General features: G+C 45.0%; 10 protein-coding genes across 11 annotated transcripts; 5 read left to right on the top strand and 5 right to left on the bottom strand.

Annotated features, from left to right (window-relative positions):
- Positions 1-122: 122 nt before the first annotated feature.
- On the top strand, positions 123-1,304 carry LOC127305382 (uncharacterized). The gene has a single exon (XM_051335792.2). The coding sequence runs from the start codon at positions 278-280 to the stop codon at positions 1,079-1,081; it is 804 nt and encodes a 267-aa protein (XP_051191752.1). The 5' UTR covers positions 123-277; the 3' UTR covers positions 1,082-1,304.
- Positions 1,305-5,125: 3,821 nt separating this feature from the next.
- LOC127305380 (28 kDa ribonucleoprotein, chloroplastic) lies at positions 5,126-7,090 on the top strand. The gene is made up of 4 exons (XM_051335791.2): positions 5,126-5,701; positions 5,909-6,010; positions 6,179-6,451; positions 6,771-7,090. Exons 1-4 carry the CDS (start codon positions 5,210-5,212, stop codon positions 6,822-6,824), a joined length of 921 nt encoding a protein of 306 aa, XP_051191751.1. The 5' UTR covers positions 5,126-5,209; the 3' UTR covers positions 6,825-7,090.
- A 2,625-nt stretch (positions 7,091-9,715) lies between these two features.
- On the bottom strand, positions 9,716-11,486 carry LOC127305379 (acyl transferase 1). The gene is made up of 2 exons (XM_051335790.2): positions 11,004-11,486; positions 9,716-10,871 (listed from the first exon to the last, which is right to left on the bottom strand). Exons 1-2 carry the CDS (start codon positions 11,445-11,447, stop codon positions 9,960-9,962), a joined length of 1,356 nt encoding a protein of 451 aa, XP_051191750.1. The 5' UTR covers positions 11,448-11,486; the 3' UTR covers positions 9,716-9,959.
- An 11,938-nt stretch (positions 11,487-23,424) lies between these two features.
- Positions 23,425-24,156, top strand: LOC127305376 (uncharacterized). The gene has a single exon (XM_051335789.2). The coding sequence runs from the start codon at positions 23,545-23,547 to the stop codon at positions 24,004-24,006; it is 462 nt and encodes a 153-aa protein (XP_051191749.1). The 5' UTR covers positions 23,425-23,544; the 3' UTR covers positions 24,007-24,156.
- Positions 24,157-25,467: 1,311 nt separating this feature from the next.
- On the top strand, positions 25,468-28,724 carry LOC127305375 (uncharacterized). Of its 2 annotated transcripts, none has more exons than XM_051335787.2 (9): positions 25,468-25,746; positions 25,845-25,904; positions 26,255-26,302; positions 26,379-26,511; positions 26,604-26,680; positions 27,075-27,170; positions 27,259-27,329; positions 28,231-28,285; positions 28,370-28,724. In XM_051335787.2, the coding sequence occupies exons 1-9, from the start codon at positions 25,513-25,515 to the stop codon at positions 28,505-28,507; spliced, it is 912 nt and encodes a 303-aa protein (XP_051191747.1). In that variant the 5' UTR covers positions 25,468-25,512; the 3' UTR covers positions 28,508-28,724. The 2 variants fall into 2 exon arrangements, with proteins under 2 accessions (XP_051191747.1, XP_051191748.1); XM_051335788.2 differs by having other exon boundaries at positions 25,469-25,746; positions 28,391-28,724.
- Positions 28,725-29,234: 510 nt separating this feature from the next.
- On the top strand, positions 29,235-32,774 carry LOC127305373 (alcohol dehydrogenase class-3). Its single transcript, XM_051335786.2, has 9 exons — positions 29,235-29,390; positions 29,497-29,633; positions 29,966-30,012; positions 30,111-30,436; positions 30,779-30,861; positions 30,938-31,013; positions 31,698-31,855; positions 32,242-32,403; positions 32,473-32,774. Exons 1-9 carry the CDS (start codon positions 29,351-29,353, stop codon positions 32,587-32,589), a joined length of 1,146 nt encoding a protein of 381 aa, XP_051191746.1. The 5' UTR covers positions 29,235-29,350; the 3' UTR covers positions 32,590-32,774.
- Positions 32,775-33,619: 845 nt separating this feature from the next.
- Positions 33,620-36,184, bottom strand: LOC127305372 (uncharacterized). Its single transcript, XM_051335785.2, has 2 exons — positions 34,727-36,184; positions 33,620-33,976 (listed from the first exon to the last, which is right to left on the bottom strand). Exons 1-2 carry the CDS (start codon positions 36,105-36,107, stop codon positions 33,945-33,947), a joined length of 1,413 nt encoding a protein of 470 aa, XP_051191745.1. The 5' UTR covers positions 36,108-36,184; the 3' UTR covers positions 33,620-33,944.
- A 6,253-nt stretch (positions 36,185-42,437) lies between these two features.
- Positions 42,438-46,267, bottom strand: LOC127309829 (uncharacterized). The gene is made up of 3 exons (XM_071822543.1): positions 45,915-46,267; positions 43,333-43,451; positions 42,438-42,658 (listed from the first exon to the last, which is right to left on the bottom strand). The coding sequence occupies exons 1-3, from the start codon at positions 46,265-46,267 to the stop codon at positions 42,438-42,440; spliced, it is 693 nt and encodes a 230-aa protein (XP_071678644.1).
- Positions 46,268-47,822: 1,555 nt separating this feature from the next.
- On the bottom strand, positions 47,823-51,119 carry LOC127309828 (uncharacterized). The gene is made up of 3 exons (XM_051340551.2): positions 50,644-51,119; positions 49,388-49,601; positions 47,823-49,014 (listed from the first exon to the last, which is right to left on the bottom strand). The coding sequence occupies exons 1-3, from the start codon at positions 50,982-50,984 to the stop codon at positions 48,160-48,162; spliced, it is 1,410 nt and encodes a 469-aa protein (XP_051196511.1). The 5' UTR covers positions 50,985-51,119; the 3' UTR covers positions 47,823-48,159.
- A 9,191-nt stretch (positions 51,120-60,310) lies between these two features.
- On the bottom strand, positions 60,311-63,828 carry LOC127309827 (uncharacterized). The gene is made up of 4 exons (XM_051340550.2): positions 63,476-63,828; positions 61,645-61,911; positions 61,477-61,555; positions 60,311-61,369 (listed from the first exon to the last, which is right to left on the bottom strand). The coding sequence occupies exons 1-4, from the start codon at positions 63,826-63,828 to the stop codon at positions 60,572-60,574; spliced, it is 1,497 nt and encodes a 498-aa protein (XP_051196510.1). The 3' UTR covers positions 60,311-60,571.
- Between the last annotated feature and the right edge of the window lie 5,013 nt (positions 63,829-68,841).

Raw genomic sequence — 68,841 nt, 5'->3', positions numbered from 1 at the left:
AAGGATTGGAAAATATTATCGCCGTCGTTCTTCCAGCACACCTTCCAAATTGAATCGTACCGGAAAACGCGCGAAATTAAAACGCGGCAGCGCTGTAGCCTGCGAGGCATCCTAAACTTGGACGCGTCTTCTCCACCTCTCCCTTAAATTTAGCCTCCTCTCCGATCGACTCCGACCGACCTCGCTCAACTCGACCCAGCTAGATTGCCGTTGCTTCCTCCTTAATCTGTCTCACCGACTCGCCTTCGGCGTCTTGATCTTTCCTTGCCGGCCCGAGATGTCGGCGATCGTCGCGCACGAAGATGATGACGACGACTGGCCGGCGCCTCCGCCGCCGGCCCCGCTCCACCTGCTGGAGGTCACCGTCATCTCCGCGCAGGACCTGCACCGCAAGAAGCTCGGCCGCCGCGTGCGCGCGTACGCCGTGGCGTGGACCGACGGCGCGGCGCGCAAGCTGCGCACGGACGTGGACCTCGCCGGCGGCGCCGACCCGACGTGGAACGACCGGTTCCTCTTCCGCGTCGACGCCGAGTTCCTGCGCTCCGAGACGGCCGCCGTCGCCGTGGAGGTGCGCGCGGTCGGCGGGCTCGGCCGCGACGCCGTCCTCGGGCGCACCCGGATCGTCGTTAGCACCTTCGTGCGCCCGTCCCGGTCCGCCGTGGCCCCCTCGGGCAGGCAGGTGGCGGCGCTGCAGCTGCGGCGCCCGCGTTCGCTGCGGCCGCAGGGCATGGTGAACGTGGCGGTGGCGCTGCTGGGCGCCGCCCAGGCGCAAGCCTACTGCGCGCCGGGCTCCACGGACGCGTTCGCCGTGAAGGACCTCGTGGCGATGAGGCCGGCGCCGGCGCTCTGCGCGATCCCGGAGGATCTGGACTACGGGCTCCGCCGGCAGAGGCCGGTGGTGGAGTACTCCGGACCGCTGGACCCGAGGCGCGCTGCCGTGGAGCAGAGCAAGCTGGCCATGAAGCTCGAGAAGTGGAGGGCGGACCTGTCGCCGGACCGTGTGGACAAGGACGGCAACGGAGTGAAGCGGAGGTGGCGGCGCCGGACCTCATGCTTCGGCGGCGCGGAGTGGGAAAGGTAACTCGTGATCAATCGGGCCGGATCAGACGGCCGCATATGGCTGCATGGTTGCGCGTCATAACCACAGAGATTGCTTGCCAAATTAGTTTGTTTCTTCCATAGTGGACTCGTTTTGAAACCGTTTAATTTGTTTTACTACTCCGTATTATTTATTTATTCGTGTCAATAAGCTTCTGTAGCACGAAGGAGCCAGGAGAGGAAATTCTTTAACAGTCATTTTAGAACCTGAGCTAGTAAGCTATGCTTCCGAATATACTCCCTCCGTTGCACACGAAAGTTGTCTAAGATTCGTCAGTGTTTAGATGCATTCAAATTTTTTTCAAATCTCAGATAAATTTCGGGAGAGGGAGAAGTACAACGGATGCGTTTGCTCCGTGGGACAAGATTCTGAACATGCGCTATACATATTTTTCCAATTTTTACGTTACTTCACATTATAAAAAAATGACACGACATTCTTTTTTTTTCTTCTTATTATTCGTGTGTTTTTCAAATGTGTAGTCGAGACACTGACTCTTTTGTTTAACCTTCATGTATATCCTTCTCCACTCATTTCTCTCTACCTCTCATTCGTCTTTTATGATTCCCCAACATCTTCCTTTTCTCCTATTATGTGATAGCTCACATATTCGATAGAGGATAGGATGGTCTCAATCTCAACTCTAATTAGTCCATATACCACAAAGCTTAGATTCTGTTATTGCCTCAAGTTTTAATTTTTTGTGATGGTGGCACCTACTCTAATTCATCATTGTCGGCAGAAGGGTTACCTAGAAGTGCTGGAAGATGGAAACGGTCTCTAAAATAATGTATTGGGGTGATTTGGTGTGTGTCTCCCCCCCCCCCCCCCCCCACCCCCATTAATGTTCACCCGTGTGTTATTTTTGTTGAAAGCTATTTTACATTCATTACTAGTTGTTTTTTTAATCATATGTTGATGCCTGCGGGGTTCGTTTGCACGTAAATTTGGCCAAGATTTCTTGCTATTGATATGCTCCTTTAGTGACAATTTCATTGTTGTCTGTGTGATGATCTTCGTACCTTGTGTCATAATTCGCAAGAGTGGGATGTAGTCATATGTGAGCAGGCAAACACGGCGATTTCCTTTGCTCCAGTACGAGGAGGGTCATACTATATGTGTAACTCTTATAATATTGTCTCTCACGTAGAAGAGGCTATATAGTATTTATTAAACACCATAAAGTTTACTGAACAATTGCACATGACAGATCAGTACAAATGTACCACATAAGAACAAACCAATTAGATCGGTGGTGGGTGATTTAGTATGGCTGCTAGTATCCCTTATGTATGCCTTACAAATGTTCTATTAAAAATTTCGCAAGATATATCTCCATGTATACACCGCCTGATACAGGGGCGCACTGCGGAAAGCATATAAAATACTTGATTTTTGGTGTGCAAAAGTAGCAGAACCCATAAAATATTATATTCATCAATGATTACTAGAACATGATAATATTTCAACAACAAGTACAATTCTTAACATATTGTCAAGTTACTACTGAACACAGTGTAACTCGTAAGGCACATTTTAAAATGATCACGCCAAACTGCCAACTGTTAAAATTATACTCTACAAGTTCTAGTGTATTTGCTTACCTTACATACACTACACACCTCTATTAAGAGATTTTTTAGGCTGTATGCTTTGGAATTTCCACTAAATTTTTTGTAAGAACATTTACATAACAATAGACATATGCACTATATAATTCATTTTTACAAATAAGAATCAAGGAGGCATGTGTTTCCCAATTTTTGTTATCAGATTTAAGATGGTTAAGATCTTGTTAAGGTCAATACCGCAAAAAAGTAAAAATTTGTCGTGTCTTGGATATGTTAACAAAGCTAAGTCCGTAATATAAAATTTTCATTTGTTAAAATCCTACGACAAAATATATATAAGTATAAAATTTTAGTGTAAGTGTATTTACTTTAACTTGCCGAGGGTTCAAAATCTAGTTGGACATATGTATGCCTGTACCAACCCCTGATTTTGATATTACAGTTCACGATCTCTAGTCCAGTGGTGCGACAACGACAAGCATTATATACTACTAGTAAGTAGGTACGATCTCAAAATAACATTATAACTATCCATATTGTTTTATGCTTATTTCCATCGTATTGTACTAATGTATTTGAGTGTCACAAACAATTCTTCATCAATTGGTAAATGACAGTGAGTTGCATATACAAATATTTCAACATTTTCCATGTCTTATCGATGGAACAATGTAACATAAAAACATAATTGTTTTTATTAGATCAATGCATCCAGAAGCGCATATATATGCCAGCGGTAGAAATGCAAAGTACCATAACAATGATCTCATCTAAGACCATAATTAGAAAAAATAGGCTTAAATGAACTAACTTGATTCCAACTCGTAAGAACAACACTTTAAGAGCGTCTTCATGGTTCATAGGATAAACTCAAGCTTTGATTTCATAACAGAAGGGGAGATCATGAAGAGAACACATCTTTGTTAGACAGTCCACCCTCCTACTTGCACAAGTAACATAGATGCAACTATGAGCTTATATCTACAATAAATAAAAATAGACATGAACAAGGGAATCGTTTTGTACATCGAAACGAAAGGATTTTGCGTTTTCCCAAAAAATTAGTAAGGGAATCAGCATCCTGAACTGATCCTCACATAGTGCATCATCACATTTCTTTGATCCAGGAGATCCTCATACAGTATTGCATCCAAGAACTACTCAAAAACCCTTCCTTCTTGAAGATATCATGGAATTGTTGACAAGATTGCTAACACAAGATTTCCATACCCTTACCTATGTGTCTGTGCACATTAGGCTGCAAATGTTTGATCTAAAAGAAACATGAGAGGGTGTCATTCCCAAAATAAGTAAATTCAATCAATAAAATAGCATCCCAGCTCTCTAGCAGTTTCAATGAGCTCCATGCTCCCGTCAAACGGTCAAACTGTGTACCTGTGTAAGTGGTACACATGGACCGTGCATACCAAATGATAACCATCAGTTTAACTTAACTAAATTTTAATATTTGTTCCGTGTACACTTGTATTTTTTCATCCTTAGTCTGCCCCTGAGCTTAGTTGTTCCATAATTTTCTGGTTACTATGTTTAGCCAGATGTCTTGGTCGTGAATTGTTGTATTTATTTCCAGAATGGATAAACTTAATTCGGACCCGTGTGCACCCCTTACAAGTGTCTCGAACTTCTTATTAACATCTGTAATAGCTGACTCACAATTCTTATTCTTCGCAACTTCTCATTTACAAGTTTCTTCCAAAAAAAATAATGTAGAAATTTGGAAGTTTACGAGTCAATTTTTATTAGAACTACAGTTTTGGAAGTAAGTAGACATGTAGGCAGTGGAGCATATTGGGTTAACAAGAGTTTTTTCTAAAACGGAGGCAAAAGCTTTACCTCATCCTTGATTAAGAAAAAGGTGTTCAATTTTTATAAAAAAAATCGACGAAAACTACAACAATAAGTCTAGCCCTATCCAAACACCAACCACAACACTCACCAACAACCACACCTAACAGAAGATCTAATCAACAGACACATCCACTCAAGCCACATGAGACCACGCGAAGAGTAGTCGGTAGGGATCCTCGAGGTGGATCAAGCTGTGCTATTGTATGCTTTTAGACGGTAGGCTCGAGACTAGCCCGACTTTAACTTAATAAAGCCTCAAAGTACTATTGTATGTGGCACCGGCATTCTTGTAATTGAACTCTCTTTTCTATCTTAATATATTGACACATGCTTGTCCTTGAAAAAAAGTTCTTTTATGTTGGACGCTTTACGTGGGGGTCGCATTATGAATGTGTTTCGTATTACAAGAGAGAAAGCAAACTCGATTCAACCATGTCGAATTTTCGCCTGTAAATTTATTTCCAGTTTCAAAAAGAGAAAGAAGAGGAGCAAGAACCACAGCCAAGGACCCACGTGTCAATGGCCCGTACTAAACCACCCCTTATCCCCTCTTGGGCCTCTTCTTCCACCATCCCTTCCTACTGGCCCTCTGCCGCACCACATCGCACCTCTGCCCGCATCTCCCTCGCTCGCGCTCGCGCTCGCAGAAGCAGCGCGGCTGGGCGGCGCCATGGCCCGCGCATGCCTCTCCACGGCGCGCACGGCGGCGCTTCGTCCCACGCTCCACACCGACGGCGCCTCCGGGACGCACCTCTTCTGCGCGTCCTTGCTCCCCCGCCCGGCGCGCGCGCCGTCCGGCCACCACCGGCACCGCCTCATCGCCGAACACGTCGTTGCTCCCGTCGTGCCGGTTGCTCGACGGAGCAGGCGCGCGGTGGCTGCGATGGCGTCGCAGGAGGAGGCCACGACCACGGCCGTCGAGGAGGAAACCGCGCAAGAGGAAGAGCCGGCAGGAGGTGAGGTCGAGGAGGAGCAGGGCGCGCCCGCGGAGGCGGAGGCGGAGGCGAGCTCGGACGATGCTGGTGGCGGTGATGCTGGCGCGGCGGAGACGGAGGCGGCGAGCAGCGCCACCAAGCTCTACTTCGGGAACCTGCCGTACAACTGCGACAGCGCGCTGCTCGCCGGCATTGTGCAGGATCACGCCATCCCGGAGATGGTCGAGGTACGCCTCCATGCTGTTTGCTGAAATGGATTGCCACGTTCGGTAACCTCCTTGAATTGTGATTCGGAATGCTTGAACAGAAAAGGAAATCAGTGAACAATTGAACATCAAGGACATATGCATGCTTGATCAAACCAATAACTTTGTTGGAGATCATCAAACTTACATTCCATAGGTCGATTCGATCTCAAACGTTTGCATTATCAGGTGCTGTACGACCGGACGACAGGGAGGAGCAGAGGCTTCGCCTTCGTGACGATGAGCACCCTCGAGGACTGCGAGCGGGTCATCAAGAACCTCGACGGCACCGTGAGTACTCCCAGTCTCATCATCAACCTATCTTCCAAGAAGAATTCCTCATATGCCACCTATTGTAGGCAACGTGAATATTCTTTTTTTTTTGCGGGGGAGGCAACGTGAATATTCAATGCCATGAACAAATTAGTTCATGACCGATACATGTTTCAATTGTTTCAGATGTACAGTGGGCGCACGATGCGGGTGAACATGGCCGACAAGCCGAAGCCGAAGCTGCCGCTGTACCCGGAGACGGAGCACAAGCTCTTCGTCGGCAACCTGTCCTGGACTGTCACGCCGGACATGCTCATCGAGGCGTTCCAGAAGTGCGGCAATGTGGTCGGTGCGCGGGTGCTCTACGATGGCGAGACCGGCCGGTCCCGAGGGTACGGCTTCGTGTGCTACTCCACCAAGGAGGAGATGGACCAGGCCATCGAGACGCTCAATGGAACGGTATGTCAGGGCCGACTTTTTCACCGTCTCTCTTCTGTTTGCTAGCACATGAAAAGTTGTAGATGTGTAAGATCAAATGCAAACTTCTAAAAATTTCCAGTATGAAAGATATAATATTTAGGAGTATCAAACAACTGTGCATTCTTAAACCTTTCTAGCCCAAGATGTAGCAATGGGAACTTTCAGATAAAACTGAAGAATTCCTTGCCAGGATGAACTTTATTGTTTGGACTAGTAGGACTGCTACTTGGAATTCAATGTTCATATCTGAAACACAAAATGAAAATAAATTTGAACTGAGCAATGACACGTATTGCAGGAAATCGAAGGCAGGGAGATCCGGGTCAACTTGGCCCTTGGAAAGAGATACTAGAGCTCGATCGTTTCTTCACATTGGAGAAACCTTCCATAAGGTTTATTCAATACTTCGTTTACAACATGACTTACACAGAAGTTGTTGCCAATAACAGAGCAATAGAGGACAGGGCCATTGCTCGCCAGAACACACTCCAAAAGCCCCAACAGGGAAGACATCACTCTGAATTGTAGCACCATTCATTTTTTCTGTATCCAGTAAGTGTATACATAATGATGTGGAAACAGATATTTATATGGTTCCATGCTCGAGGAACTGCATCATTTTGGTCGTACTGCAACTAGGCTTGTTATGTGTCAACACAATGTGTTGGCTGAAAATATACCTGTTTTTGCTAAGGAACAACAAAAATTTGTTGCTCATAAATATCGTTATAATCAACAAATACAAGCTGTGTAATAAAATCTAGTGTGTGGTTGCCTAGGATCTTCATTGTAGTATTAGCTATAACATGGGGAAGCTTGTTATCTCAGTAACGAGCTACTTTCGTGAGCACAATCACATAGTCCGGTTAAAACGACGAATCTCCTAAATTGGTTATGCATATTGAAACTTATTACAATATGCTGCATTAGATACCACACATAAAAAGAGTCTTGATTGAGTTTGATGGTCAGAGAGGGGTGTTTTGTAGGTGATTCAGAAGATCTATCGATGGGTCTGCGGACTGCAGTGTAGGGATTATTTATTCCTTGTAGATCATGTCTTACTCTATATCCAAACATTTGATATTAAGATCTAACATAAATTAAAAGACCATCATAGTGAGGTGTAAAGCATATTATATTTGACAGAGCCTTGCAATGTAGGTGTTGCTTGTTACCAGGGTCACCAATTCGATGTAATTTCTAATCCAGTTTAGACAAAGTGATAGGCAACTGTGACTCCTAGAACTTGGTCGTGCGTGAAGAATGTTGTAGTCACGAAAATTGATTAGGAACATCCAACTTTCCGCTCCATATCTTCTCATGAGGCCTAGAAGGTGTTTGAGCTCTGCATTTCGTCAAATATGTCTTCGGCTGGAGCAATCAACATATTTTGAATTCATTTCACATGTGTTTCCCCTGGCATTGAGTGATCAACCAAATTTATTCATTCAAAAGTTGTTCTTGTGCTTGACATGTAGAAACTTGATTATCTAAAACTATACCTAACTTAGTGGAAAATTTTAACTGATTCAATTATAGACAATTATATTACACATGATCTCACAATTTTGCAGAATTTGAACTATTATTTGTTAAATTAATCCAATATTTCTATTGCTTACTCCTTGCAAATTATCGTTGCGATAATAATATTCCGACTCACCATTTTACATAAAAAAGCTATAATACATGAATTTCGCAATCATAAAAAATCTTAGGACACCATTAAACTTACAAGTACCATTAAATTTGTTGGTTACTAGCTTAGATGTTGGATGAGTCAAGTCAAGTGGCGACCAAACGATCATACATGCCAATGAAAGACTTTTTCATGTTTTAAGGTCACGTTTTAATTTGATGGTGATGATACACAATAGGAGAGAGACGGATGATAAGGCCGTTTTTGGAGGGTAGAACTTAAAAGCATAGGAATAGGAATACACCAAAATGAGACACTACATAGTGTAGATTTGGAAATGATTCCGAACATAGGAACTATGCAAGTAGTTCTTTATATTGTGAACATGACATTTACACAAGACTTTTATAAGGTTGATGAGATGGGGCAAGAAAAGAGAGGTTTTGAGCTAATGTTCATATTTCTTCGGTATATGATATAGGAACGCATAACTATAGGAATCTAGAAAGCCCTATAATCCAAAAGATTTTATAGAAGTTTTATTGATTCATATCCGATGATAATCCTAAGATCCAAAAAGACACTAAGAAAGTACGAGATTTCTCCACTAACAAGGTTAGTATCAGAAAGGAAAAGATATTTTGCCATTTTTTTTAAATAAAAAGTAACAAACCGAACAAGGGCCGGGGTTGTGAGTGTGACATGTCTCCTCCTTGTTGGCGCCACGAGAGGCAGCCACATGCTCCCAACTTGACTACGGGCTAGGGCCGGCCTTAGGAGGAATATCCACGACAACATTCAACAACAAAGGAACTGAATTAGTATAACTGTTTAGGGAAATTAACTAACTTTGGTGTTTACTATGTCAAATCTATGTATGCGAACATGATGAATGAGCATATGTTTTTCTTGCGTAAATACATTTGAAAAATTAAGGTACTACTAAAGATTAAGATTTCTGTGTGGTTTCTTTATAAAAAAAAGTAATTCTCACTAAAGAAAACCTCGCTAAAAGGAATTGAAATGACCGTAGCACATTTTGTGATAATAACGAATCTATCAACCATTTATTTTCGGATTGTCCCTTCGCTTGACTTATTTGGAGAACTATTCAATTAACATTCAATGCCCTCCCCCTCCCCCCCACCCCCCACCACACGCACATGCCAATGTCACAAATATGTTTGGAAATTGGCTAAATGGTGTTGACAAAAAATCTAAAGAACATATCCAAGCGGCCATTTGTGATTTAATGTGGATATATGGAATTGTCATAATGACATTATGTTTAACAAAAATACTAATGCTCATTTTCTACGGGTTATAGTTATGCATTGGATCCATGAATGGTCCTACCTTCTGGCAGAGGCGCAGTGGGAGCATGTGGATTTTGGATGCAGGCAACTGGAAATAGTTGCTCGGGCTATCTACAACCAGGGTAAGCGTCACTTTCTTATTTTACTCCAATGATTGATCTCTGTGTATACCTTCTGTGTTCCATGAAATGTATAACTTTCGAATCATGAAACTATGCAATAAAATGGTTGTGTGCATCAGTTGATGCACATGCTAAGGCTAGACTCCCCGTTTTGAAAAAGAAATTGGAACCGTTCATTTATTTGTCCAGTACTAGAATAAAGTCTTTTACACGGCCAAAACCTAGAACAACTTTAAAATAGACCACACCGACATACTTCCTACGGTCCTTTTTAATTGACTTGGATTTAGTATAACTTTGTATTAAATTCAAATCAATTAAAAAAAGTCCGAAGGGAGTATAACTGAACCAGTTTGAATGTAGAACAAGCTACAATTATTAACTTGCACTCATAATTAAGAACCCTCCTACATGGAGCTCGGTATAAGCTTTTTCGCATCACTCCTTATCCACATGGATATCTCCTTCTCAAGCCTCTCCATCGCAGGTTTGGGCAAGAACATGGACACAGCGGTGATCACCTCACCATCCCCGTTCTTCAAGGCCATGTGGTAGCTCATTGGGTCCGTAATGTAGGGCACGCCGCCGCCCACCGCCGTGGCCCAACCCATGTCGATCTTCTCATCTCCAAGCCGAGTCGTATCAACGACGTGGAATGCCCTGTCGACGTCGAGATGCCGGTGCGCGCGCAGCGCGGTGATCATGTCCACCGTCGACCTCACGTGCTCCTCCGTCGTGCTGAGCTTGGCCCTCTGCACGAGCTCCAGCGCGTGCCCGAGCGGCCTCCCGCACAGATCGTCGACGCCGGCCTCCACCATCGGGCGGAGGACGCAGTTGCCGTAGTACCCTCTGGGGATCGGCGGGTACTTGCCCCGGGCGTTCATGCGGAACACGAGGCGCACGGGCAGCCCATGCTCGTAGCCTAGGGCTATGGTGCGGCACCGCCACAGGAACGCCGACAGCAGCTCGAACACGGTGCAGGACCGCGCGAGGCGGTCCGGGAGATGGCTTCGGAGAGCGGCGATCTCTTTCGGGCCAAACCGGAAGTACTGGGTCACCATGTCTGCCGGCGGCGTCGGTAGGGTGTCGGCGGTCACGATGCCGGAAGCGCGGCCTGGGAAGATGTCCTGCCTGACGCGACCTGGTGTACGCGCCTTGAACATGCTCTCCCTCCTCCAGACGGGGAGGACGGCCGGACGCGCCTCGCCGCGTGCGAGGTCGGCGATAGCTTTGACGAACTGGAGCAGGCCGAAGCCGTCGGCGACGTTGTGGCATGTGTGCACAGATAGAACAAAGCCCCCACATCTCAGCCTCGTGAGCTGCATGGGCAGATGCATACGTGAGCATAAGCAACAATTTCGCAAATTTAGACAAAGTGTAGCTAAAATCTGTCTGAGGGAGTAGTAAAAACGGCGGGAATGTCTAAGTAGATGATGATCAAGGATGAGCACCTGCATGTAGATCAGTGGGTTGCCAAGGACAGGGGTGTAATCGTCGACGTCGCACACGAGCTCCTCGATGCACGGATAGGGCGGCAGCGCGGGCTGCCCGAAATCCTCGAGCCGCACGTCGGCGTCGGCCTCCACGAACACTGCCCCTTCGGCGGTACACTCCACCGCGAGCCGGCCTCCGGGCATCTCCCGCAGGCGGCCGGCGAGCGGGTAGTAGTGGACCAGAGCCTCCGCGAGCGCCGCCCTGATGGCCTCGGCAGGGTCCGTCGCCGCCGGCTCGCGACGGACTACCGGACGGAAGAACAGAATGGCACCGATGTAGTGCCGTAGGTATGTGCAGTCGTCCATGTCGGAGAGGGCCTTGGTCTCACGGGGCGTCGGCCGCGCCGGTGCGACGACTTGCGCTTTGCTCCGACGAGCCGTGAACCTCACCGTGGTGGCCATCTTGCAGAAAAGGTTGACGTGTTGTGAGCTCCTTTCTGCTTTTATTGGCATCACAGCACAGGCAAAGGAAGGTGCAAGGAAATTGGGTACACGTACGAAACTAGTACCTAGCTACTCTACATGCAAAAGATTATCTTTAGACGAAAGACATCCGTTCCGTTTCATTGAAATGAAACAATGTCACGTGCAAATGATTTGACCAACAGCAAGTCTAGGCAGCCATATGCCATCCCATACGTCACTTTACTAGTTCAAGTCTAACTTGGTGATCACTTTGTCTAGCCGCCTCCTCCTTGATTGGTTCATGCATCTTGACAGTTGAAAAGATTCCATGTCCACAACAGTCGTTTATGACTACTAGATTTAAATGTGCGCCTTGGCGCACGATCCCGTGAAATTCATGCCAATTTGCAGTTTGTATAACTCCACTAAAAATCAGGCGAAAAATGATAATACATTTTTTATACAAAACAAAGTCGATAGACAAAAATTACGATTCTTGTGCAGACATTAATTAAGACAAATGGAAAACTAAAGTTACAAAAGTTGCATCAGTGAATCCTGTCATCTATATCGGGATGTACCCGAATACAAACAGAAGGGTGCCGACATATCACAACTACTGTTTATTTTACAGAAGAATAAACAACACATGTGCTACTACAGAACTAACGGCACACGGGCTTTCAAAGATTTGTATATGAAGGAAAAAAATGAATTGATCCTTGGACCAGTTCTACACTCGCATGTAGATAAGCTCCTTGATTCTCCGACCACACGCATGTTCGCTGAATATGCAGCCTGATGCTTGTCAATTTACCAACAACCTGCATTTCCGGCATGGAACACATGAATTATTGTAGTGAATTTTACGCATATCAAACTCAAGAAAGATACACTGCCCATTTCTTTTAGAAGTTTCGAGTGCATTGATATCCAAAACAAATAAAAAACTGCACAGAAATGAGATTTTTGGATTTTTTTATCAGACATTAACACTACATCTTCTGCCCAAACTGAGCGCTATTGTTTGAGGATGTTCGCATGACAAATATTTTTATGAGCAAAACCAGAAATATGCATGTTTTGCAAGAACTATAGCATGTGTTACTGTCTTTAATCGTGTCTAGATTTTCATGGAAATTAAGGGATAAAATCCATCTTTATAAAAAAAGTTCAAGAAATGCATACATCCTTCTCTCAGGAAAAGAAATATACATAAATCGGGTGTTAACCAGGAAAAGCCTAGAATACAAACCAAAAAAAAATCAGATTTTACATAGCATGTGAATGAAATCGGGTACCTCCAGGATCAACACAAAGCAAAAAAAAAGTGCATTTGAGATGTCTATTATCTGCCAGTTCAACCATATAATAAACATTCCAAAAAAATTATACAACCCAGTTACATGATTGATTTATGATCCTGAGACTGGGGAGTGGCTTATTTAACTCGTGCCCTTCACCACACCAAGTACACTAAATCCAGTATCCATATATAGACGTAATTTAAGAGCATAAGCATGATTATCTGTCAATGACATTGTTCACCCATATTTGAACAATTATACATTGTGCTACTACAACTTTAATCAACAGATGCTATAACACCCTCAGACGCCTCTTTGAATGAAAGCACGGAGGTACACAAATCCAAAATATCAACTGACCTGACCTAGAAGAAAACATTACCTATGTTGCATTCGGTGAGTCTTCAACCCTCACTTTATTTTCCCTAAGCTCAGTTTCAGTTCGTGTTCCAACCTACAAATCATGATGTATCAATTTATAGCTGCTGTATTTTTGCTAGTAAATCATAGTACGTACATCCATAGTTATCTCAGTGTGGAACGTCTTTTGTACCTGAATAATAGCAACACCACCAGATAGCCTGGCTACCCTCTCAGTTAGCTTTTATTTTTCATATTCATGTTCAACAGCCTGGAAAAATAAAAGTGGGATAAAAATGTTGAGTCAAACAATTTTCATCCACACTTAAAGCGACATGTGTGACAAGCTAATGGAAACTCTATACGAGAAACACAGAGTAAGAAAATTATGCTTAAGTAGCATTAAGCACATAGGAAGGACTTCTAAACTTCTTACCCCAAGGAGTTGATGAATTGGTCCCAACGGCCCAAACCTGGACAGACAGTTTTACATCATTTTCTTCTCAGCTCAGAGAAAAGCTCATGTGATTGTGATCATCATCCAACCAAATAGGAAAATAGCTCAGACGGTCAGACCAACCCAATCTGGTACAACAAGCGAGATACTAAGTTAGTAGAACTGGAAGGAAGCAAGGGGTGCCGAGTTTTTACTAAATCATTCAAAATGTTGTTACGAAGAGGGGCAGAGCCGATACCTCTTCATTCTCCAGAACCCCAAAAGGGAGTACAAATAAATCTGCACATGAGGTCTTAAGAAACAAAGCAACAAGCACCAATAAACAACTTGGGGTGCCGAGTTTTTACTAAATCATTCAACATGTTGTTACGAAGAGGGGTAGAGCCGATACCTCTTCGTTCTCCAGAACCCCAAAAGGGAGTACAAATAAATCTGCACATGAGGTCTTAAGAAACAAAGCAACAAGCACCAATAAACAACTTCTGTTCGAACCCAATAAAAGGTAAAAGGCACACAAACCTACTAAAAGCAGAGCATTATCTATTTGTCTCCTAAACTGGTGGATGCTAGATAAAAATCATAAGTTTAAAACATGTAGGTCCATGTTGGTATTCATTGGTGGGATGAGCCAGGCTGCTGCATTGTTGCTGCCACGAGGGAAGCTTCCGTGATGCTCCATTCTATAGCTTAATGCCACAACAAACAACCTTATACACAGTGCGTACACTCAAAATGCAAATCAGCCATAGTTTTTGGCTTACCATAACAAATATGAATAAACATGACACTACTACAGCTACTCTCAAGTCCTCAGAACCACCTCTAACTCACATGACAACACATAACTTCACGTTGACAAATACCAAGATTGACTTTTATATCATACGACCCATGATCTATAAACCATGAATCTTATCCTGAAGGGTAGCCACCATGAATGCACTTTGTGGTGTCCAACGGTGTTCTCTTTTCTTGGACCTAAATCAACAATTCATGTTTTATAAAATATCCTAGCAGCAAGGGGAAGTAAAAAATATGGGAAACGGATACAAAAAGAAACAAATGAATACATATACCAGGGAAGCTGCTGCTAAAGTTCATTTTCAATATTTTGTGTGAAAATTTCAACAGATTTCTCTCTACCCCTCACTCTGCTGATGTTCTCTATAGGATCTCGACCATCAGGCAAGATTAGAACATGCCATATTTGGGTTTTCATGTGAAACATTCTTTCAGATCCCCTAAGTTATAATTTCCATGAATCATTCAAGCAATCTTCTAATGATAAAATTGTGTTCATAGATCTTATTAGACAAACTGACTCTAGTAACAATAAGATTATAAATAAAATGCCAGAGCAAGTCTTGAAACCTCATAAATGAATAATAAAAATATCCTTTGGGGAGATATATAATACCTCATTACCGTGAGCTCCTAAGCTTCCTCATCTCATAGAAAAATCATGTATAATTTATCTTCGGTAAATCTTAGGCACACAAATATCTACAACCAAAGCAAGGAAACTCGTACATATTTGGATAGTATATCTGCAAGAATATGCAAAGAATTCAAGAATTTATATCGAGTAAGAGAAAACCACATGAGCACCAGATTTAGAGATGTGCACAAAGATTGTGTCTGTTTGTATTTCACCAATCGAGGAATGAAACACATAAATATGGAAGCTAACCATCGAGTTATGTTCTTACTAATTCATCCTTCAAAGGAAACTAAAGGGAATCAGAGAAATTTCCATTCCCCAACCAAAAGAGAAACCAAATGAAAATATGCAGTGTTCAGCATTAAATTAATCTAAATGTGGTAATGAAATTAAGCTAGGACCAGACAAAAAAACATGATCTCAAGGTTAACATATGAGCTTAAGAGGCGCTCCGTTTGCAGAGAAGATGGATTACCGTAAATTGTTCTTACATCATAATTTTATAAGCAAAGAAGTACACATATGTATTTGGGAATATCTAGTAAGCTAAATCAACACAACGGTGAGGCCCAGCATGCTATCTCTGAAACAAGCACGTCAGAGAAACATGTGCTGATTTTCACACAAATTGGCTCCAAGAGGAAAATTAAATAGTTTTTCTTCACCAAAAAAAAAAGAATGGCAACCGTTACAAAGGTAAAAGGTATGAACTACAACCAGAGTAGAAAAAACATGGCTAAACACGTAGATATGAACTAAAAGAGTTCATGGAAAAAACACTGGAAAAGGAGTGTTCAGGCAATGAACTTTGAGCATTTTCTCAACAAAAACATAGAACTTGGTAATTACCTTCAATGTAAGTTTGTCCATATAACATAGGGTATAGGCCACTCGCCATTGTTTCGGTTGCGATAGTACCACATCAAGAAAGCACCAATACACAACAATAGAGAAAACTGTTTGGCACTGTCTACCGTAGTGAGAAAGCACCAATAGACTTGACTGAATTGAATGTCGAACCTATGCGGTTATAAATTGATTAGCAATGCTTACATCATAATTTTATAAGCAAAGAAGTACACATATGTATTTGGGAATATATAGGAAGCTAAATCAACACAACGGTGAGGCCCAGCATGCTATCTCTGAAACAAGCACGTCAGAGAAACATGTGCTGATTTTCACACAAACTGGATCCAAGAGGAAAATTAAATAGTTTTTCTTCACCAAAAAAAAGAATGGCAACCGTTACAAAGGTAGAAGGTATGAACTACAAACAGAGTAGAAAAAACATGGCTAAACATGTAGATATCAACTAAAAGAGTTCATGGAAAAAACACTGGAAAAGGAGTGTTCAGGCAATGAACTTTCAGCATGTTCTCAACAAAAGCATAGAACTTGGTAATTACCTTCAATGTAAGTTTGTCCATATAACACAGGGTATAGGCCACTCGCCATTGTTTCGGCTGCGATAGTACCACATCAAGAAAGCATGAATACACTACAATAGAGGAAATTGTTTGGCAGTGTCAGTACCGTAGCAAGAAAGCATCAATAGACTTGACTGAATTGAATGTCCAACCTATACGGTTATAAATTGATGAGCAATGCAGACTAAACACGAGAAGGATAAACCGTGACATATGTATATATATAGAGCTGCAAATAGTTTAAAAAAATTAGTTGATGCGTGTTGAAGAGACACGAGACAAATTTCTTATGTTTCAAGTACTGGCCATCTAAGACAATATCTTAAGCAAATAAATAATATGTGCATACATGAAGAAAATATATATTAGGTCACATTGTCAAAAGTAGAAAATCACATGCAACTCGAAATGAAAGAACTAAAGGTTTTTACCACTTCAATATCATATAAGGAAGATCTTCTACCATTCTGAATAATAGAGTTGGTTATCATGTCATCAAGGTTCTGTGCAACATTCTTTTTCCACATAAGTCTAGCAGCCATCAGCAATCACATGAAAAGGCAAATCTGAACTGATATAACCCATAGAAATATTTCCAATAAATATTCCATGAGCCAAATTTTCCTACATATTAAGCATCGCAACAATCTGGTATTGTCTTTATTTTCTTTGTGAAGTAACACAAGATATATAAAGAAAGAAATCAATGCAGTTTCTCAACAAAGGGATCTATACCATATATAAAGATCGAATGAGTGTCAAGCTCGGACAAAACCATGCTTCTTTCACCGGAAATTCCGCACACACAAACAGCAGGTCTTGATATTAAATTTGCTAGAATCTTAAACAACCTGCTGGCCCTGCAACTGATCAATAGAACAAGCCCGCTCTTGATCAGCATGACACTGATTTGAAAAGCTAACGCATCTCAAATTGCTAAGAAAAATGTGCGTCTTCTAATCAGAGAAATATTGTACGATGGGTACCTCAAATAATTTAACACATATTACTTTCCTAGTAATTTACGCATACGTCTCATTAGTGATTGCTTGCAAATAAAAGTAGAAAACATAGCATACAAAGCGCGCCTTGATGCGCAGGCCCCATCTTTTGCACTGATAACCGTTTGGTAAAACATTATGTAGTAATCCGAGAGAACAATAAAGAAAACCTTTTGCATTGGTAATCAGTTAATAATGCGCTATGGTACACATCATCAATATGGCAATATGACATGATACTCAAAAAATAAGTAGGGATATAGTGAATGCAAGAAGGCCAGCCGACATCCAGCCTTTAAAATAAAATAAAATAAAATTGGGCATGCCTCTAATTAACACTTTAATTAGAGACCCTATAATAAGTAGGCAACAGAACCAAGTGTCCTCACGATATTTTCAAACTAACAAACGCATTGAAACCTGTAGGGTGCTCCGACTCATTGGGCATGTCTGCAACCTATTTGGATTTTCCTCAAACACCTTTTATGCAATAGATACATAAACATCTACAGAAACAAAGATGAGAAATTAAGGGGAGTTGAAGAGAGAAGGGACGAGGCAAATCAAGACCATAAAAATTATAGAAGAAATAGCAGGTACCCTTGCCAGAGTCGTGTTGGTCGAGGACAGCCTTCACGGGATACTGGAGAGGGGATTCGAGGAGGAGATCTTTCAGGCCACCTCTTCCTACCGCTGCCACTCCACCTCCTCCACCAGATCTTCCTACCTAGGCCGCCTCCGCTCTCTCGCGCGTCAGCCGACAGACAACCACGGCGTGCTGCTGCTGCTTGCGCAGTGAGGCGGCCTCCTCCTCTCGCGCTCGTTCGAGCTCTGGGCGAGGAACAAGGGCGATTTGGGGAGGAGAATCGCACAAACCTGTCCCGCCATGGCTCCTTTCCACCGACGCTTGCTGGCCCTGGCTTGGTCAGCAGCCCGCCACGTGCCTGCCACCACACATGCTCACCTGCCGCTGATGCAAGAGAGGAAGAAGGAGAACGCGAGGGGATTGGGCTGGATTGGGGAGGGATCTAGCGAGGGGATTGGGAGGAGGAACTGACGGGAAGGAAGAGGAAGAGGGCTGGATAGGGTTGCAAGGCCTGGCTTGGCGACTGCCTTTTCCCCTTCGCTGGCGTTTTTTTCTCTCGCTCAGGCTGAGCCAACCACGCGGCGACACGTGGCCCAATCGCTGAGACGAAGCAAGGCACTCGCCCAGCCCTTTCACCCATGGTGGCATATCGTGGATAGGCTAGAATTGCTCCATGAGGGTGCAGCAATTATACCTTTAGATATATTGCATAGCACGGGAAGAAACCAAACTTTCCATTCTTATTTTAAAATTTCATTCCACAAAATTTTTCATATTTTATTACATATAAAGAATATTCTAGAAACTAGCTAGCTATTCATTCATGGCATTTTTTTTTCTCAAACGATGATGGGTTTTCAGTTACACTTGCAAAATATATCTATATATACCGCACGTCTGTCTAGCAAATTCGGTTTTATGGAAATATCATAATTCTGCAACTGTAAACCAGTCAAATTGTAAACCATTACCAATTTTCTGCACTAAAAACACTGAAAAATGGTTTGTGTTTATTTGTATGCGAAAATCGCATTAAGAGGCCGTATGTATTAGGTCATTTGCAATATCCCTTGAGATGGATGAATTGTTCAATGTGTCCTTAATTAGCATATGTACAAAGCTAGAACATTAGATTTACATGCGGAAGTTGGATGTTACACAAAGTGTATTAAAGGGAGTATAGTTTGTCTTGGTCTTCCAACCACGACATGGCCAAATGGTGCGGCCCTAGTGCTCTACCTCAGCCAGCACATTTCGCAGCGTCTTTCATTACCTCGTTTCAAAATAGATTTTTTTTATTTTTCTTAGTTTTCCCTTGTTCTGGGAGGACCCAGGATTCACGACCAAAGAAAAGATAGTTTGTGTGTCTTCTAGAACTATTAGTTCAGTCCAATGCCTAATAAAAATAGTAATAACATTAGAACTATGACACTAAACTAAAAATTAATAGATATGTTTATGACATATCACGCGGAACATGATCGGCGCCTAAGTTCTCTAGGACGGTGAGACATCTTGGCCCTCCATTATGACTTCGTCTGCTACTCCACCAAGGTGGAGATGGACCATGATATCGAAACGCTTAATTGAATGGTAAACAATGCCAAGTTTCTTATCATCTCTATTTGGTTTTCTACATGCACGGGTAAATTTATACAAACATCTAAGTTTCTACTATGGTGGAATACTAATATTTCCATAACAACAATGTATATTTAAATATTTGTACTACAAAATGTAACAATGTGCAATTTCCCATACACGATTTCTGTTACAAGATGATGTTCATTATCTCAAACTAGTAGAATTCTTCTTTAAAATTCAATGCTCACATCTCATACAAAAAAGGATAACATAATATAATTTACTAATTACACCTATTACAGTAAATCAAAGGCAAAACTTACAAGAAGTTTACTACAATGCTAATTACACAACAATAGTGGATACCATCGTTGATGCGAACTAGAGAGCGGCACAGAAGACAATTGTTTTCTCTTTAGAGCATGCAAAAACTAAAATATATCACTACTTATCTGAATATCTAATTGTTGTATATCTAATATTTTGTGACTAGTTCTTAGTCGATTGAGAAAACTTAGTTCTCAGTCAGAAGATGTCATCAAATCTCAGTTGCAACCCATGTTACAACTCATGACTAGCATAAATCACGAAGCAAATCTAACGATTCGTAGTATTTTTCTTAGTTTCATACTCACTTGCAACTGAAAAAACTCAGTTGCAACCCCACTTGCAACTAAAAAGACTCAGTTGCAACCCAACTTACAACTTGTATGCACAAATTACGATGCAGTGTAGGGCTTGACTAAGCACTAACTTATTAGTTCTCAGCGAGGTGAAATCAAATATCTTCATTGTTTGGTACTCTTTAAATAGTGTTTTTTAATCTCTTTACATCTTGATTAATTATTCTCCCATACGGCGTGTTGTTATATTTTATTCAACTCGGGCGAAACTATTAATTATGATGATCAAATGTGCAATTTTAACTATTATTTAGCAACATAACACAATAATGTTGTTGTCTATTGGTTGCAAATACTTGTTGCAATGTCAAATCCGTGACATACCATATTGCACCAAAAAGCGAAAAATGGGTCAACTTTCCACAATGTTGAGTTTATGACATCCCATATTGCATGAAAAAGAAAAACAGAAAACAACTTTTCAAACTGCTGACAAACTCTAGATTACCAACAAACTTACAAATACCACTACATACCATTTATTACTCTAGATTAGTTATTATGTGGATGCCATACAATCACAACCGAATGATCATAGAGATCTCATGATCATACCTAAAGTTGATTTTTTTCCATGTTTAACGGAATTTTTCTCTTTGAGATTTGTGGTACGGTGACCATAGACACCATTGGAGGGAAAGAACACAATGTACTCTTTGAATGGAAAATTTAAAAAATGAAGAAACATAAGAAAAAAATATGACTGAGATGTCATGTATCGTTGAATAAGTGATGTGTTTAAATTGTACATACATATAGAAGAAGCACGAGAATTAAGGAGATAAAGAAAAACCGACGAGACTCAAGAACAACAAGGAGTACATGAATGCAGTATGAAGAAATTTGATTAGTACTTCAGTACGATAATCCAAAAGGATTAATATAAGTTTTTAGGCTTCAAATCTTATGAGGATTCTAGGATCGAAATAGACAAAAGAAAATGGCAGAGTTTCCCCCTAAAAGTGCTAGTAACAGAAAGGAAAACAGAGAAGTATTTAGGCCTCCCTGTTCCTGAAGGAAGAATGAAGAAAGGAAAGTTACAGTCTCACAAAGAGAGGTTCCTCAAGCGGGCCTCTAATTGGATCGAGAAATATATGTCGGGAGGAGCAAAAGAGATCCTCATAAAAGCTGTCCTGCAATCTCTTCCCACTTATGCCATGGGCATTTTCAAATTCCCAGTAGGGCTGCTTGATGAATTATCACATATTATTAGAGATTTCTGGTGGGGCGACGAGCATGACCGGAGGCGCATACACTGGATGTCCTGGGAGAAAATGACCAGACCAAAATCACATGGTGGCATGGGTTTTCGTGATCTGAGGGTCTTCAACCAAGCACTTCTTGCGCGCCAAGCGTGGCGTCTGTTGCATTTTCCGGAGAGCTTGTGTGCTCGAGTCTTGAAAGCGAAGTATTATCCGGCTGGTAATCTGTTAGACACGGCATTCTTCCAGAATACGTCTCAGTCGTGGCAGGGGGTAATGCATGGCCTGGAGCTGCTTAGAAAAGGAGCTATATGGAGAGTTGGATGCGGCTCTCAGATAAAAATATACAGGGATAACTGGATTCCAAGATCGGATGGGATGAAGGTAACTAGACCGAGATCAAACTGTCGACGTCGGTGGGTTTCAGAGTTAATTAACCTGGATACAATGACCTGGAACGAAACCATGGTCCGATCCTCCTGTACTCATTGGGATGCGACGGCAATTCTGACCATCAAGCTACCGGCTAGGAGGTGTGACGACTTTGTCGCGTGGTTCCCTGAGAGTAATGGTATTTTCTCGGTTAGATCGGCTTATAGATTGGGCATGCAGCCGGCCCTTGAAATTCTAAGCCAGGGACAGTCAAGCTCTGAACCTGATGGTGATCGTAGCATCTGGGACTTGGTCTGGAAAGCTAAAGTGCCGCATAAGATGAGAGTTTTTGCTTGGAAAGTAGCCACGTCAACACTGGCCGTTTGTGAGAATGTCCATCGCCGCATTGTGTCGGTGGATGCCATGTGCCCCATTTGTGGTGTTGAAGGTGAGGATGACCACCATGCTCTTGTCTGATGCACTATTGCCCGCGCCCTTCGGGATGAATTGCGGAAGAGTTGGGATCTACCTTCAGAGGAGAACTTCTACCATACTGGCCGCGAGTGGCTGTTTCATCTTTTGGCCAACACCTCTATCTTGGCGCGGGCTCAAGTTATTTTCTTACTATGGAGAGTGTGGCACCATAGGAATGATATTATTCATGGAGACGGGAAGGCATCTGTCGCGGCGTCGGCGCCTTACCTGATTAATTATCTGAGCTCGTTTCATGCAGTTTCGACTATTACTTCCGATCCTAAGGGGAAGGCACTGTTGCAGCTTGTTCATGCAGGTCCGGAGCGGCGGGATGAGACCGCCTGGATCGCGCCGAGGGAAGGTGAGCTCAAGGCTAACGTGGACGCTGGTTGGGATCCGTTAACAAAGAAGACTGGTATTGCGGCTATAATCCAAGACCATGGCGGTCAGGTCGTGGTGGCGGCGTGGAAGTCGGTCGAGGGGTGTCTCAGCCCGGAAGAAGCCGAGATTCATGCTGGTTTACTTGGCCTCCGACTACTCATCTCTACGAGCAAAGGGCCAGCTACCTTGGAGTCCGATTGCCATCGTCTAGTCATTACTTGTCAGGAGGAGTCTCTCGACAGATCTGCGCACTGGGCCCTATATAGCGAGTTCAAAGAGCTTCTGAGGGTTTATAATCAGATCTCGGTTTGTAAGGTTGATCGTAGGAACAATAGACCTGCTCATGCTTTAGGCCAATTAGGAAAAGCGGGTTCTAGTGGCATCTCTTGGGGATCACCACCGAGCTGCGTCTCGGACTTGGTCGATCGCGATTGTATGGACATTATGTAATCCCAGAACAGCAGGTTTCTTACGCACTCTTTTCCTTACCAGGGTACCGAAGGGGACTGGAAGGTTTTTAATGAAGCGGCCTGCTGTTCTTATATATAAAGTGTTCCTACTTCAAAAAAAAAAAAAACAGAGACATTTTGCTCACAAAAAATCAAACAGATCAATCGGGCACCACTGATGTGAGCGTGACGTCTCCTCCTCGTTGGCGCCACGAGAGGCAACCAAATTACCAAACCACCACCACATCCTCCTCGTTAGCTTCACTACGGGAGCAGCAGCCACACACACACACCACTACCACCACACTCCGAACCGCACGCACGCCCGAGCCGATCGCGCCGAGGCCACCAAGCCCCACACACGGCCATGGCCATCTGCGCCGCGTCCAGCCTCGCCCTCCACGCCGCGCCATCCGCCGCACGGCGCCGCACCGTCGTCGTCGCCTCAGCCTCCACGGCGCGGTTCGACCGGCGCTCGGCCGTGCTCCTCCTACTGTCTGCAGCGGGGGCCGGGGCGGTGGCACCGTCCGCGAACGCCGCGGGCAGCATCGGGTTCTTCGGCGTCCGGAAGAGGCTGGAGCGGGCGGAGGAGGCGGCGGTCGAGGCTGCGCGGGAGGTGGGGGAGGCGGCGGTGGAGGCCGCGGAGGCCGGCGGCGAGGCGGTGGCGGAGGTCGGGAAGGAGGTCGCCGGGGAGGGCATGCAGCTGGTGGCAGAGGCTGGGCTCGCCGGCGACGCGCTCGTGCAGGCCGGGGCGGTCGCCGGCGCCGAGGCGCTCGGGGTGCTCGTCGGCTTGTCCGTCGTCAATGGCATCCTCAAGCCCGAGGCCTAGGTAGAGATGGGTCGGCCCCGTGGCATTTTTTGGCCCATGCGATGTTTGGGGTTTAGTGCTTGACTGGCTACTATCTCGTTATTTCTTCATGGCTTTTATGGTGTAATATGAGTAAGTTTTATATAGTGATGGATGCTCATGGTTCCACTATGTTTTGAATGCAACAAAATCATACAAATTGCCTGAAGAAAAAATTCCACGGTATGCCCATATATAAAGACAACCTACTCCCTCCATCCTCCATCCCATGAAATATGTCCGAGATTTATCTAAATTTAGATGTAACTAGTCACAAAATAGTATCTAGATACATCTAAATTTTGACAAATATCCGACATGTTTCATGTGACGGAGGGAGTACATGAAAATGTTGTTTAACGGAAGAACCGAAGTGGATTTGGAGCATGTTCGAAAACGAACCGGAAACTCTCCTTCTCTGTTGTAAGGATTTCTTTCTATATGCACATGAAATTTAAAGAAATCTAACAAATAACTTTCTGAAAAATGAATACGAAGAGCAGCTATGTTGTTATGTTGTGATGCAATCTTACAAAGCGAACGCCTCCTCCACTGCATCTCCCATCTTTGTTCCAATGATATGCCATCAACGTTCTTCCTTGCCCATCACCTCCTTCATCTTTGCCCTGCTCATCATACCCTTTCCTTCTTTCTTCGTACTAACAACCGCTATCATTGACACCAACACCGTCAAGTTCGTTCATCATAGGATACCAATAAGACCCCCTCCATGATCGAAGGGATGCCCATTACCCATCCGGTCATGTGTAAACCTGCGGCGGTGGAGGTCATCGTCATCGTAACATCCATCAAATTCGCCGATCAACAACTCCATCCCTCCACCCGTATACCTTCTCCATCCATCGATTTTTTTTTGAGTTCTTCCTTCACTGCTTTTTCCTCACTCTAGTCGCACCTTGCCCTAGAACATGAAGTTCTGACCTTGTGCACTATAGAAATTTCAAGATTGCTACAAAAACTAGTGTGTTCCTACCAAATACTCCAAAGTCCTCTGTTTTTCTCAGGTCAAATGTACATGGCCAATCGTATCGAAACCTAGTGTAATTATCTCTTAATATGGTCCTTTAGTTTTTGTGCCAAAAACTGTATAACTTATATCTAGAAATAGAGAAAGTACCAAGCATGTTCAACAAGTAAAAAACATTTGCTTTAGAAATGTGTATCCAAGAAAACACAGTCCGTGTGAGCTAGGATTCTAGGCCCATTATATCACGGCTTCACATCTCTACCGTACACATCAATGTTTCGCGTTTTTTTTTTTGTCATTTCCTCGAACCTACACGTATTGTGTATCATTTTTCTCGTATTTCTGACGTGGCTAACTCAGAAGAAACAATGAGATTTGTGCCCAATTCCATTGGAAGAGAAGTGATAGCGTGGGCCCAGGCACGTCTCCGACACGAAAACACAAAACAAAGCGAAAAGAAAAGAAAAGAAAAACGAGAAAAAATAGCTCAGCCGTTCCGAATGGCCACCGCCGTGCTCCGCCGCCCACTGCTCGCCTCGCTTCTCCCGGCCGCCGCTGCCGTCGCCGGTTCCGCTTCGTGTTCCAGCTCCTACCTCCCCACGCGCCTCCAGCTTCGGCGGCGTCGGTCTCCGCCTCCGGTGCGCGCCGTCTCCTCCGACTCCTCCAAGCCCATCGCCTCCTCTTCGACCGACCCCGACGAGGAGCCCGTCCTGCCGCTCCTCCAGGAACTCGCGGTAAGCCGATTTATCTAGCGCCTCCTGCCTGCATTGATTTGAAGATTTGGTGCGGTCTGTGGATTCGAGAGGTTCTAATTGAGATGCTCTGTTGGTAGGATTGCTTGGTTCTCCCTCCCAAATTCTTGTCCCTGCTGCCCCGCGACCTTCGGCTCGACGTAAGCAGTCACTACCTCCTTCGCAACTCGACCCAAACTCATATTTATCTGGGTTATAATCAGTTAATGACTGTAAACTCACTGGGGATAATCACAGTAAGCGTCAGAATGTAACTGGCAAAAGCTGCCTAACTTGTGCTTAACTGAACTGATTCACCCCGACTGCTTAGTGGCTAAAAAAAATGTGAAATTTGATTTTGGATATACAATGTTATCATGATCTTCAGAATTGTGCCTATGTGATGCCGAACAACGCGTACTAAAATTGCAGCACTACGGCAAGTTTGAATTGCAATAAGAATTTCTATTTTAATTCCATCCAACAAGTTTTGTTTGATTTTTTCTTGAAGCTCAATGATGCGGCATTCGATCTCTCCAACGGGCCTGTTCTCAACGAGGTATGTACCTCAGAACTCACTGATTGGATATAATAATCATCGCGTTCACTGTTGTTGTTTGTCTGCTGAGATATAGTGTGGCCAAGAAGTCGGTGATCTGTTGCTGGATCTGGCAAAAGCATGGGAGATGGCCGACACATTGGCATCTAATAACCTTGCCAAGCAGCTGCCGTCGATGGCGCCCTACTTGACTGCCAGCGCCAAATCAGGCATGGATTTTCATCTTAGATTGTCAGGATTTTGTGTTCTGTGTTTCTTGATTGAAGATCGTGTTCCTTTCTGGTTTCCTTACATAGCGTAGCATTCGGAAAGCGGCTTGCGGCAGCTGGAAAGAAGTTTCAAACTATGGGGCAGTACGGAAATGGAGAGTTCAAGAAGGTTAGCCACTCACTCATCGTCTATTCATGCTGTTCTTCAGAAATTTATTTAGGTACATTTGCCTAGTGCTGGATTATGATTTGGTTATGTCACAAACATGAGTTCATGCCATTACCATACAATTGGTGGCTGGGGCCAATGCGGGGGTTAGTTGCATGTCCAGCATTTGTGTAATATTCGTTGCAGCAGGCTAAAATCATCTGAATGTTGGTGTGTTAGTGACAGGAGTCTGACCTGTTGGGACAGAAGAAAACTCTCAGATTCATTGTATCACCATGCATCAGCATGGCTTCACGCTTAGTCTCATTGCTACATACCTTGCATCCTGTTTTTATAATTGGTTTTTCAAAAGGTGGACTTAAGCGAGACATTTATCTCTCATTGTTTTGTGTAGATTTCCGAAACAATGATCAAGATCGGTAAGCTTTTGTCGAAACGCCCAGTGATTCAGGCTGAAGTACAGGCCATGAAAGAAAAAAGGAAGCTGAAGGTAAATTTGCCTCTGTGCACTTTGATCACCTATTCACCTTCAGGTGAACTGTGTATATGGTCTAATTCTCATGCCTTTACCTTGTCAGTTTGGAGAGCTTCAATTTGAATTGACAGCACAAAATGCCTATATCGGTGCTGCAATTGGACTGGTTTTCGGGTAAACTTCCAGACTCATACTGCATGTCATCGAAGCAGTCCTTTTCTTGGTCAGCTGCTGTGCATGACTTACAATATTATAAGGAACATGCCACATGCTACTTCCAGTAGCACTTCTGACCAATATCAATAAATAAGTAGATGCGGTATTATAGTTATCGATTTCACAGAAGTATTTTACTGGATGCTCCTTATATTCTAGTTGCAGGCGTCTTATACAACACATTTTTATGCTGATTTAACTCCGTGTGAATGATTCCTTATCTTATCCAGTATAATGCTAATGCAATATGTTGGTCAATACCATTCTATCAACATGCATTATAAGTTAATCAAGGATCCATGCACATCATGCTTCATATACTAAATTAATCGACACTCAGGCGTGTGCATTACACAATCCGGTCGTGCGCGCCATCACATCATGATAAAAAAAAACCCGGGTTCGCCAGTCCTCCCACTTGCCATGGTAGCAGTTGTGCATGGTAGTGACATGCATAGTGATCGATAAAGGGGATGATGATGACTTCCCTCTTTCTATAGATTTTCACACGTTATAAATCGAAAGATCAGGTCAAAGCCTTCCAAACCATCCACTGTTCTGGATTTGTGATGGGAGTCACTATATGAAGTTGAATTATTGAAGAAAATAGTTATGTACAGATTGCTGATACAGTAACTGCAAGTAGCACCGGGAAACCAGAGCGTCCTGTACGAAGTATCATTGCTCATCTGCAGCAGTTTTTACTAAATTGACAGATAGCCCATTGTCTTTATACAAGTTTGCAAGTCTGGTAGCATGCACCTGTGGTCACTGTTGACTTGTGTCATCATGCTTCATGTACTAACTATCCCACCGAAGACTTGCTTGTTTTAAATCCCACATTTACTTCCTGGTATAGGTTTTTCTCCTGGCAACTAGCCCAAGGCGTGCAGAGCAATCCAGACGACACCCAGGTAATGACATGAGAAGTTGAAGGCTATATATATTGTTCCATGGGGATTCTGTGTTCACCATCCTGCCACCTTTTATCAGTACAGTTCTTTTTCTTTCCAATGCAGGCGCTCAAGGTCGCGCTAGTTGTTCTTGGCTACACATCTACTGCCCTCTCGGTGGCCGCGGCTGTAGGGCTCGTCGTGCTAGCCCAGCAGATTGACCCCGAGGACAAATCGAAGTAGCTACCCTTCCAGTTTCTGAAACTGTCGAGGTGTCTTACCATAGAAGACTGTAATGCTACCGTGAGCTTAAATAAAATCTATGTTGCCCCTTCGTAAATAAAAGGCGAACCATATGCGCGCGGGTGCATAGAGTTTTGTGTACTTTTGTGAACAAGATCAAGTTTTGTACTTTTGTAAACAAGATCAACTTTCGGGTGAAACATCTTGGCACTGACTACTTGCAGCTTATGGCATGCTATCTATTCCCCTACATTTCTGTGAACTGTTGTTATGGGAAGTATTATGATGTACCCAAAGGATTCACAAGGATTGTCGAAACACAAATTCCTGGGGGACGAACACTAATAATTTTTTCTTCTTTGGGGACTTTATTGCTCCGTAATCCCAATTTCAATGTCCTTTCAAATACAGTACTAGAAAAATTTGGAGTTCAGTTCAGTTTTATCTGAAGTTCCAACGATTCAGATTATTGTTCTTAGCCAATCTCATTCCATTTTGGATGCCTGGTAGAGTGTTCTTTCCTAGGGACAGACAGCAGTGCAGAGTGGAACGCCTTGTAATCCTGGTTCCATTTTTGTTCCATACGAAGCTTCAGGATTCTTTTTCCGAGGGAATCTCGGAGGATCGCATTGTCCGTTAGTAGTATCTCAGACCGATCTGCCAGCCTGGCCTCGCAATAATTTCGCCAGCCCAAACCCACTGCAAGCCCAGCCCAGGCCGGCCCGGCCCGGCCCATTTCACCAGGCAAAAACCCCACACCTCTCCTTCGTCTCCACCTTCCCCTATCTCAATCCCCAGTTCCCCACAGCCCACCACCGCATCCACCCCAAGCCGACGGAAGCAATGGCGTCCTCCACCGCCGGCCAGGTCATCACCTGCAAAGGTAACCCCCCCGATCCCGGCGCGCCGCCGTAGCCCGCCCTGGCCGGTGTTTTTTTTTTGGAGCTATTCGGTCTGATCTGGAGCCGCGGGGGGCGGGTGGGTTGCAGCGGCGGTGGCGTACGAGGCGAACCAGCCGCTGGTGATCGAGGACGTGCAGGTGGCGCCGCCGCAGGCCGGCGAGGTCCGCATCAAGGTCCTCTCCACCGCGCTCTGCCACACCGACTACTACACCTGGAGCGGCAAGGTATCCCCCTCCCCCTTCCTCCCGTGCAGTGTCGCCGTGCGCTTCTCTGAATCTAGGTTCCGTGGTGGTGGTGTTCCAAGGGCTTGTCACTTGCACTGGTACTACTGCCCGTCACTGTCCCTCCCGTCCCCAACCAATTATCCGATGCTGCTAGTTCAGTGGCTCCTTAGTATTCCGCCGCACCGACGATCTTCTAACATCGTGGCAAATTATATTGCAACTTGGCCGATGTGTCTTCCCACATCATTGTGAACTGGATGGGTGACAGCGGGTTGACCGAGTAATGGAGGATCACTTGACTTCTAGGTCTCATTTTCAGATTTTCTATGCAGGATCCCGAGGGCCTCTTCCCTTGCATTCTCGGCCACGAAGCTGCCGGGTAAGCTTATAAATCTGCGCCGTTCCATCTACGCTCATGTATAGCTAAGCCAAGGCAACTGCGCGCGCTGATGAGTTTGCTTCCGTGTATGCTGACAGAATCGTCGAGAGCGTCGGCGAAGGGGTGACTGACGTGCAGCCTGGGGATCACGTCATCCCTTGCTACCAAGCAGAGTGCAAGGAGTGCAAGTTCTGCAAGAGCGGGAAGACCAACCTCTGCGGCAAGGTTCGTGCGGCCACGGGGGTGGGGGTCATGATGAGCGACCGCAAGAGCCGCTTCTCGGTGAATGGGAAGCCCATCTACCATTTCATGGGGACGTCGACGTTCAGCCAGTACACCGTTGTGCATGACGTCAGTGTCGCGAAGATCAACCCGCAGGCGCCCCTGGATAAAGTCTGCCTGCTTGGCTGTGGTGTTTCTACTGGTAGGTTTTCGCCACAGTTTCCTTGAGCAGATCCCGTGTTTTATTTATCAGCACTCTAGTTTTGCCACCAAATAGGATTGTTGTATTATTTCACATGTTACTAGGATCACTTTCTTAATTTAGGATTCCTTTATCTAAATAGTAGTAAAGCGTAAGAATGTGGGTTTTTCTTCATTTGTGTCATGGTGCTGCAAAGTTCGTACTCTTTTCTTGGCAAACTGGATACATGATTCCATACTGTTGTTTACACCTGTAGCACTTTGACGATCTTGTGACTATCCATTACATAATTTCCAAAAATAGTTATGTTTTCTATATATCTTACAAATTACAATTGTGTAGGCCTTGGAGCAGTATGGAATACCGCAAAGGTTGAAGCAGGTTCCATTGTTGCTATTTTTGGCCTTGGCACAGTTGGACTTGCAGTAAGTGAAATATATTTCGACGTACTTGTGTAACTGAGTCTGGAAAGTTAGCTTGACATTTGAACTTCCATTTTAGGTTGCTGAGGGGGCAAAAACAGCTGGTGCTTCTCGGATTATTGGCATTGACATTGATACCAACAAGTTTGATGTTGGTATGGTTCAAGTTTCTGTAGATTTCTTTGTTGTACATTTTGTTCCCCGAAATCTTTGAAACTAGTCCTACTTCTGTCCAGAAATAAGTGACTCAGATTTCTCTAGATTCGCATGTATCTAGACGTGTTTTAGTGCGTAGATACATGCGAATCTAGACAAATCCGAGTCACTTAATTCCGGACAGAGGAAGTATGTTATTTTCCTCTTAAGTTGCACGATCTTTTTTGTTCAATTGCTGAAGGAGAACAACTCACATTTGTGTTCTCTGCCAGAAGATGGAAGCCTTTTTTTGAACTTTTGTTTGCTGTGAGTAGAAGCTGAAACTGTTCTCCTGATTCTAGTGTGCATAAAAGAAATCTTTAATATAATGGTTGGTTGGGTTAAATCCCACATACAATATCTAGAATCTAATTAATATAAACCAGAAGTTTCCCAGGCTTTTCTGCCTTTTTTCAATGCACAGGGCAATGCGCCATGTACGACATTGTTTTTTAAGCAAATTCAGATCTAGATATCTGATGTCATGGAATCTATTTTCTTCTCATGTTGATATGCTAGTATGTATTAACTTTATGTTGTACTTGTTACCTTGCTTGTTGATCTCATTGCCCTTAGTACTGGATGCAATCATTTAGCGATAAAGTTCGTTTCATTTTTTTTTCTTCTCCCCTTGCTGTTTGCAGCTAAGAAATTCGGCGTTACAGAATTTGTGAACCCAAAAGACCATGACAAACCAATCCAGCAGGTCATAGTTGACCTTACAGATGGTGGCGTGGACTACAGCTTTGAATGCATCGGAAATGTTTCTATCATGAGAGCTGCACTTGAATGCTGCCACAAGGTAAGCTACAGTTGCAGCTTATGTTTATGAACATTGTGGACTGTTGCAAACTGATAACACACATCTTAATACGCAACTCGTCCTACAAGTATGTTATACCTAAGAAATTCAGTCTTGAAATGATGCTATCAGTGTATTGCTGTGTCTATTTCTGAATAAATAATATACTTGGCCTGAAAAGAATAAATTCCATGGTATTCTTCTATGCTGTTACTTTTAAATGGAAACATGATGTTGGTGTATCTATCTGTTTTCACATTCGCATTCCTGCATCTCTTCTGTTTCTTGTTTTAGTCATTAAGAAGTAAAATATATTGCCTTGTTACAGTTTACCAGTCATCTCGAAGTATAATATCTTGCCTTTGCTGTTTATGTTTTACATGTAGGGCTGGGGTACCTCTGTCATTGTTGGTGTAGCTGCATCTGGCCAGGAGATTTCAACACGACCATTCCAGCTTGTCACGGGCCGTGTTTGGAAGGGAACAGCTTTCGGTGGCTTCAAGAGCCGGAGCCAGGTTCCATGGCTTGTTGAGAAGTACATGAACAAGGTATCGTACCAACCGCATCTAGGAGTATTCTTTCATGACAAACAAAACCTGACCTCGTACCATCCGCAGGAGATCAAGGTGGACGAGTACATCACCCACAACATGAACCTGACTGACATCAACAAGGCGTTCGACCTGCTGCACGATGGCGGTTGCCTGCGCTGTGTGTTGGCGATGGAGCACTGAGGACTGTGTTACGCGTGGTGGCTGCTTCGAAGCTTGTGTGTTCGCATCATGTGGAGTAGTAATGCATATCCGCCTCCCCCACCTGGGACTAGAACTTGTTTGCCCCGTTGGCCTAGAAAGTCTTGAAGGTGAACCGCTGGTATAATAATATGTTGTGTTGGATGGTTCGGATTGTTCCTGTCAAATCTCGAGTATCTTTTACTTGTCGACTTGTATATCTGTTGCCTTTGCAAATATGCGCAACAATTAAGCAATTAAGCTTAGTCGGATATCGGCTGGAACACACCCTCTCCAGTCAACTCCCAAGTAAACCACATGTCCAAGTGTCAAATCTGTAGCTTTGGTAATTAGGTCCAAAACAGAAATGAATGCTTCTTAAACTGGCAACATTTCGCATGCTGCACACGGTTTGGCAAGTAAAACAATAGCAGCACCCGAATTTTACAGCATGGTGCTGTAAAGATAAATATACATCTACCTATCAAAGCATTTGCCAATTGGCTTGTCTGATGCTTCGTTCAGAACTGGCTATTTCCTCTGCAGCTGGCACCGACTGGCTGAGCACTAGTGTCGAAGTACCGGACGCCATGAAGCTGTTGATATCTAGAACTTCACAACAATGCTTCATTTGATTGCTTCTAAACACGACTGCCTGCTAAACTGGAAAGTGGAGATCAAAATAACCGATAGCAAAACTGTAATACAGCCTTGTGCCTGCTTCAAGCAGAACTCGTTTGCCATAAAAACTGTTGAACGAGAAGCACTGCTATAATATAGGTTGTGTTGGTTGAAGTTGTTGCTGTAAGAGCTCTAGTATGTTCTACTTGTTGACTGGTGTCTATTGGCTTTGCAAATGGGTGTCATCTGGAAACCATCCTCCAACTACCTCTGATTAAACCACAAGAGTTTTATAGAAATTTGAAACATGGAATCCCCGTGTTTTGAAAGTAGTATTCTACACAAAGTACGGAGTACTAGATTTGCAATGTCCAATCCACATTCAAAATATCAAATCCAATAGTCTGATAACTCGAGCCAAAGCATATTTCATATATTTGGAAAGATCCAGCCAGTAAACAAATACATAATTTTACAGTGTGGTGGAAGAACGATAAATACACATACATCTCAGGTATTCAGCTACAATATCAGCAATTGCCAATTCGTAAATTGGCTTGTTCGATTAAGGAGGACATCCCTGATGATTAAATAAGCCCGCTGGCATTGGCAAGTTCCTAACTGCATTCCCTGAAGCATGACAACGCTAGGACTAAACTCTGCTGTCAAAAATACTGGATGCCATGAAGCTGTTCTTGATTCAGTTGGCTTCCATACCCTCAGAACGATGTTTCATTTCACTGTTTCTCCTCAACTTGAACACTGCTGCCTGATAATAAGAATTGGTAAAGTATCAGTGAGTGCTTGGACCAATATAACAAATTACAGAAATTTTGTGTCAAGCACAACTTGTCGGCAGTAATTGAATAAACCAGCAGTCAAACTGTAGTGGACCACTTCATGGGAGATACACTTGCAAACATTACTCTACACCCCCAAGATGTTTACAGACACTTGCAAACATTACTCTACATCCGAAAGAACACACAAAATACTAAGTGTTTTTTTTCCTGCAAGAGTGGTAATATTTACCCGCGAACAACCTAGGAGAACATCTCAAATTCTCAAACAATTATTCATAAAGAAACTATACAATTTTTCACAACAAAGGCCTAGCTGTTCAGTCTTTTTCTCTCAGGAGACTAAATAATAATTACCAACTGTGATGAATAATAAATTTAAGAGAGAACTTTGCTGCATTACAGTATGCTCTTCGGTATGAGCACAGTACAGAGATGCCTAGTTTTCTCCTATTGTGTATTTTTACTCCTGCCTTTCTTCAGAAAAACAACACTAGTTTAATGAAATTACCATGGAAAAATTAAGGCATGGATTGTACTTCCATGGTACAGATCTCCTCTTATGACAAGATGTATCTTATTTTAGTTTGTCAATTTAAACTAGTCACTTAATCATATGCAAGTGTGTGTCACTAACGCTGACAAACACTGAACACAAGACATGAGCAAGGAAAGAATAGAACAAAATCGTGTGCAAAATTACTATAGAGGATAATTACCGATTCGAACTCGCGGCCTTCTCTCGCCAGTGGAGGGTTTCTTCTTCATGTAGCAGCCATTCCAATCACCCCCGTCCTGCGAATAGTAATCCATCGGATACTCCCCTCCAAAATCATTTCCACCACAGTCGCCACTACTGCAATCACCATCTCCGCAAGTTCCTGATCCTGAGCAGCAGCCACTGCCACCTCCACTTCCACATTCCCTACTACCTTTCTCCCACCACCCAGGAACATACCCCAGTGCAACATCAAACTCGAATGTTGTCAGCACCGGCTTCTTGAATCCCTCCCCCCAATCGATCGACAACCGAGGACACGCAATCTGCACCCATGCATCCACAGAATCCCCGAACAGCTCCATCCTCGTCGGGGAGAGCTCGGACATGAGCACCACCATGTGCTCCAACCCCTTTTCTTCGAGATGTTCTACAATCCGGTCAAGAACCTTCACGCTCCCCTGCCGGCCGAGCGTGCCGAGCACGACTCCCCAGCTCTTGGCCTTCCTCGCTGCCAGCACCGCCTCCTTCCTCGCCTGCTTCATCCCAACATGGTCATACTCCTCAAGCACAAGCACGCCAAGAAACGGGTCGAACCGGTAGGCCTTCACCCCGGGGTTGGCGATCATGAACGCCTCGAGGTGGAACCTGCCGTCGGCGACGAACACCACCACGCCCACACCCTCTGATTTTTTCAGAGTAGGCGCGGTGCACCCGAGGATCTCGCCGGCGGAGAGGGGTTTCGCCTGCGGGACGAGGATGTCGCGGTACCCGTCCCGCGCGAGCATCTCGCGCGCGGCGTGCACGGCCGCGATGAACTGCACGGTGCCGGCGAGCGCGAGGCGCGGCGCCGCGGCGGCGTCCGGGAAGGCGCTGCGGACGGCGGCGGCGAGGCGGAGCGCGTCGACGCGGATCTCGACGAAGACGTAGAGGACGGGCAGGAGGGAGGAGGTGACGGGCACGAGGCAGGAGTGGCCGTAGTGGACGAGGAGGTCGGCGGCGAGCGCCTTGGCGGGGCGGTCGCCCAGGCAGCAGGCGCCGTAGGTCGGGTCGGCGAGGATGAGCACGTCGTTGGAGGGGTGGTCGGCGAGGAAGGGGCCGAGGATGTGGGAGAGCGGCAGGGAGAAGAGGAGGAGGCCCTCGGGCAGCTGCAGCGCGGCGCGGCGCGCGCCTGAGGCGCGGATGCGGTGGGCGGTTTTCGGGAGCTCGAAGTTGTAGGCGGCCGGGAGGAGCGAGGTGGCGGCGGCGGCGAGGGTCGGGTCGGAGAGGATGGAGGGCGGGATCGCGGTGTGGATGAATCGCTTCGGGGCCTTCTTCTTGGCGCTCTGGGATGGGTCTGCCGCGGTGGCGACCAGCGCGGTGGAGGGGTCGCCGGCGTCCATGGCGGCGGCGGCGGGTGGGGAGGACGAGAGAGGGGTTTTGCTTTGTCCTAGCAGCACTGAACGTGGACGAAACGGGTCTCTTCCCGAGCAGGAGCAGCAAGAGAAAGCCCAGCAGCATACTGGGCCAAAATGGGATTCTCTTGGGCCAGTTTAACTTTTTTTTTTCCAAGGGATCCACCCCAGGAAGATCGATTTTCATTACCATGAGATAACGAAAAATAATAGTAATTTTTGCATCACGGGGAAGGGGGGAGGACGCCGCCTAATGCTAGCGTTATAGAGTTATTACATGACAGCCAACATGCCAGAATTCTTAACCATCGACAAAAAGGAAAGACCAACAGGCCAGCTAAACAAAAGCACCAGCAAAAACCACCATCTATCATAACAAGCACCAAAAACCAGGAGATTTGAATTCTAGGTATCAGCATCAGCAGGGGGGAAAGAGTTTTAAGCTCATGTATCATCAGTCTCCATGTCTTCCCCATCAGGATCAACCGTCACATCATCGGTGATTGTCAAGGTTCTTCTACAAGACCTCCCCCCCCCAGTCGCTGAAGGGGCAGCAGTAGCTGCAGCCGCCAGCCTGAGCAAGTTATTAGCACCAGCTTTGAGATTTTCTTTGTCAGGTGATTTATGTAGACCTGCCAAGTAATTCATAAAGACAGCAGACAAGCTGATTAGTTCATTAGGAGATTTTATCAGTTTCTTCTCAAAACATGATCTATTTCGAAGTTTCTATATAGCCCAACATATTGCTGCCAAGTATAGCTGGGCATGTGTCGGGCCGGGCCGGGCCGAGGTAAGCCCGACGCAAAAAAATCCGGCCAAGCCCGGCCCGGCCCGGCCAAATACCCACCAAGCCCGTCGGGCCATCGGGCCGCGGGCCAGGCCGTAGTGTTAAACGCTGTTTTCGGGCTACCCAGGCCCGGCCCGGCCCGGTAGTCGGGCCAACATTTCTCGGCCTAGGCTCGAGTTTTTCGGGCTAGGCTTCGGGCCGGGCCTCGGGCCGGGCTGCCCATGGCCAGGTATGCTGCCAAGCCAGCAATATGGACTTCCTGCTAGCAGGAACAAAATGAGGGAACCACCAGAAGAATTGAGTGAATTTTCCAGGCCTGCCAGTTGCTCCAATGACCATAGCAACAGTGCTCCACACATACTTTGCTGCTACACATTCAAAAAAGAGGTGCGATATGGTTTCATTTTGATGACAAAACTGACAGTTTAGCAGATTGTCGTTAGTTGCAATTGCATTATGCCAGATAAGTCATAGCCATATTTTTATCTTCAGAGGAATCTTACTTTTTCACAAATGTTTGAAAGATCTATCTGTCCCATTTCTGCATAGGTGATTGTACATAGATTTCAGAGAGTCAATCCCATTTTCTGTCCATTTTGAGAAAGGTTTATCTCTTGCCTGGGATAGAACTGTTTGTCTCACAATATCCAGCAGGCCAAGAACTTGACCAGCTAATCCTGGAGATAGATATCTCCTAAAAGAGAAGTTCGAACCAAGAGCAGCACCATCAGTAACTGTAATATTTTGTTCATTGCAGTTGTGAAAGATTTCAGGAAAAGACTCTTTGAAAGGAATACTCCCACACCAAGCATCCTGCCAAAAACTTGTCATTCTCCCATCTCCCACTTGCATTCTTTTGCCAGAAAGAAAAATATCTCTTACTTTTTGCATATCTATCCAAGGGGAGAGTCACCTAGTCTATTTTTTGAGCAGAAGACACCAGAACCTCTCAGATATTTTCTACTCATAAAATCATGCCAATGACTATTGGTAGATTTAATTTTCTACCACAACTTGCACATAAGACTGATGTTAAATTTAACATGTCGGTGTCGTCTTCTTCGTTCCGTCGTTGCCATCCATCGGCCTTTCCGCCTCCGCCTCCGCCTCCGCCTCCGCCGAGGTGCTGAGCTTTCGCCCGGAAGCATCCTCACACCACGCACGGAGAACTTAGCCACCCGCAGCCTCCGAGGTAGGTTTCCGAAACAAGATCTGTGAGCTACCAAAGCCGAAGTGCCGCCAACCCCACGAACCCCCATCGTCCGCTCCATGCCATCCCCATGACCGAAGAGTGAGACCACCACCATCGCAACGTTGCCCGCCGTAGAGCCAACCGTGCAGTCCGCCTTCCAGGGCCGCCACCCCGGCATCCCACGAGCTCGAGCCCATGGCCTAGCCAACATGCGGCAACACCGGCGGATTGGACAGGGCATGCCAACACCATAGCTAACAGTCATCATGGTCAACGCCAGCTAGGGGAGGGGATCTGCCCTCCGGCACACAAGGTGCCCGCCGTCCGGGCGCATTAGCAATGCCAATTAGGCCTAGATCATGCCCCAATTAGACGTTCCACCGCGCTACTACGCCCACATCGCTGGTGCCATCCAACTGCAGCTCCGTGTCGAGCCAACCCTTGCCGCCACCGGCCAGACCACCATGTGTTCGGCAGATGCCAAGAGCGGGGTCACCGTGACCTCACTCCTCGCAAGACGGCCCAGGCCGAGACCACACACCGCCGCAAAGGAGCACCACCACCGCAACGCCCGGGGACATAGCTGCACCATAACTGATGCCCCCACGCCGCCGATCAAGGCCGTCACTTTGTCGGCATCCAAGAACTCACCTTTGACCGCCAGCAAGGACATCCAGCGACCCGCCCGAGCAAGATAGGGGACGTACGTAGAGCTGCCCGGGCCGCCAGATTTGGGTCCACCTGGCCCATACCTAGATCCAACCGCAGGCAGCCCGGAGAGTGCCCCGCCGACGGTGGCCCTGCCCAGGGCCTCTTGGCCTGGGACAGGGCCCACAAGGCCCAGATCGGGACCCAACTAGCCCATCATGCGCCGAGCCGCCAGCCTGCTCCCTCCATCGCCGCGCTCCGCCGCCTGCCCTGGCCTCGCGTTGCGCCGCCACCGCCTTCGCCTAGAGCCGCCTCAGCCATGCCTTACTGCCCCGCCGCCGAACCGAGTCCCCGACGCCCCGAAGAGCACCGCCGTCAGCCATGTCTACCCCGTGCCGGCGGTACCGCGCGCGGGTGAGGAAGAGCCCACCGCCGGCGGGACCGCGTGGGCTTTGCCCGCGCGGTGCTGGCGGCAGCGGGGAGGAGAGGAGGAGGGAAGTGGAGCGAAACGTTTCGTCCTTTCACCAGCCGATTTGATTTGATTTGTGCCCCAGTGCTAAAATCATTGTTCCTGGGTTGCTTGCTTTCTTGCTTGTGGTTCGGATTTAAGAAAAAAATCAATATAGCTAGAAAAGGAATCGACAACACAGTTGTTGGGTAAGATTAAGAGTACAGATTCATGATTGCATATAGTTAGCTCGGATTCATCCAATATTGATTTTCTAATCATAAGAAAATAAAAGCAAATTGCACCACATTAATTGAACAGGAAAACTGAACTGATTGTATTCCATATCAGAGAGATAGTACTTTTTTTTCCGAAATGGGGTGCCCCTGCCTCTGCATCACAGTACATAATTATTACAACTTATGGATCACTTGGAGTCTCAACATGGATAAGCCATCTAAAAAAAAAGCTAGAAGAAAAAAGCGATGTAGCATCATGGTGTGAGCCTTTTCTCAGACCGTCAACCGCGTTGGCTGTAGAAATCTCGTGCGACCGTCGCCAAACGGTTGCACCCAATATCCATGTCCCGACGTTCCTCCACCGGTTGCAGGAAGGACCACATATGGATCCAATGAGTGACTAAAGGGATAACCTGCATAAAGATGGGAAACTCCTTTTGTTAAATATAAAATCATTACGGACTATCCATATAGCCCACAATAAAGCGTACACACCGACTCTAATGTGGCCTTTATCTTTTTTTTCACCCCATTTAACCAATTTCCAAACAAATTTGAGACACTAGAAGGATGAGGTAAATTAAACGTCATATAAATAATCCTCCAAATGATTTTGGCAAAGGGACATGAAAAGAACAAATGTTGTATTGTTTCATCTTGATCACAAAAACTACATTTAGTGCATCCATGCCAATTCCGTTTGCTAAAATTGTCTTTGGTCAATATAACTTTCTTATGTAGGAACCACATTAAAATTCTGATTTGGAACCTTGATGTTCCAAATATATTTCTTCAGATAACATGTGTGTCCATTAAGCAAGTCTGTGTACAGAGATTTAACACTGAACACACCAGAAGTAGTTATCGACCACCTAAAAGCATCTTCCACATCCGTCAATTGAAACATCATGAGGCGGGTAACTAAATGGACCCATATATCCCATTTGTTCCCTGATAAAACATATATTGGTTACATACGTTGCATGATGTGCATGAGATTCTTTTTTTTTTTTTTTTGCGAAAACACCCCCAGATCTATTAGCCACAGCTCAGGTTACAACACACCCCATACAACACAGAAATTACAAGGAAGTCCTTGGGGCAGAGCTCTACTGCAGCCATCGACGCGGAGCGGAGACGCGCCGCCGCACCACCATGCCCGCTCCCTCCTGGAGCCGGCGAAGCCTTGGTATCTTCCGGCGGTATCAACGCGGACGGGAAGTCGCCGCTCTCAGCCGCAACGTGCTCGCACGACGAAGACGAAGAAAAGCAGAGTTGAACCGAAGCGTGGAGGTCGCCTCCCTCACCGGCCGGCGAAGAAGACGAAGACCTGGGGCCGCTCCACCTGCAAAGCAGGCCTTCCAGGCTCCACGACGAGGACGGAGACAACCTCGTCGCCACGGAGACGGAGCCAGAAGACCGGAAGACCAAACCGTGGACACCGCCTCCGGCACGATGTCCACGCACGGCCACTGCACAGACCGAGGGATCCACAGATCCCCGGCCACCAAAAGACACGCGAGCCACGGCGAGGTCCCATTGGACGCCGACGCAGAAGGGGGAGCTCACGGACACCACACACCACGCCGACGACATCACCGCCTCCACAACGCCGCCGACCGGGACGAAACCTACCCCTACCCTATTCACAGGCCGAGATCCGGGGTTCCCCCACCCTCCCGCCGCCGGAGCGGCCGGCGGAGGGGGAGGGAACCCGCGGCTCTCCGGCGGAAGCGGTGGAAACCCTGGGTCGCCCTCGATTCGCCACAGAACACTGTTCACGGGGAGGGGAAAGGGAGACCTCTACGACGCGCGATGTGCATGAGATTCGATAGGATCCTTGCATGAGATTCTATCTACAAGGATCCTATCGATAGAATAGGGACAGGAAGGTGAGACTACAACGGTTTCAAAAGGTACGCGACAACGTGTGTTCAACAACATTCTGATTCAGAAGAACAAAAGGTTTACCTGAAAATTACAAAGACAAGGAAAGATAGTAAGATACTGAGGTATGAAGAACATAGACAAATCAAGATCAAGTGAAAATAGGGAAAAGTATGTCTTAGTCCAAATTTGCACCTAAGTTATTAGTTAGTTCAACTACCAAGAAATAGTAACCAAGAACAAAATGACGCCTCAATTCTTCGAACGGCAGCAAGGGAAAATCCCTGGTAAGAGTCAAAGATGATAAGGACAGGGGAGCATTGTCCGTATAGTTGCCCATCGGTTTCCATTTCTAGAAACCAGATGTCTGCTACAAGGGCAATTCTTAAGACCGTAGCTTCTATTCAGCTGAAGTCGAGAACGTGATGGTTGGGAGAGCTCGCAGCCTGGCACACACATGAACACAAGAACAGGAGAAAATTCTGATTTGTGCCGCATGCTTAGTGTGGCTTTTCTCCTCTCTTTCCGTAAAAACAATACATAGAACCCAATGGGTAAATCCTCAACGTGAATGCACACGCCTATGCGGATATGCCATGCAACGCGTCTAGCAAGGCGACGCGTGATTGACCCAACAGAAGAGGCAAACATGCCAAAAGAAAACCAAAAGGAAAGCAAAAGACAGAGCTTCCTTTTATTTGATTTGATGTAAACCTGTAGCGTTGAGACGACGATCATGTGTTGTGTTGCAATCTCTTCTCACTCTCTCGTTTTTGTGTAGAACAAAAGAGTAGGAGAGAGACACGACACAGGAGTTTTGCGCTGCGTGCAACAACTGCAGCTTTTCTTGTTTCTCTCCATTTATTCCATCTGTAACAAACTCATAGACCGAGTCGCTCGTGCACCGGACTCATTGCCATGACCTCAGATTGTGCCATCCCATGTCAAAGCAACATGCTAAATCTAGTTACAAACTAGGACATGTGCGAACAGACTCGTGAACACGCCTGACTTATTCTCCTATTGAAAGAAACTAACGTTGCAACTTAACTGAAGAAAAACCAGCCTGTTGCGGACAACAGGACTACGTGAACGGTACTTCGTCATGAGCTTGTCTTCAGGATTGAGTTACAGAGATTGGTAAATTATATGTATTGACACTAGTATAGATGCCATCCTTGTGGAATGTAGTAACTTCTTCTCCATTGGTCAGAACATCGTTTTGGGAGTACGAGTAGGGAACATCACATGAAGCGCGCATTGTAACAAATTTTGCTATGACTGTTTTCCCCGGAGGCACTGTATAATCCTGTGTTACAGTTATTTCTTCTGAACCACCTTCTGGTTTACGAGAGAGTTTAACTTCTCAACCCTCTACGGTTGGAACATAGGCGAAATTTTTGTCAATAGTTGTGATGTATGAGACAACCGCTTCCCATGTAGTCACAACCTCTTTTTTCGCCTTGAAGGGAAATGTTCCTGTCTGCTCTGAAGTAGTGTAATTGGTATATTGATGAGTGTCCACGGCAATGGTTTCATGTTTATAAATCCTAGCTTCATCGTAGTGGAAAATGAAATCAGAGATCTCTCGACGAACAACTGGCTCTTCTAACACAAAGCGTGCCCAAATCGATTTGGTATCCGCGCTAGCACTGAGGTAGCTTATCCCCTCATAATTTAACCTGTTGCAGAATTTGTGGTTGCCCAAATTTTGAAGTGAAATTTGGCCATCACCAGTGATCACCTTGAATACCATGTCAGGGTTCTGGTCCTTGCTTTGAGCCAATGTACCATCAGCCGAGACCCAATCCGATGACCGCCGACTCCAAAACCCCCTTTGTCAGTCTTTATTAAGACCGTGCCATCATCATTGGTGTGAATACTATGAGCCACACCTTCGTTTTTAATATCTTGTGTGTCAAATTTCAGCCATGTGTCCACATGTCGGAGATAAAATCCATTGTCGCTCTTTAAAGCAACTAATGTAGGCAATTCATTCTTACGCAACAAACCAATGACAGTGAAGGACGATTCTGCATTCTTATGAAATTGCAAGTAGGGTTTGGATATATCAAACACGGGAACCATGGTAGCATATCCTCCCTTTGATCCACTTTGAGCAATTCGAATCCTGTAACCATGTAAATGAATGATTTTAAGGGATGTGGAGAAATAGGTCTTTTAACTAGTACTAGCAACAAGTAACATAATTTAAGAAAGGGATGTTGCAAAGAAGGGAAAATGCAACTCGGCTCATGGGTGCATATGAACTCGTTGTGTGAAAATAAATTTTAAAATATCAAAACATTCTAAAATAAACTTTTACATGTATCTAAGCATTCTATGTTCGCAAACAAGTTTTCGGGAAAAAGAGTATTTTTTATGTTCCGTGTAAAAAAATAAGTTTTGATGCTCCAACACAACTATGTGTAAGACATTTTTTTGTCTTTTTTATATAGAACTTATCAAATTATGTTTTCTCATGAAAACTTGTGTACGAACATAGAATGTCAAGATGTACACCTAAAATTTTATTTCCAATTTTTTTAATATTTTAATATTTGTTTTTTAATTATTTTAGGTGCATATGCACCTACGAGCCAAAACACCACCTCCGCAAAGAAGTTGTAACAAAATCATTGAACACGCGTGTAAGACACATACATATAAAATTCACACCATGATCATAAATCTATTTTTGCAGCAACATTTTTTGGACAAGTATTTTAATGAAATCCAGTAACAAGAAAGTTGGCATATGAACCTTAAAGGTGCTCACCGTAACAAGAAACGGCATTTCTTTAAGATTGGTTGCATTATAATGAAGTGATGAACGAGAGATATGAAGGTGTATGAATTGCTGGTGTAGATAAGGCTTTGTGCATAAGAGCATTTCCACCGGCGGCCCCGATAGTGCTTTGGGGCCGGCGTGGTTTTTTTGGCTCGCACCGGTGCGTCCCAAATGGCGCTGGTATTTTTCGAGCCCAATAGAATCATCGGCATCCCCGTGCTGGCTCCTTGTCGAAGGGTGCGAATCGGTCTCGCCGGCGCCTCGCGGCACGAAAGAAAACGAGCGTGGGATCCACCTGGCAGCCAGCCACACCGATTTCCCACCTTCTACCCACGCCCGAGTCGACTCCCACCCCTCTAGATCGCCACCATTACCGCCGCGCCCCCTGCTTGCAATAGATACCGCTGCCTATCAGGTACCCTGCTCTCACTTGGTCTGAGTCTCAGATGTGGGAGGTGATGAACGCTTGTGTGATAATGCACACCATGATCATTAAGAGCGAGCGCGACGAACCTGTGTAGGATGATCAACCATTTGATTATCAAGGACCACTTGCTTAGGTAGAGCATGTATTTCAAGAATTTGCCGGTTTTCTTCATATGAAATTCGAGATGCAGGTGTCCATGTACAACTTAAGGCGGATCTAGCTATGCATTTGTGGACGAGGAGAGGAACCGCCAACAATGCATAATTTTATTTATATTTGTGTGATTGTATGTTTTGTTTGGTTTTATAAATAATTTAAGTACTATTTGTTTGATTGATTGTATGAATAATTAAAGTACTATTTATTTGATTGCATGAACAATTTAAGTTATATTTGTGTGATTGTATGAATTATTGAATATAGTATGAATAAAATGCGATTGATATTTTGTTTCAAAATATTGTAAAAAGAAGAAAAAAATTGGGGGCCATCGTTTGGGAGGCGCCGGTGAGCGTCCACAAAATAGAGGATGCACTGTCGGCGCTCCATAGAGCAGTACCAACGACCCTACCGGTGACTATATAAGACGCGCTGGTGGAGATGCTCTAAGAAGGAGGGAATGAAAGCAAATGTGGAAAACATGATATTACCGGGATTAAATATGCACTCCTTGGGGTGCTTAGCGAAGAGTTCTATCTGCACAACTTTTGATGGGAAGTTAGAATACATTTATTTTATGGCTAAGATGGAAATTGAATGTCCAACGTGGCACGAACTTTTCATATTGGTATAGTAGCTTTTGGATTTGCATATCTGTTGAAACGCAGAGGATGAAATTTTTGGTGGCAAAGAATAAGTCCATAAATAGGTTGTGAATGATGACCTAGTTGGCTCGAGAGACGAAAGGAGGAGCATCGTGGCAGGTTATTGTCACTCTAAGGCAAACCACGTCAATATGAGTTCTGTTCGCTTGAGTTCATTTCACTTGAGTTCGAATATGAATTATTAATGCATTAAATTTTAGCATCGTCTTACACATTTGTTATTGTTATTTATCAAATATGAATTAAAATGAATGAACTTTTGCATTCTCCTTAGTAATTTATGTATGGAATCTATGCTTTGGGCAACAAAATTACTAAAATGAATCCTAAATTTGGACAGGGTAGTCATGGTGCTAAGTATGAGGATGAGAAATATTGTGATAATAACTAAATACTGTTGTTTCCAAAGAAAAATCTATATAGTCGTTCCGACGAATAGAGGATGTCATTGTGTCCAGATACATCCAAATTTAGATAAATCTAAGACATCCTTATCCATGCGAAGGTGTACCACACTATATATGCCAACGGTGATGGGTTTACTTAACCAACCTTATGCTGTTTTCGTTGCCCTCGACAGGGATGGGCTCGAAGAGCGTGCACGACTCCCTGGACAGGTCCTCGTGCGGCTCGTCGGCGGCGCTCACGTATCGGCGGTCGTCGTCGCTGTCGGCCACGAGCACCCAGTACGCGTTGTTGTAGCAGTACCTGATGTGCACGAGGCCTTGGTGCTCCTTGGACGGCTCCAGGAAGAACCGAGCGCGCGCGTTCCCGGCGGTGGTGTCGGCGCTGGCCTCGATTCGGATGCCGCCGTGTCGTGCGTGGTGCACGGGCTGCAGGAACTTGCCGTTGTGCTCCGCCCGCAGAGCGAAGCACTCCGACGATGCCAACAGATGAGGAAGCATTTTGAACTAACACTGTTTGTGGGTAGTGCTAGCTTTGGTTTGCTCTCGATCAAGTTCTGGTGCATGTGGCTGTGCTGGATCGGTGTAGACAGTCTGGTGCCAATGCATCACCACACTATAGCCTCGCCACGTCAGCTCTCACCCCCACTCTCACCCCACTCTCACCCCACGGTGCCAGTGCACGGGCTATAGTGCCATCTCTCACTTCCTCTCTCCTCTCTATCGCCTCCCTACCGCCCCCACTAGCACCGCTATCGCCCCTCTCTCACCTCGCTGTCGCCCCCAACGCGGGCGGTAGCCGGGCGGCAGCAGGCGGTAGCGCCCGGCGCCAGCCCCAGCGCCCCGCACTAGCGTCCCGCCCCACTCCCGCCCCACTCCCGCCCCAAACCGGGCGCTAGCGCCTCCACTCCCGCCCCCATTGGCACCAGCCTTATATAGGAGGCCTCCTAGAACAGCACTGCCAGCTGCCTACCGCGTGTCCACTCGCCATGCAACCAACCGACGATCGTGATCCTCCGGGTCACCGCTCGCGCCATCTGCCTAATGCGTGGCCACTGGCCATGCAACTAGGGTTGCAAGGCGGCTTCCGGTCTAGTGCATTTTATACTATCACGTCGTGTTTTGTGGGTTGCAAGTTGGCATCTGGTGCATTTTATGCTATCACATTATGTTTTGTGAGCCTGACATATCCTACACTTGCAACCCTAAACAGACGATCTGTGGGTTTCATATCACTGTGTTGTCATTGGCAAGATCAAGCTATTGCCAGACCTACATTTACAAGACACTGGCATGATCAAATTGCAATGATTTCCCAATTTCTCAAATTGGGGAGTGCACTCATTTGATAGACCAACATTGCATTTCCTAAATTGAGAAATCTTCAATCCACATGTACTAGCTTGATAATCTAACCTACAATGTGAGAATCTAACCTACAATCAACATTTCAGCCATAGCGACCCTCTGGCCGCTCACCGGAGAAAGCTAAATTAATGGTGGTTTCCGCCGCAAATTCTAACCGCTACCAAAATCTAGGAGAATCGGGACTTACCGTGGAGGAACGCTTCGAGACCGTGAACGAGCCGCCGGAGTCCGGGAAGAAAACACGCGATAGTTGCAGACGGCAGCCGGAGGGGTGAAAATCCCGCTTCCAAATCAAGTAGTTTAGTTATGCTTTTCAGCGGTTCAGTTCAAAAGGTTCATTCCAAAAGGTTCTATCGGTTGGTGATTGTTCACAACTAACCGATTAGTTAGTTCTACTAAGAAGTAGTACTTCATCAAATCTTTGGACGATAAAGAGGGAAAACCCTTAGTTGGGGTCGAAGAAAATATCGACGGTGGGAGCATGGTCACTGTCGAATCGCGTAGCGCACGGTCTTTATTTATTCATTACTATTTTATAAGAAGGGGTTTGCCTCTTGGTTTAAATTACGAATTTGCAACAAGAGTAATGTTGAAACAAGCTCCAGTTTCAACTCATGCGTAGTGGCTTGGAGAGCAAATTTGCATAAGAACACAAGACAGAGAACTCGCACGATTTGTGCCGCACAATTATTGTAGCTTTTCTTCTCTCTTTTCTTTTATTATTCAGGAGCAAAAGGTCACAATTACAATACATAATAACACTCACTGATTGCAGCTCCATCTTGTCGTGCCATCCCACGATCCGAAGGTGGGGGACTGGGCAACTGACAACACAACGCCTCGATGTGAATGTGCACATCTCAGGCTTACATACATGCGACCCATGCAACACGTTTAGCATGGTGACATAACAGACCAAGTGAAAAAATAGGAGTACTACTACGTGCAGCTTAACTCTAAACACCAAGATTATTCCGACAACAAACATTAAAAAAAGAGCATCAGTTAGAGCTTATTCACCAGTATTATCCTCCTAGCTTTCTGATCTCCTCTTCATCATCAGTGACAGTGAAGTGGAGATCGTAGTTATTGGCAATAGTATAGATGCCATCGTCGTGGATGGTAATAACTTCTTCTCCGGTGGTTAGAACATCTGTTTGCTTATATGAGTAGGGAACATCACGCGAAGCTCTCATTGCATGAAATGTTCCTGCAACTTTAGTTCCCGGAGGAATATAATACTCCTCTATTACGGTTACTTCATCCATACTTTTTTCAGATGTTGTCTTGGACAGTGATACCGTGGCTTCACGGGAAGTTGGCGTCAAGGGGCCCAAGTTGAATATCGACTTCTGGCCTCTCTTCAATGAAACCTTTGTTTCCCATGTACTAACCATTTCTACTTTCTTGGCGAAAGAAAATGTGGCCTTCACCTCTCTGCTGGTTTTGTTATTGCGAGTAATAGTGACAGCATTGGTAGGCTCTTTGTTATAAATCCTTGCTTCATCCAAGTGGAACTTGACAACACTGATCTCACTTTCTTTAACTGGCACTTCCAACTTCAGCTTTGACCATTGCGATATGGAATCATCGCAAGCAGAGAGGACATCCCCAGGACTAATACTTCTGCAGAATTTGTTGTTGCCCAGATTCCGGAGTGCAACGAAGCCATCCCCAGTGACCACCTCGAACCATGAGTTAGGGTCATTGTCGTCTTCTTGTACCAACTGAATCGTGTTATCCGTGAAGCGCCTCAAAAAACCTCCAGTGCTGGACATTATACGGACCGACCCATCAGCATTGGCGAAAGTAGTGAAAATCGCTCTTGCATCTTTGATTTCTCTCATCTGAAATCGTATATTCTTTTGCAATACGACCATCTTCAGAAGAGACGGGACCAACAGAATGGGAACAACTATATGAAGTGTCATAAGTCCAACAGTTGCCTTTGTGCCCAGGGGCCTTAGGGCATGTACATTGGTTTAGACGGATGCTGTCTGTAATACTGCTCCATGTCATCTATAGACAATGATACAGACAGTGTATACAATAGTCTGTCTGTAAGTTATCTATTTTTAGTCATAGCTACATGTGAGTATAAGTTATAGACACCCTTCATATAACAGCAAAAATGGTGTCTGTAAGCTGTCTGTAAGAAGCCTACAGACTGTCTGTAACTTTACAGACAACCTCCTTCTCTCTCCTCATTCTCTTTCCTCCACATCACCAAAATCACCTATAACTACCTTTTACAGACAGCTGAGTCATCACCATTGTACATGCCCTTATGCTGAGGTACTTGTCGTTGATGCCTTTGAAAGCAACGTGCTTAGGCAATTCTTGTGGGAAACTAACAGTAAAATTGTCACACTTGTTTCCGTGATCATCTCCATCATCTAATTGCATGTAGGTTTTAGCACCAATGGACACGACACAAGCAAATTTTTGTAGGCCACAATGGAGGAACCTGTTATTATTGTGTAAAAGAAACAAATAACTGTAAGATCTGAAAAAACGTACTTAGGGCATGTACATTGGTTTAGACAGATGGTGTCTGTAGTACTAATACATGTCATATATAGACGATACTATAGACAATGTGTACAACAGTCTGTCTGTAAGTTGTCTATTTTTAGCCATAACCATATGTGAGTATAAGTTACAGAGACCCTCCATACAATAGCAAAATCGCAGTCTGTAAGCTGTCTGTAAGAATGCTACAGACTGTCTGTAACTTTACAGACAGCCTCACTCTCTCTCCTCATTCTCTTTCCTCCACATCATCAAAATCACATATAACTCCCACTTACAGACAGCTTAGTCAGCACCATTGTACATGCCCTTAGCTTCCCATACTATATATAGAAGGATGGTAAAGTGTTGCTTCAACGCACACCGCTTAGGAAACACCATAATTTAGACCCGCCAAAACTGCCGCTAACAATTTCTCCCTCAATGCAATTATTTATTTTCATGTCAGCATAGCACCAATGAGGCAGTAGCCCACACCAGATTATATAGTACTGGGTATCAACTTGGGCGTAAAGTAATTGTACATATTTTGCTAGTCATGGTATCAACCAACGTTATAGTCTGTCTCGTCCATTGTTCAGGATATGCTAGGTGCAACCAACGTTATACCCTCATAGAGTAAGATTCTATTAATTAATTACAAAAAATGAATATTTTCTCTCGCAAATCACTTGCCTGGTCCACACTACAGTTTAACTAAATCTCATTTATAATGATTCCTTTTTTGTTTGCCATTGTCCCTCCATTTGTGATTTTTATATATCTTCAGTCAAAAAATTGAGATTTTGATAATTAGTATCGTTTTAAATATTTAGATTCTTGGAAGCTTAAAAATCATGATATACCACAAAAAAAAATCTAGGAAATTATATCTTTCTTGGATTTGATACATGCACGAGAATTATACGGGAAAAGGAACCGAGACAAAAGTTTTGCAACCGGCGTACGAGGTAACGATGTAAGGAAACATAACTAACCTGATGGAGTTGTCATTGTCCTTGACAGGGAGTGCCTGAAACAAGGTGCATGATGTGGGCTTGGACATGTCGTCCTTTGGTTCATCTGCGGTGCCGATGATCCAGCGGCCGCTGTCCTGCACGGGCACCCAGTATTTGTTGTTGTAGCAGGACCTAACATGCAGGAACCCTCCTTTCCGCGATGGCTCCACGAAGAACCAAGCTCGCGGATCTGCGATGATGGTGCCTGCGCTTGCCTCAATGCGGCTCCCGCCATCCTCGCGGTACACGGACTGCAGGTACTTGCCGTTGACCTCTGTTCGGAAAGCGAAGAATTTCGATGATGCCAACACAGGAAGCATCCTGATCAATCCCCTTAATTTGTGTGTGCTTAATTGCCTCAATGGTGCTCTCTCGAGCTCTCTCTGTGGCTGGGCTCGCGATTTCTAGCTAGGAGGCCTGCTCAGATCTCACACAACTTCTTTATGTACCCTAAAATGATGCTTCGTCTGCAATCGGTAGCTACATGGAATCCACCCTTTTATATAGGTCTAGTTCTAGATCGATGATTCATTCATAGTTACCTATGATTGCCAAGTTGTTTTTAACAGCTAACATTAATTCTAAAGAATACTCCACTGGAACAATTTAGGTACTCAACTGGGCCACTACTAACAGCACATTTGGGTACTCCACTGGGTCAGGTGGACCTCTGCAGGTGTTATGGAAATGGTTGCTTTGGATCATTGTTTCAGCGTTGTTTCGGGAAGTTGACCGACGCGCTCGGGTGAACGGGTTCTGTGGCATGCTCCAGGTGGATAGACACAATTTCAATCTTTATTTTAGCGTTGTTTTAATGGGTTGACCAGGGTGGGTCGACTTGTGAGTAGCGTTTTGATATTTGTATTAGCGTTGTCCTGGGGAGTTGCCCGGCGCGGGTGAATGCGTCCTGGTCAGCATGCTCTGGGGTGGAGAGGCACGGTTTCGATATTTGTTTCAGAGTACACGATGCTTCGTCTGCAATCGGTAGCTACATGGAACCCGTCATGTTTATCTTGATCTAATTCTGGATCGATGATTCATTCATAGTCAACTCCTCGCTTTTAACAGCTAAAATTAATTCTAAAGAATACTCCACTGGAGCACTAACAACACATTTAGGTACTCCATGGTAGGTACCGAGTTGGGTTAACTTGTTAGTGGCACTGTTTTCATATGCAGGGAAGAGGATTCATCTGCAATCGGCAAATGGTTGGCCAGGTTTTTAACCGAGGATGGTGTATGGCAGACCTTGTTGAGGAGGAAGTATGTAGGCTCAAAAGCGATTTCCCAGGTAATTTGGAAACCCGGGGATTCTCACTTTTGGGCTGGCATTATGGCAACCAAGAAGCACTTCTTCCCATATGAGTCATTTACCATTAGAGATGGGTCGGAGATACGGTTCTGGGAGGATAGATGGTTGGGTGCAACCACGCTCCGGGAACAGTATCCAGCTCTATACAGGATCGTACGTCATAAGGATGTTACTCTCCAGAGTGTGATGGAAACCTCTCCACCAAATATGACATTCAGGCGCGATGTAATCGGTCCCCGGTTAACCTCTTGGAATGAGTTGCTAGAAAGATTAGCTTCAATCCAACTAGTTCAAGGGAAAGATATCTTCCGCTGGCAACTCACTAAGAATGGTATATTTTCAGTAAGATCCATGTATGAAGCGTTATTTGAACCTGTTCAACCGGTTGTGAATAATAAAAACATTTGGAAGCTGAGGATACCACTTAAAACGAAGGTGTTCGCTTGGTACCTACGTCGCGGTGTTATCCTCACCAAAGATAACCTTGCAAAGCGAAACTGGCATGGTTGTAAGAAATGTGTCTTCTGTCATGAAGACGAGACAATAAAACATCTCTTCTTCCATTGTCAATTCGCAAGAGCTATACGGTCAATCATTCAGATAGGATCTACCTTATACCCACCACGAAGCATTGCTAATATTTTTGGCAATTGGCTAAATGGGGTTGAGGTTAGGTATAAGAGCCTTATCAGGGTGGGAGCGATTGCCGTTATATGGTCGCTATGGCTATGTAGAAATGACAAGGTTTTTAATGACAAAAATTCTTCTCTTATGCAGGTAATCTACCGGTGTACGGCCTTGCTCCGTTCATGGTCGTCGCTTGAGCGATTGGAGGACCGAGACCTCTTTACGGAGGCGTCTACACGGTTGGAGAATTCGGCCAAGGAGTTTATTACCCAACATGGGTGGCTGCATAGTCGGAGGATTGCAGCTTCTCCACCTTGATGCGCGTTTCGCGTATTCGCTTTTATATTATTTATATTTTGAACTTGTTCTTGTGTACTCGTGTGTGAACGGCTGTGTGCATCTTGGTTATGCAGAGACCGGGTGTATTACGTCGACTATGAAGTAATAAAGCGCTCTTTTTCGAAAAAAATCTGCAATCGGCCTGTTGTCATTTCGGAGTTGGTTCGAGGATGGCCAGCAAGTTGCGATTTCTAGGAGGCCTGCTAAGATCTCACACAACCTTTTTACCCTGTTTTGTGATCTAAATTCTGTATCGGGAATTCATCCGGTAGTCAACTCTGCGGTCGCTTTTAGCAACCAAAATAAACTTTTGTGAGTGGTGATCTAATTATAGATGAATAATACTCCATATACTATATGTATCCACTTGGCAATTGCTGACAACTGAAATGTTCTCTTGAGATTATAGTGTGAAGATTGCAGACGAACCATCTGGATGGATGAGCCTCCACGCGAAGTACAGCTCTGCGTTGACAATGATCAAGTTGTGTTGCAGCGACTGGTCGCGGTTTAGGAAAGAAATTAATGATGCATGGTCGAATGTCGGCTAGTTTTCACCAAAACTAGGGCGCTCTAGCTAGAGCGCTTCAACAAGAGGTGAATCTCTATAAGACTACTCATAGTGGGAGTAAGACTACCCACAATGGGAGTATCATAGGTAGTATCATGCATTACATGCATGCAAAATGCTGATGTGGCAGTGCAATTAAGGATGTGAGAGAGTGTACTAGTATCATAGGTAGATACCGTATCATAGCACATACTACTAGAAAAAATAATGTCAAGTAAATCTTGTACACACATTTGCATTGAGATTCTACAAAACAATTAATATATGGAGACTATGATACTACTATATGATACCATGCATTGTGAAGATAGTAACATGTAGTAGTATCATACGCATGATACTTCCATATGATACTTTGTGACTAGTCTAACTTCACTAGTAACTAAGTGTCCAACTCAGCAAATTTGCTTATGTGGCAGTGAGTTAATGAAGAGAGAGGAGGATGGAGTAACATAGCTAGTTACTGTAACATCACACTTCTCAAGATACAATGAGTCTATAAGCTAATTAATGAAGACATATATGATACTACTAGTTTGATGTTACTAACCACTACTACCTCCGTTTCAAGGAATAAGGCGCCCTCATTTTACGAGTTTTTTGTTTGACCAAGAATTACTTCAAATAGGTAAGGAATATTTGTATGAAATTAGTATCATTAAAAAGTGTTTTTCAATACGAATCCAACGATGCTAATTATATATAATATAATCAAAATTTTGTTGTTTAATTTTTATGGTCAAAGTTCGTCTTGAAATACGCGTGCGCCTTATTCCTTGAAACGGAGGTAGTATGAAGATAGTAACATAGAGTAGTAACATGTGCATGTTACTACTCTATGTTACTTCCCACTATGACTAGTCTAAGAACATATCTAGTGATACCATACCTTATTTAATACCATGATACCACTCTTTAAAATTTAAATTGTAAATGTCAAAAAATTCGGAACCAAAATTTTGGGTGTTCACAAGATGTGTGTTTACATACCTTGTAATTTTCATAACCAAATTCGAAATATCCTTAGAGAAACAAAAAAGAGAAATCCAGCATGAATAGAGTCACATAAAGACAAAAACACAAAATGCCACTATTCACACAACATTTGTCTTTTTTGTTTCTCTTTGTGTATTTTAAATTTGGATCTGAAAATTTTAGACAGTGTAAATACACATCTTGTGAATAACCACAAATTTATTGTAATTTTTTTCACTTACAAATTTAAATTTTGTGAAGTGGTATCATAGTATCATGTGAGGTGTGGTATCACTAAATATTTTCCCGAATCTCTATCTCTACAGTTGTGGCAAAGCGTGGAGAATCAAGGTTGTGATCCGGAACTTCTGGACACACTCGGCCTCGACGGCCTGGAATCTCCGGATGTAACACATACTGTCCTAGGCGCTAAGTTCAACCCGGAAGAGCCAAGAGAGCTCATTTCCCCCCTTCCCCCTCTCGTGAGTCTACAGTAACTTGAGAGCCCTTCTTTTTCGCCGGCTCCCCTCTCCCTTTGCTCCGGCGGCCTCGCCGGCCGGAGTGACTGGGAGAGGGGAGGCCGGTCCCCCTCTGTATATAGTAGCCTAGGAGTAGTTTATGTTCCCTTTGTGGTGTCTGGCGATATGCCGGCGGACGGAGAGCTCCCGGCGTTTCCAAGCGGCGCTGGGCGGCCGGTGAAGGAGATCTGGATGGTGGCAGCGGCGTGGTGCTGGTGATCACTGCTCAATCTTCTTCTTTCCCCGTCCAAGAATAAGCTTGAAGAAGCTGTCACAGCCCTAGATCTTGGATTTGGGGCCATGGCTGCTGCTATCTGCAGATCTGCGGCGGCGGCCCGTGGTTGGTGCCTCATGCTCGATACTCGCTGTGGTGGCGAGAACGGCAGCAAGGCCCTTCCACGGATCTGTCTTCTCCTCGATCTATGCCAGGGGAGTTTGCAAGCTTCTCGTCGGAGGACTTCCACGGTGCCACTGTCGTCGTACCTAATGGCCGAAGGGCGGCCCCTCCACCCTTGGAGGTTCATCACGGCGCCGCTATCGCCGTACTCGTTGGCCGTAGGGCGGCCCCTCCATCCTGAGGTGACGACGCTCGTACTTCGTCCTCAGGTCTTCCTCAACCTCCAATCATCTAGACGGAGGCTCAATAGCATCGTCGGAGATAGCTTCCGCCTACATGCCCCAAGTGGTTCTGTCCCCGGTGGCATGGAGGTTGGCTCCGGCGACCTCGACGGCGGTGGATCTGGAACTGGCCTGGACCGCGTTTCCTTTTTTCAGTATAAGGTCCTTAGTGCAAAATGCTTGGATCGATTTGTAATTTCTCTTTTCTTCAGGACCCTTTATGTAATTTGTACTGCCACCGCTGATATGTCAACAAAGCTCTAGGTCCTTCGGGACATCTCCTGTTCAAAAAAAAAAAACCCCGGAAGAGCCAAGTTTAATTGAACACGAGAGTGCATGCTTTTGATTCGGACAAAAATGATGTTGCCGCATTTCAGTTACTTCAACTGGAACAATACGTATTACATAAACCATGGCGGCAGCGGCTTGTAAGAAGAACATAGCTTGTGTCTCGATTATTAACAAAAAAAAATCAAAAAAGTGAAATTCAATAAAGACATTATTATCGTGAGTAAATCTAGGAACGAACAGCAAGTTGCATGTGACAGAGGAAATTCTAAGAATATTTTTTTATTCAATTTCCTAGAGGTATGTGTAAGAAGGGATGCCTAGCCAATATAAGATATATGCCTATATACATGTTCCATTAGCTTTATGGACCATGTCATGAGTCATGACCCTCGTAGGGCTCCCGATCAGAGATCATGTCCATCTCACTCGTCAGGTGATCAATGCCTCCCATGTCCATGTACCGGGTGGCATCGACATGATATGATGGAGTGTGCCCTTGTGTCACCATTTCCACTGGATGCTCATTACCTTTGTCGTTGTTGCTAATGTCTAAGATGTCATTTTTGAAGTGTCGGTGGCAGCCAGACATGATGTGGCCTTCAATGCCTAGCTGGCACCACTGTGCTCCACAAGACGAACAACACACGCGGCCGCCCGCCTCCAGTGGTGATGTTGGGGTTGCTGCTACGGGTTGAGATCTTACCCCCGCCAGGGGACGGCACGGTGGGGTGGTATATGGGCTTGCCCATACGGTAGTATGCCGCATTGGCAGAGTAGACCTCGGTCGAGCGGCGTGGAGATGTGTTGTTCCGTCCCAAGCATACAGATCACGTAGCTGAATCAGGGTATCATGGCCGTTGATGTTCTCTAGGAGTGAGTCATTGTCCGGCCCGAGTATGTAGGAGTTAAGTTCCTCACCGCAAAGAGGCTAGCCAATGGAGGCAATGTATCCGCTAAACCCTTGACCTTGTTGAAGAAGGCGGTGATCGAGAGACCGTGCTTTGATATTGCCAAGTTGTGTGTGAATCACCATGGACCGGTCCATGGACTATGAGGATAAACTCGTCTCAAGTGAAGCCAAATCATCTTGAGATGTAGCGGCAAACATCACCAAACTGGCGACATCCTCAGTGAGAGAGATTACTGGATAACCGAGAGGATCGCCCAATCCTACGCCAGGTAAAACAAAGAAGGGCACGATAGAGTACCACCGATGAATCCCTCGAGGTAATGATTGCGAAGGAGATGTAGCACCTGTGCATGCTAATATAGATGGTTTTCCAGGGAGAGTTTCACCAGGATGAGATGCACGAAGTGGAACAACCGTTGGGACACCGGGCCGACCGCTAGTGGCGTAGCCCAATTTCGTGGTTATGCAGAATAGTGTATACCACGACAGTAGCTTAACCTAGCAAGCTTGGGCAGCCCATTTGGATGGCAAAGATATTGATGAAGTTGGGTGGCCCAGTTGCTAGAAGGTGTAGGCCCAAACCGTCTAAGGAAGGTGCAAGCCAGATTCCAAAAGGTTTGGAATGAAGGAATACTTTTAGTATAAGTGTGCATTGACTTGAACTCCATAGTCCGTTAGGTCTTTATCTCTATCAAATCCTACGCCATGGCGCCTTTATAAGCCGGCCTAAGGACATCCTTTAGGTCACGAGATAATTCGCAATACACATCATTTTGTGCTATTCTAGTGAATTATAGCAGGATGTAGCGATCCTCCGTCGATGGGATGTGAACCTAGGTAAACCATCTAGTTACACCATCCCAAGCATCACATTGTCTAGTTCCACTACTAACCCCAAGTCGTGAGTACCCCTCATGGCATTGTCGTTGACAAGGCAACGACACTTGGCGACCATCACGAGGCTATCTATAGCGACATATGGGGTCGAGTTTCATGCGGAAGCACTTGGAGGCATCAGCGGTACCATGGTGGTCGACCTGGTTGTTTACTTCGGCAGCACACCATTCATCGCGGCGGATACCTTCACAACGGCTTCCTACAACTTTGTCGCCTACACCGTCATCCCGTTCATCGGCATCGACATCCTTGACGGCTTTACATCTTGCCTCGGTCCAGAGACGACCATGTTCATACAGCAAACATACAAAACGATATTGTTTTTTTCACAATAGGCACTGATTGAATGCTGGTGTATGGACGTGAATTTAGTGTACCGGGCACCGGTGTGCTCTTCTTTTGAAAAAACTGAAATTTGTACTTTTGAGTTCAAAAAATTTCTAAAATTTATTTGGGAGATATGTATACATGATTCATATATCCCATGCGAAGTTTCGGTAGAAAACTCGTTGTGTTTTGGGCTATAGGGAAAACAATCTGACAGTATATAGGGCCACAGGGGTGACATATCACATAAGAGTATTTTTGTCGGAAATTTGTCTTTTTTGGATTTACCTGAGTATAACTTATTTGTAAACGAAATTTTGGGCGTACAATCTCGATGCATATATCTTGGTACTTTATTTTTTGCAGATTGTTTGGAGACCGAAAAGTGTGAGTTTCATTTTTTTCAGAAAACCGCCTCACTAGTGCTCAAGAGCACGGATGAGTTTCGTGACTAAACAATTTTTTTAACTGGTTCTTTTCATGCAGATTTACTTGCAGCACATAAGCACACAGCATGTGAGCACTCAACAATGAGAGCTATATACTTGATTATTATTGTGTCAACCAATTTAGGGATTTGAGAAAAGTTAGCACTGGCATTGTCACAGTTTTTTTTTAATAAAGGGCGCTTTCATTAGTTTAGAAGCATTGTCACAGTTACGTACCAGGAGACAATAACATTGGAGAAAATGTCGGGGAATTTCGGAGATCCAAACACTCTTATATCGTTTGGGGGACTTGTTCTTGGAGCGGCTTTGCGTAGGTAGAGACGGGAGAGGAGTTTTTTTTTTTTGACGTTTTGCTTCAGCCTAACAGCAGGATACGAGGGTGCTGCTGTATGCCGAGCTGGTCGGCGCGGAAGCCGGTTGCCGCACACCCCGCGCCCGGATTACTAAACTGGGCCGCAGCCCAACATCAGGTAAGCTGGTTTTTTCTTTTTCGTTTCTTTTTTTTTTCTGTTGTTTGTTTTCTTTTTTAAAAGAATCTTTTTTAAAAATCTGAACATTTGTAAAAATTTTAAAAAAATCAAATTAAAAATAAATCACTTTTTAAAAAATCTGAACATTTTCAGATTTGAACATTTTTTAATTTGAACAAAAAATGTATTTTTTTCTATGAACAATTTCCGAATTTGAACATTTCTAAATTTGAACAAAATTTATATTTGAACAATTTTCGAATTTGAACGATTTTCATATTATAACAATTTTCAAATTTGAACAAAATTCAAATTTGAACAAATTTTGAATATGAACGATTTTCATATTTGAACAAATTTTGAATTTAAACAGTTTTCATATTTGAACAGTTTTCGAATTTTCGTAATTCTCAAATTTGACGTTTTTCGAATAAAAACTTTTCTAATTTGAACAAAAGAAAAAATAAACAGAAAGAAAAAGAAAATAAAACAGAAAACGGAAAAAGAAAAAAGGAAAAAAAAAAAGAGAAACGAAAGCGAAAAAGTTAAATGGGCCAGGCCCAATACCCGACCAGGGGTGTGCGGCAACCCGCATCGGCACCGACCTGGTCGGTGTATAGGACTGGCCGGATACGATACAGAGCCTCTTCCCGAGCAGAAGCAGCAAGAGAAGGCCCATCCGAAATCTCATCCGGGTATTGGGCCAAAATGGGCTTCCCTTGGAAGTTTAACTCTTCGGCGTTGTCTTCTTCTTTCCTACGTTGCCATTCATCGCCCTGCCCGCCTCCGCATGTACTATTCCCCGCCGCGGCGCCGCCGGTAGTCACCTGCTAGCGCACCCATCCACCCGTGGGCGCCTGGGCGGCGCCACCGTGAAGACATGATGGGGCGGGAAACTCACCTCGCGCAGTCCGCGCGCGCGTTTCCGCGACCGATGCGTGCAGACTCCAGTAGTGACAGCATCCTACATCTGTGATCTGGCCAACAGGTAATCTCTGCGATTATGATTATTTTTCTTCATTGAAATGAACTCCCGCCGAATCTACCGATACTTCATAATATGGGCGTTAATATTTGAAGAGATGACTAGAAGAAAGCACTCATGAAAAAATTCTCAAGGTAGCTCATGGATCAGGATAGACTTATAGATAGATGCTGACGAATGACTCTATGTATGAAGCGTTCATACTTCTTAGCTTTGCTTGTGGTTGGATTTTAGTTTTAGACTTTTGATTCAATGCTCGATATAAAATAAAGGAAGGCATGCCCTTTTTTAACATGGAATGCACACTTAATAACGGAGGGGTAAAATAATTCAGTTACGCCGATTCACACAATTCCATCGTGTCAACAACACTGACCCACGCCCAAGTTAACAAGACAGAATTAGCACCGATCCATCCAAGACTACACATACATATATTTGTGATGACAACACTGACGTCTAGCATGGTGACGTGATAGACCCAACAGAAAAAGAAAGCACATGCATGCTGCTACGAAGTAGAAGTGCTACTAAGTGCAGAGTGACTCTGAACACCCAGATTATTCCAACAACAAACATCAAAAGAAAGGAGCATCAACTAGAGCTTATTCACCAGTACTATCCCCCTAGATTTATGATCTCCTCTCTGTCATCAGTGACACAGAAGTGGAAATTATAGTTATTGGCAACAGTATAGATGCCATCGTTGTGGATGGTAGTAACTTCTTCTCCGGTGGTCAGAACATCTGTTTGCTTGTATGAGTAGGGAACATCACACGAAGCTCTCATTGCATGAAATGTTCCTGCAGCTGTAGTTTTCGGAGGAATAAAATAATCCTCTGTTACCATTGCTTCATCCGTATTGTTTTGAGATGTTGGTCTGGACAGTGATACAGTAGCTTCAGCGGAAGTTCTAACATGTCCACCTGTTATGACTAGCACCAATGGACCCAAGGTGAACTTGGCCTTGACGCCTATATTGAATGAACCACTGGTTACCCATGTACTAACCATCTCTACTTTCTTGGTGAAAGAAAAGGTGACTTTGATCTCTCCGCTGGTGTCGTTTCTTCGAGTAACAGTGACAACATTCATAATCTTTTTGTTATAAATCTTTGCTTCATCTAAGTTGAACTTGACATCACTGACCTCACGGCTTTTAACTGGCACTTCCAACTTCAGCTTTGCCCATTTCGATATGGAATCGTCGGAAGCACCGAGGACATTCTCTTCACCAATACTTCTACAGAATTTGTTGTTGCCCAGATTCCTGAGTGCAATGAAGCCATCCCTAGTGACCACCTCGAACAATGAGTCAGGGTCGTTGTCGTCTTGCTGTACCAACGGAGTCAAAATCATATCAGTCGAGTTGCGCCTCCAAAACACCCAGCACTGGACTTTATACGGACCGTCCCATCAGCATTGATGAAGGTAGTGAAAATCGCTCTTGCATCTTTGATTTTTTTCATCTGAAATCGTAGCAAATTTTGACAAAAAACCATTGTAGTAGTCGGGAGAATTACTTCGTAAATAACAATCTGAAGTATGATAAGGCTCAGTTCTTTTGGCGGCTTCTCCAAGAAGCTGCCCTCCCCCAGCTTCCTGGGGAAGCCACCCCCAAAATTTAGGAAGGCTTCCGAAATAGTCTAGCCTAGACTAGTCCGAAAGCCTCCCAAAATTTTGGTGGCGGCTTCTCCAGGAAGCTGGGGGAGGGCAGCTTCTCGGAGAAGCCGCCAAAAGAACTGAGCCTAAGTCCAATATTATCCAGTGTGCTGAGGGGCTTTATACTAAGGTACTTGTCGTTGTCCCCTCTGAAAGCAACGTGCTTTGGAAATTCTTGTGGGAAACCAAAATTGACAGACTTGTTTTCTTGATCATCTCCATCATCTAATTGCATATAGGTTTTATCACCAATGGACACGACGCAAGCAAATTTTTGTTTGCCAGAATGGAGGAACCTGTTATTATTTATGTAAAAGAAACAGACAATTGTAAGATCTGACCAGATAAAGAAATAGATATTTATAATAAAGGTCACGTTTTGCTTCAACATACACCGTTTAGGAAAGTTCATAATTTAGACCCACCAAAATTGCTAGTACAAATTTCCCTCTCAATGAAACGATCCATTTTCATGTCACGAGATCTGCGGTGGGAGCGACCCGATTGGCGGCACAAGATCTGCTTCGAGCACCGGCAAGGCCGGCGGCAAGAAGTGGCGGGAGAGACCCGGCTGGCGGCACAAGATATGCGGCGAGCACTGGCGGCAGCAACGAGAGCTCCAGCATGGCGACAACGACAGGATCTCCGGCGCGGTCACATCTCTAGGCATCTCGCCGCCATTGTGTTTTTTACGTCGCGGTGTTGCTCCTCCGCCAGCTCGTTTCTACTGAAATACCACACTATCAAAATACATATATTACAACCGTGTTTCATACTTTCATTTACCCGTAGCATTGTGCACTTAGGAAACCTCAAGAAAATACGGATCGGAAAGATTACTGTAATCCCAAGCGAGCCCTAAGCCGCTCTCCTGTTCGACCTAGCCCGGCCACTGGTAAACCCTGATCTTCTGCCACTGCAACAGTAGAAGAAGCGAGACGGATATAGGTGGTGGACCCAAATTTTTCATCAAGCCTAAACGTACTGTAAGCCCGTCCAAATTTTCATCAAAATAGGGCGTGTGACCGAGCTTAGGGACGGTTAGATTCGCCTATGCTCGAGGGTAAGACAAGTGAGAGTATGACCGAATATTCAAGCCTGAGTTTCGTTGGAGGAACAGGTAGTATTCCCACTTGTCTTTAACGAACCTGCCCTCGCGTAAATCAATTAGGAGACGCAAATTCACGATCTACCTTGCTGTAGCTCATGAATCAGAAAGAAAATTCTGCATCGCTCTTGCCATTCTATTGTTGACAATCTACAGGCCGTCGCTAGCTGCTCCCTTGCATACTAATGGATGCATCGCGCAACGATGAAGGTCAGCGCCTCCTTCACTGCTCATGGAAGCCATCACGCATCTGCAGCCTCCGTGTCTGGGCGTGCGCACTGCCGCGTAGAAGCTCCTCTACCATCATGGGTCTTGGATTTGGGTTTCGGCGAGCTACTCTCGCCCTACCCTCTCTAGCTGGATGCCACAGTACCCCTTCGGGGTTTACAATGTTTTAGGGCTGGGATCTATGTAAGCACAAGCCTCTAATGCGTTACTTGGCTCTATTCTGCCAAGATTGATGGACTTAACTAAAACGTGATTGTAATGAACTATTGTCTTCCTAATTAATATATGCAGAAGTTCAAAAGGAAAGTTTTGGGATTTGTGATTATTATTTTTGGTCTAAATACTTAGATTCTTGGAAGCTTAAAAATCGTGATATATATAGGTTTATCTCGAAAAAGATATTTCTATGAAAGTATAATTTTGTGGGTTTTTACACATGCACGGGAAGTATGCGGGAAAAGGAACCGAGGCAAAAGATTTGCTACCGGCGTACGAGTAAAGGTAAGTAGGTATGGAAACTTAACCTGATGGAGTTGTCATTGTCCTTGCCAGGGAGTGCCTGAAACAAGGTGCATGAGGGGCTGGACAGGTCCTCCTCCGGTTCATCTGCGGTGCCGATGATCCAGCAGCTCCTGCCGCTGTCCTGCACCTGCACGGGCGCCCAGTATTTGTTGTTGTAGCAGCACTGGACGTGCATGAGGCCTTCTTCTTCCTCCGACCGCTCCACCATGAAGCGAGTGCGCGCATTTGCCTCGACCCCGCCGCTGGCCTCGATGTGATTCCCGGCGGCGTTCTTGCGGTACACGGACTGCAGGTACTTGCCGTTGTGCTCTGCCCGGAAAGCAAAGAATTTTGAGGACGTGAACGCAGGAAGCATCCTGATCGATCCTGTTTGTGTGTCCTTGCCTCGATGGTGCTCTCTCGAGCTCTATCTGTGGCTTGTCTTGGCGATTTCTTGGAGGCGTGCTCAGATCTCCCACAACTTTTTGTTGTACCCTAAAATGATGCTTCGTCTGCAATCGGTACCTACAGGGAATCCAATCAATCCATCCTATTTATATTGATCTAGTTCTAGATCTATGATTCGTTCAGCATAGTCAACTATGATGCCAAGTTGTTTTTAACAGCTAACAATTAATTCTAAAGAATACTCCACTGGGTGGAGACACACGGTACTGTCATGCCACTAACAGCACATTTAGGTGCTCCGTTATGTAAACCTTGTTTTGATCATTGTTTTAGGGTTGTTTCGGGGAGTTGAGTTGACCAACGCGGCTCAAGTGAACGCGTTCTGACCAGTGGTGCGGGGTGAAGAGGCACTGCTTCGATCATTATTTTAGCTTTGTTCCATGGAGTTGACCGACGCAGGTGAAAGCGTCCTGGTCTGTGGCAGGGTTGAGATGCAACTGTTTCGATCTTTGTTTTAGCATTGTTGCGGGGAGTTGACCGACGTCGGTCAATGCAGTGGTGTGTTGTCATTTCGGAGTTAGTTGGAGGAAATAAAAAGAATTTCCACAGACCGGGTATCTTATCTTCATTACAGATCACTAGAAGGAAAAGGCGCATTGCCGCGCCTGCTCAATTTTTTTTTTTTCTGAAACGAGGCAAAAAAAATTGCCATTTTCATTGATAGAGAAGAATTTTTAGAGTGTTACAAAGCAAACATGTCCAAGGCCGAAGCCAAGACCCAAAAACAAGGGGGATTACTCTCACGGCATTACATTACCCAACGCTTTTGCCCCGGCGGAGACCCATAGAGCCATCTCGTTTTTTATCCTTGCGCCCACCATGTCGACGGTGGAGTAGTGGTTCTGGAAGACACGCACATTTCTCTCTTTCCACACCTCCCACGACACAAGCATGGTGTTAGAGTATATATTTGTATATTGTAGTTTCTCCATATGTTAGGGGGCTTCCTGCATATTTGCATCTATCTGTACTATATATTGTGGCCTTTGGCCCCCTGGTAATACAAGCTGTCTATTCCTAACATGGTATCAGAGCCCCAGGTCTTGAGTTCAAATCCTGGCTTTCACAATTTATTCTAAAAATTATCTCTTCTCCCCCCTCTCCTTGCAGCCGCAGCCGCCGCCCGCCCCGGCACCCTGCCGTCTCGCGCCTGGCCGCCGCCGCTGCCTCTTTGCCTCTCTACACGTGTTGACTTGTCTTCTCGTCTTCCCGTCACACGTGAGATGAGGTGTTGAAGTGTATAAGTAGATTGCCTAGCCCTTTCCATCAGTTCAGACTTTTGGTTCAATTGGTTAGTGCATGAAGCTTAACACGGCTCTTCGCTTTTTTGTTTCTCATGTTCGTGTTATCACAGCTGATGGTACCTCTCTTCCTGTTTCCAGTCGAGGCACCCTTTCTACTTCCACTTTCTCTGTTCCTGATGTTTCTCATGTTCCTAGTCTTAAGATGAACCTGTTTTACGCTAGTCGCCATCGATTACGGTTGTCGCGTCATTCTTGACCCTGATTCTTGTGTTGTTCAGGACCGCCGTACACAGGCCCTGGTTGGAGCTGGCCCTCGCAGGCTTGAGTCCCCGGGGCTCTGGGAGTTAGACTGGCTTCGCGTCCCTTATGCTGACACTTCATCTGCCAGTTCTCCTGCGGTTGCTGCTTCTGTCACTGGATCTTTTCAGCAGTGGCATCATCGGCTGGGTCACCTTTGTGGCTCCTGTTTATTGTCATTAGTTCGTCGTGGTCTTCTGGGGTCTGTCTCAGCAGATGTGTCTTTACATTCGTGTCAGGGTTGTAGGTTAGGCAAACAGATTCAGATTCCCTATCCTACTAGTGTGTCTGTATCTCAGCGACCTTTTGATTTAGTTCATTTAGATGTTTGGGGTCCGGCTCCCTTTCCTTCAAAAGGGGGCCATCGATACTATATTTTGTTTATTGATGATTTTCACGGTACACCTGGTTGCTTTTTATGCGCTCTCACAGTGAGGTGCTCTTTATTTATCAGCGCTCTGCGGCCATGGTCTGTACTCAGTATTCCATGCCTATTCGTGTGTTTCGTGCTGATTCTGCAGGAGAGTATATCTCCCAGCACCTGCGTGGTGTACTTGCTGAGCAGGGCACCCTCGCTCGGTTCTCGTGTCCCGGCGCCCATGCTCAAAATGGTGTCGCCGAGCGTAAGCATCGTCATATTCTTGAGACTACCCGTGATATGATGATTGCTTCCTCTCTTCCGCCTCATTTCTGGGCTGAGGCTGTCGCTACGTCGACTTACCTCATTAACATTCAACCTTCTGATGCCCTTCAAGGTGGCATTCCTCTCGAGCGTCTTTCTGGTAGCTCTCCAGACTACTCGACTCTTCGTTTATTTGGTTGCGTTTGCTATGTCCTTCTCCCTCCTCGCGAACACACCAAACTGACCGCTCAGTCTGTTGAGTGTGTTTTTCTCGGATACAGTGATGAGCATAAGGGCTATCGCTATTGGGATCCCGTTGGTCGTCGGATGCGCATCTCTCGTGATGTCACGTTTGATGAAACACGTCCCTTCTATCCTCGCCCCACCTCTAGTACTTACCCGGTGGATGATATCTCGTTTCTTCTTTTTCCGGATGCACCTCCCGCTGTCCCTTCTCCTCCACCTCCTAGTTCTGATGCGCCCCCTTCGATTTTGGCGCCATCCTCTCCTCCGTCTAGTTCCCCTAGTACTCCTCGTTCTCCGGCTTCGGATCCTTCCTCTGTTGTTCCTTCTTCCTCTTCTTCTGATGAGTCGTCTTCCGCCGATGAGCTTCCCTCTTCACGGCTTGTTTGTCAGCGTCATGCTCCAGCCCGTTACTCTCCTAGTCAGTGTGGTCTCACTTCTTATCGGGATGCCGAGCGTCATCCTGAATGGCAGCTTGCCATGGCTGAGGAGATTGTTGCGCTTGAGCGCACTAGCACCTGGGATCTTGTTCCTCCCCTTCTGGTGTCCGTTCTATCACGTGTAAGTGGGTCTATAAAATTAAGACCCGCTCTGATGGATCTCTTGAGCGCTATAAAGCGCGTCTTGTGGCTCGTGGTTTTCAGCAGGAGCACGGCCGTGACTATGATGAGACTTGCCCCTGTGGCTCATATGACCACTGTGCGTACTCTTCTTGCTGTTGCTTCTGTTCGACGCTGCTCTGTATCCCAGCTACATGTTCAGAACGCTTTTCTTAATGGTTTGTCATCTTTGACGTTCTCTTTATGGCCTGAAACAGGCCCCTCGTGCCTGGTTTGAGCGCTTTGCCTCTGTGGTGACTGTTGCTGGTTTCTCTCCTAGTTTTCATGATACATCACTTTTCATTCACACTTCTCCTCGTGGGCGCACTCTTCTCCTTCTTTATGTTGATGATATGATCATTACTGGTGATGAACCTGAGTATATTGCCTTTGTCAAGGCTCGTCTTCATGATCAGTTTCTTATGACTGATCTTGGTCCTCTTCGCTATTTTCTTGGGATTGAGGTTTCCTCTATTTCTGATGGCTTTTCTATCACTCAGGAAAAGTATATTTAGGATATTCTTGCTCGTGTTGCTCTTGGGGATGAGCGCACGGTTGACACTCTTATGGAGCTTAATGTTAAGGTGCGTCCTACTGATGGTGGTCCTCTTCCTGATCCCACACGTTATCGTCATCTTGTTGGGATTCTTGTTTATCTTGCTGTCACTCGTCCTGATATTTCTTATCATGTTCATATTCTAAGTCAGTTTGTCTCAGCTCCTACCACCGTTCATTACAGTCATCTCCCCCGTGTTCTTCGTTATCTTCGTGGCACGATCACTCGTCGTCTTTTCTTTCCTAGTTCCAGCTCTCTCCAGCTCCAGTGCTACTCGGATGCTACGTGGCCGAGTGATCCTACGGATCGTCGTTCACTTTCTGCTTACTGTGTGTTTCCTGGTGGTTCGCTTGTTGCTTGGAAGACGAAGAAACAGGTAGCGGTTTCCCGTTCGAGTGTTGAGGCTGAACTCCGGGCTATGGCTTTGTTGATTGTTGAGGTGACCTGGTTACGGTGGTTGCTTGCAGATTTTGGGGTCTCTGTTACGACACCCACTTACAGGTGCTAGCAGTATTGCACGTGATCCGGTCAAGCATGAGCTGACCAAGCATATTGGTGTTGATGCTTTTTATACACGTGCTCAGGTGCAGGATGAGGTTGTTGCGGTTCATTATGTGCCTTCAGATTTGTAGTTGATGGATTTCTTTACAAAGGCACAAACTCGAGCGCGGCATGACTTTTTACTCTCCAAACTCAGTGTTGTGGATCCACCATGAGTTTGAGGGGGGTATTAGAGTATATATTTGTATATTGTAGTTTTCCCATATGTTAGGGGGCTTCGTGCATATTTGCACCTGTACCTGTATTGCCTTTGGCCCCCTGGTAATACAAGCTGTCTATTCCTAACACATGGCAAACAAAGACATCGCCTTATCTCTCTTTCCACACCTCTCGCTCAATTATAAACTAGAAAGAATGAACGCCTAACCGGGGCAAAGAAATCAAAGGCATATTCATGAGCGATGCTTGTTCACACAAACCTTCAGTGAACTGCCACCTTAGAGCCTACAACAACACAAGAAATAACCAAGTGAAATATATGATAGTGCACCCCAATGGCCCTATGCTTTCCTCTATATTTGTAGAAGGGTGTATTACCAAGCAGAGATGTCGAATTGGGAGAAAACAGAGTGAAGAGAGAGTTGCACAATTTAGAGGCGTAATAATTTACCATAAGATATAAAAGTGGCCCATAAGAACTCTTTGTATGTTCTGACCAACAACACATGTAATATTGAAAATCAATCCTGAAACTTGTGTTTACTAGTAATTCTTAATTGTAGCACAATGGTATATTTGAGTTGACGCGGAGAAGGGGAGCTATGTCCCTGAAGCACGCCTATTCAGGTGTGAGAACCTT

Source organism: Lolium perenne, chromosome 6 (genome assembly GCF_019359855.2).
Source record: "Lolium perenne isolate Kyuss_39 chromosome 6, Kyuss_2.0, whole genome shotgun sequence".
In the NCBI taxonomy this organism is placed as follows: domain Eukaryota; kingdom Viridiplantae; phylum Streptophyta; class Magnoliopsida; order Poales; family Poaceae; genus Lolium; species Lolium perenne.
The sequence above is the reverse complement of the archived record's forward strand: the minus strand, read 5'-3'. Positions and strand labels throughout refer to the sequence as shown.

Coding starts and splice junctions, on each gene's coding strand:
- LOC127305373 (XM_051335786.2), top strand. CDS start 29,351: ATGGCGTCCTCCACCGCCGGCCAGGTCATCACCTGCAAAG. Junction 30,437..30,778: donor TGGCTGTGGTGTTTCTACTG/GTAGGTTTTCGC, acceptor ACAATTGTGTAG/GCCTTGGAGCAGTATGGAAT. Junction 30,862..30,937: donor TTGGCACAGTTGGACTTGCA/GTAAGTGAAATA, acceptor CTTCCATTTTAG/GTTGCTGAGGGGGCAAAAAC.
- LOC127305375 (XM_051335787.2), top strand. CDS start 25,513: ATGGCCACCGCCGTGCTCCGCCGCCCACTGCTCGCCTCGCTTCTCCCG. Junction 25,747..25,844: donor CGCTCCTCCAGGAACTCGCG/GTAAGCCGATTT, acceptor CTCTGTTGGTAG/GATTGCTTGGTTCTCCCTCC. Junction 26,681..27,074: donor GAAATGGAGAGTTCAAGAAG/GTTAGCCACTCA, acceptor TGTTTTGTGTAG/ATTTCCGAAACAATGATCAA.
- LOC127309827 (XM_051340550.2), bottom strand. CDS start 63,828: ATGCTTCCTGCGTTCACGTCCTCAAAATTCTTTGCTTTCCGGGCAGAG. Junction 61,912..63,475: donor GACAATGACAACTCCATCAG/GTTAAGTTTCCA, acceptor AAATAATAACAG/GTTCCTCCATTCTGGCAAAC. Junction 61,370..61,476: donor TTCAGATTGTTATTTACGAA/GTAATTCTCCCG, acceptor CATCAATGCTGA/TGGGACGGTCCGTATAAAGT.
- LOC127305382 (XM_051335792.2), top strand. CDS start 278: ATGTCGGCGATCGTCGCGCACGAAGATGATGACGACGACTGGCCGGCG.
- LOC127305379 (XM_051335790.2), bottom strand. CDS start 11,447: ATGGCCACCACGGTGAGGTTCACGGCTCGTCGGAGCAAAGCGCAAGTC. Junction 10,872..11,003: donor ACCCACTGATCTACATGCAG/GTGCTCATCCTT, acceptor CTGCCCATGCAG/CTCACGAGGCTGAGATGTGG.
- LOC127305376 (XM_051335789.2), top strand. CDS start 23,545: ATGGCCATCTGCGCCGCGTCCAGCCTCGCCCTCCACGCCGCGCCATCC.
- LOC127305372 (XM_051335785.2), bottom strand. CDS start 36,107: ATGGACGCCGGCGACCCCTCCACCGCGCTGGTCGCCACCGCGGCAGAC. Junction 33,977..34,726: donor AAGGCCGCGAGTTCGAATCG/GTAATTATCCTC, acceptor TCTTATTATCAG/GCAGCAGTGTTCAAGTTGAG.
- LOC127305380 (XM_051335791.2), top strand. CDS start 5,210: ATGGCCCGCGCATGCCTCTCCACGGCGCGCACGGCGGCGCTTCGTCCC. Junction 6,011..6,178: donor TCAAGAACCTCGACGGCACC/GTGAGTACTCCC, acceptor CAATTGTTTCAG/ATGTACAGTGGGCGCACGAT. Junction 6,452..6,770: donor TCGAGACGCTCAATGGAACG/GTATGTCAGGGC, acceptor CACGTATTGCAG/GAAATCGAAGGCAGGGAGAT.
- LOC127309828 (XM_051340551.2), bottom strand. CDS start 50,984: ATGCTTCCTGTGTTGGCATCATCGAAATTCTTCGCTTTCCGAACAGAG. Junction 49,602..50,643: donor GACAATGACAACTCCATCAG/GTTAGTTATGTT, acceptor CAATAATAACAG/GTTCCTCCATTGTGGCCTAC. Junction 49,015..49,387: donor TGGTGATGACTCAGCTGTCT/GTAAAAGGTAGT, acceptor TCTCTTCTGAAG/ATGGTCGTATTGCAAAAGAA.
- LOC127309829 (XM_071822543.1), bottom strand. CDS start 46,267: ATGCTTCCTCATCTGTTGGCATCGTCGGAGTGCTTCGCTCTGCGGGCG. Junction 43,452..45,914: donor GGCAACGAAAACAGCATAAG/GTTGGTTAAGTA, acceptor ACATGGTTACAG/GATTCGAATTGCTCAAAGTG. Junction 42,659..43,332: donor ATCGTCCTTCACTGTCATTG/GTTTGTTGCGTA, acceptor GTAAACCAGAAG/GTGGTTCAGAAGAAATAACT.